Source organism: Lathyrus oleraceus, chromosome 2, assembly GCF_024323335.1.
Source record: "Lathyrus oleraceus cultivar Zhongwan6 chromosome 2, CAAS_Psat_ZW6_1.0, whole genome shotgun sequence".
NCBI classification, from domain to species: Eukaryota; Viridiplantae; Streptophyta; class Magnoliopsida; order Fabales; family Fabaceae; genus Lathyrus; species Lathyrus oleraceus.
The window spans coordinates 345102419-345174507 of record NC_066580.1 but is presented as its reverse complement, the minus strand read 5'-3'; the positions used below and the strand labels follow the sequence as shown (position 1 = coordinate 345174507).

Here is a 72089-nt window from a genome sequence, read left to right as displayed (position 1 = left end):
AGCAAGGGTGGGAAAATTACTTTCAACGCCTCTATAGCCTAGTGTACACGAATCTGGTGAAGGAGTTCTGGCGGTTCGCAGACTCTCATGATCACTACATTGTCTCCTACGTTCTGGGAGTCAAGAGAGTTGTCACAGAAAAATCGATTGCTTCTCTTCTAAACATGGAGAAGACTAGAGGAAGACGCATCTACAACATCACCCCTAGGGCAAAGTATCTGTCCCAGAAGATAAACCCTACCATCTTCCAACAGAATGTTGAAGGCAAGCATTCCAAGAACAAGGAACTGCATTAAAACCTCCGGGTATGGCTGAAGATTATCTTAGGCACCATCCATCACCGTCCGGCTTCAAACTCATATGACTACATCAACACAGACCAAAAGTGCATCCTCTACTGCATTCACAAGGGTCTGAAGCTCTGCCCACCTGCACTCTTATTCAAATATCTCAGAGATTCCGTGAAAGATACCAGAAACAATATGAAGACAAGGAACTACATCCCTCTGGGGGGACTGATCTCTGATGTGCTGATCAAAAATGGCCTCGTGGACCATCTGATTCAGCTCAGACTCATGGAAGACGTAATGATTGACACTGGCAGACCCCTGAATGCTCGTAATCTGAAGAGCATGGGAATCATTGAGCAAGTGAGAGCCAAACCAACACTTGACACCTCCTTGGAAGCACTTAAAGATCAAAGGGAGATTCTAAATGGACTCTACTTTTTCTCCAAGATCGACCCTTCAGAGGTGATTGCTTACTATCTAGAGGATCTGTACAAGCAAAGGGTGGACATCATAGAATTCCAAGTGGACTGGCTGCCTGAGTTTCCACCGGACTTCTAGAAGAGGACACGAGAGCCCTCTGAGAAGACCAAGCAGGCGAAGAAAGCTAAGCTGGGAGAAACATCTAGATCAAGACCCCCAGTGCCTCTGGTTCGCTCTCCAGGTAAGTCTGTATCTCTCCCTCCCTCTGTAAAAATTAAGCCAATTATTTTTTCTCTCCTCAAACAAACCCCATATACACCACTGCAGACACTCCCCCCTCAACCACCAGACCCTCTAACCTACCATCTCAAAAATTCAATCTTGCCACCACAACTCTACCAGTTTCAGAAGCAGAAATGCTAAATGAAACCACTTCATCATCTTCATCACCATCTCCATAATCCCCACCTTACTACGACATTTCATCTAACATTGAACCTTCTGACCCCCACTCCCCCACTCTGGCTCAGCTCCAAGACCGTGCTCTGGCCTCTCAAAAGCCATCACGTTCTACCCCTGAACCTGAAGTCACTTCTCCACCTCCGGAAAATCCAAACACAACCACTTCTGAACCTCCACCATTAGAACCAACTCACCCTGAACCATAACCCTCAGAACCAATCCACTCTAAATCACTACCATCTGAACCACCACACTCTGAAATACCACAACCCATCACTTCCGTTGACCCAATAACTACCACACTTAACCTAAGTGCCCCCACCTCACCCTCCCAAGCCTTTGCCAATGAACCAGAAACCACCCTTCTAACCCTTGAAGAAGCAATTACGGTTTTTGTAGAGTCTTCAGTTGATAAGGTCAAGTCTCTGACCATCAACTCTAGTATTAGTGATGATCCCTCTGCTATAAGGACTCACTGCAATAGAGTGATAAGTTGGATGACCTCTGAAGCCTTCAAGCTGAAAGGCCTGTCTGAGCAAGTCCGCAACGACTTCATCAGAGACATTGAGATCAGACTCCAAGAGCGTCTAGCCAGAGAAGCTAAGGAACGGGCACGACATGAAGCTGAAGAGAAAGTGCGCCAAGAAGAACTTCAGAGGATCAGGGAAGCTGAAGCCAAAGCTCTTGCTGATGCTTCTGCTGCTGAAGCTGAGGAAAAAGCCAAAGCCGACGCTAAAGAAGCAACACACCTTGCTGAAGAGTCTGCTGCCAAAGCCAGAGCTAACCAACTGACTCAGGGGGAGTCCTCCAACGCTGGATTCGTCCCTCTGGTCCTGAAGACTCTCAAAGAGCTGCAGAAAGAACAACAAGTAGTTTGAGCTATACTGGATCAATAGGACTCTGTCAATTTAAACAATGAGAACTTGCTGTCCGAGCTGCTCCAGAGGATGCCTCCACCTCCAAACCCTTAGGCACCTAGGATATTTCTGCTTGTTTCTTTCTATGATTTGCTTGTTGCTTTCCCTGCTTTGCTTGTTGCTTTCCCTGCTTTTCTTGTTGCTTTCTGTGTTTCGATGTCTGTTTCTTTCCCTCTTGCTTTCTGCTTTCTGGCTTATGTAAATGCTTATTTATATCAATATCAACTTTTTGCCATGTCTTTTTGATTCTGTCAAAAAGGGGGAGAACTAAAACAGCTCTGATGAAAAAAATATCTAATTCCTTTCAAGCACTGCAAACAATTTTCTCTAAAATCAATGAATTAAGATATGCAGGAAAGTAGCTAAAAAGCACCAAACCACGGAAGGTCCGGTAAGAACTTATGAACTATCCAACGATCTAACTCAGGGGGAGCCCATTGTAATATTTGATCTAAGAGTTCTTTAAATGTTTCATCTTTAATTTGAACTGTTTTGTCATCATCAAAAAGGGGGAGATTGTAAGAACAAAGTTGGTTCTACAATATATCTCTAAGATTTTGATGATAACAAAGGATGAAACCAAAAATGGCACTCTAACGAGAATTTTTCTTAGTGTGCAGGACTCTAAACATTTACGCAGGATTCTGACCATACATCAGATACAAAATCATATCAGATACAAAGTATTAGATGATCAGATGCCACTCAAAAAGGAATATGTCCAGAAGGTTCTGGTTCTGATCAACGTAGATACCAATGCAATAGTAAGAAGTCAGAATCTCCGACAAAAGACTACTTGATTCAGACTCTGATACTTAAGAAGTCTAGAGCACTGAGAAGCTTTGATAAATTTAGACATAATCATCCTTTGAAGACAAACTCTGGTATATCAAGACTCTGATGCAGACATAACAGTCCAGAAAATGTAACCGAAAAGAAATCTCATTATGGAAAGAGTATTTAAAGAAAGGAATAATGAGGCGGACACAATGGTTTTAGAAAGAAACAATAGAAGTAATAACATTAATTATTCTTCAATGACCAAGATTTTGTCATCACTCCAACGGTCCTTCACCATGAGTATATAAAGGACGAATTACTTCTCTAGAGAGATGCACCTGAGACACATAGAAATATCATTCATTCTCTCTCTTTTTTATGAGCTGCTGCTCTTACGTGAAAAACTCTTGCTCTCATATTTTCTGTAATACTTGCTTGTTGTTAGAAGCACTTTACATTACATTTACTTTTGCTTAAACTATTTCCTCGAGTGACTCTGCGCAGTCTGAATACTTGAGAGGGCTAAGAGATTATTCTCTTAGACGATTGGTTGTGTAATCTTTCAAGATTAGTGGATTAAGTCCTTTTTGAAGGCGAAATCACCTTGGCCGGGTGGATTGGAGTAGCTTTATTTTTCAAGCGAACCAGTATAAAATTCTGTGTGTGTTTTGATTTCTGAAAAAAAAAGTTTTTTATTTCCAAAACAATTCAAACCCTCATTTCTTGTTTTTCTCAACCTTCAGGATATTCTCTCTTCTTTGGTATTCTATCCAGTAACTGATAGATGTAATCCCTATTTTTGCTCCCCTTTTCAGAGTCTATCCTTGATATGTTCACTTTAACCAGTGATGGATATTCTCACTTTTGGTTTTCTACCCAGTAACTGGTAGTTGTAAATCCTACTTTGTCCCCTCGCAGAATTAATCCTTGATATGTTCATCCAAACCGATGACGGATTTTCCCTCCGACGGTTTTCTATCCAGCTTTTGATAAATGTAATTTCTCCCTTTTGTTCAGTTGGTATATCCTTGATATGTTCATCTTAGCCGATGACGGGTATCCTCCTTGACATTTCCCAGGCAAGTCTATCCTTGATATGTTCATCCTAACCAATGACGGATTTTCTTCCCTGTTGAGTTTATCCTTTATATTTTCATCCTAATCGATGGGATACTCTCACCCTTGGTCTTCTGCACTTTGTGATTATATCATACTTGTATTTTATCATTTCACTAACCAAAATACCAAAAATATGTCTTTGTATTGGCCTAACTCTTTTGTAGGTAGGGCATGATCTCATTAATTCATCAAAATCACATCTAGGGTTTTAGACCATCATGAACAAAGAGTACAACCAATAATTGATTCAATAATGGTTAGGAACATCATATATGAGTTCCAATGATCTCTACATGTTATATTGATCAAGTTTTCTTCAAGAGTTTGAGGGTGATTTTCCTTGGAAACCCTAGTTTGACTTGGTATCTTGAGTAACTTCTCCAACAAGCTATCTCACCAATGATCAAATTTATCAAGGTACACTTAAAAATTCATCATCGTATGCATATATGATCTACCATGAGCCAAGAAAGTCAAGATAATTGAAGATTAGCAAGTTGGTTGATGGTGGTTGGCCAGATGAATTCATCTGATCAAAACTGGATCTCCCTAGACCCTATCTCCTACAATTTTCACCATATGAAAATGATTCCAAAATAAAACTTACTCAAAATTACATTCAAAACAACTTTCATGTTTAGACCTAGAGCTAGTTTTGCTTGGAAAATCATTTTCTATGTTGAAACATTATAGGTCATTTTGTCTAAACCCTAATTTGAAAGTCAACTTCCCAAGGCCATAACTTGCTCATTTTTTATGAGATGAAAAATTTCCAAGTTTCACAATCAAATTCAATGTGTCTAATTCAACTTTTATGTTTGGAGTGGGAGCAAATTCAACTTTTTTGAGCATGTGATATGGGGCTACATTATAGGTCACTTTTGACCTATACCATTGATCAAGTGATATTTTCAAACTTCAAAAATGCATAACTCTATCATTTCAAATCCAAATGACATGAAATTGGTTAGCATTTTTAAGTTCTTTGATAGAGCTACAACTTTTATGAAGAAACGTTTCTCATTAGAAGCTCATATAAAAAGTTAAGCAAGGTGGAATATTGAGACATATGGCTTGACACTTAAAAAAATTTATATGTCAAAGTTTTTCAAATTTCCACCTCAAAATTCGCCAAGTTCCAAGTTCCAAATGAAAAAATGTTGAACATCAAAGTTGTTCCTCTTGATCTCACCTTTCCAAAGAGCTAAAATTTATTCATTTTAGATTAGAAATGCATGAGTTGCGCATGGCTTAAACAGGTTGATATCATTTGGCATGGATCAATCTTCAAGCAACAATGTACATGTGCCTTGCAATCCAATCCTACTTCAACACATCTGATCTTCAATTATAGACTTCAAGCCATCATTTCATGGGCCTATGCGCGCCCATGCAGCATTACATCACATTTTCCAAATTTTGAAAGTTAAAGTGAGTGTGTAAATATCACATGATTCAGCTATAAATAGAGCTTCAATTGCTCAGAAATTCAGACACCATTGCGCCAGCTTTGATCCCCTACTTCAAACCCTTCATTCTCATAGGATAAGCCTGATAAATTCATTTGAATTTGAGCTTGAATCTCCACTATTTTGGAATTCAATTCTCCAGGAATCCGTTGCTTCTAAACCACTTAATCCTTCTCCTGCAAGCAAGTTGAGTGAGTCCAAGCACAAGCAAGATCAAGATCTATCAAGTTCAGACCTCCATTGAAGGTAATTTGCAGAAATTTTAAACTCTTCGATTCTCTTAATTTCTAGCTCAATTCCATTGATTCTTTGGTTGTCTGAAGTCCTACCAATGTAGGCAAGAATATTGAGTTGCTTTGAGGCCAAATCGAAGTAACTCAGTTCATGTACCTCAAATTTCAATTCCACATATCTCTCAATATATTTGGAATTGGAGTGAATGGAGGTCAGATTCGAGCTCAGTGCCATTTTTTCTTTAAGATCATATCCTTGTTTCTTTTTTTGGTGATGGTTCATGTTGACCAGTCCGGTGAAGCTCACCGGAGAAGATGACCGGAACTCTAGCTCCGGCGATGAGTTGTCTTGCTTTTGAACCATAGGATTCATCCATCACGTTTTAATCTTGAGCATTTGTTTTAATTACCATTGGTACAATGCAATTTACTAAGGCACATGGGGAGCACGTGTTTTGGATCATCAGATCTGCCACCTCAATTAATGAGGGAGATCTGATGGTCCACGTAATTTAGAATTTCTAAATTTTTGTTTTAATTGCATTTTCTTCAATAATTCATATTAAATTCAATATTGATCAAAAAAATATGGGACTTTCACTAAAAAAATTCAAATATTTTTCTCTTTCATATTCTGAATTAAAATTATTTTTTGGATCATTATTAATATTTTTCAGGAATTAGTTGATTTTGCATTTGTTTTTAATTGTTTAAAAATATTTTTAAGTGTCCAAAAATTATGAAATTTTTTCTCCAAGGTCCTTTGACCTGGTTTGACCTATGATAAATCTCATGGCCATTTCTTTGGTGTTTTGATGAGATTTTAGGAATTGGACAAAACATATTTGAATTTAATGCATTATTTTATTATTCTTAATTGAATAAATGCCAAATAAATTTTGTTGACCATTTGTATTGACTTGATTGAGTTTGCTTATTGTTGTTGGGCCTTAGTCAAGGTTGATTTGACTTTGTCAAGTTAATGTCATTGGATTTAGGGGATTGATGGAATGTACATTCCATCTCCCAAAATGAATGAATGATATTAATTTGGTAAAAGTCCTCCTTTGACCAATTTGTGATCTCATTCATCCCCTTTCCACTTCATCTCATTCCTCTTCTTCATTCATTCATTTCCATTTGGCCTATGACATCTCAAAGTCCTAATGCTAGTTGATTGAAAATTGACATGAGTATGGATGAGATTAGGCCACACCTTTTGTATATTTTTGTGTGTGGTATGTTTCATGAGCATAGTCCATTATACTATGTCTCTAACATGCATTAACACCAAAAGTCTATTGCCCGGCCTCAAATAGTTGTGAGTTCTACATAAGTTCTATTACGATTGCTTAACATAGCGCTAAATTTGTGACATAAAAGGCATAAGCATTCTAGTTAGTGAGATTGTATGTCTCCCCTCTTTCATGGTATTGTGTGGAATCTTGGCCTTCTTTCCTTCCTTTGGAAGATGTTTTGGTTCAAGGATCCATGCTTGTGATAAGTGGGTTGAGTGTTCTCCAAAGAATGTCTTAAATTGAAAAGCAAAACAAAACTAACTACTAAGTTACTAACCATTAACTTTTACCTTCAAGCTTTTACTTTAATGCCATTTATTTTTAGCACTCTATTTCATTTGTCATTGTTCATATCATTCTAATTGTTTATGTTAACGCAATTTTCACTTTGTCCATTTGGACCATATTGTGTGATATATTTTGTTTGTGTATACTTTGTTTGTTTGTGTGGTCTTTGACCATTAATATACATAATAACAACAAAAAACCTAAAAAACTTTTGAGTGGACTGTTGGTTTGATCTTGAGCAAATGGACTTAGAACTTAGGCAACATTCCTATGCTAATGGACTTGGCCAATGCCAACTTGTTGAAGAACCAAGTGCTTGCAATTTGAACTTCATTTGATACATCTTTGAAGATCTCTCTAAGATTCATCTGCAACATGATCATTGTGAAGCTGATATTTTGAACCTGTGACTTGTGGAATTCATCTGTTGCATGGGCTATTTGGAAGAAGATCATGGAATGGATAAGCTTGGATGAGGCCATATTTATATGATACCTTGCTCTTCAAGATAATATAATTTGTGCATTTGTGTGTTGTTTGATTCTAAAAGTCCATGGGAATTCTGGGTTTCTATTGACATACTTGTCTATTGGATTGCTACCCATTTGGTCAGATCTTTTCAACTCTAAACTTTTAATTTTTGTACATAGGGTAGTCTCTTCATCTTCTCCCCATTTCTTTAATTTCAAAATCTCTCCCTCCACTTTTCAAAATCTTCTTTGTGTGAACTACTTTTGTTCTAAACTTTGACCACTTTTGCAAAAAGATAGAAACTTTGGCCTTATGCCATTGCACTTTCAAACTTCTTTTCTTAAATCAAACTTGTAAATAAACATAATTATACTTGACTTAAACTTTCAAAAAGACAAAAAGAAATAACTCATTCAAATTATTTTCAGGCCTTTGTGCCTTTCAAACTTAAATTTTGTTAAAATCAATGCATCCACTTTGAAATTTATAGCACGAACTACGAGGTTTTGATCCCTTAATTTTATGTTGGTGCGTAGGCACAAGACCGAAGGTCTTGTCAAACACAAAAATATTAATGAATTCTTTTCTCATCCCGTCATTCTATTTGTTTGTGAACATCACTTTGTACAAAATACATATGCATACAAAAAGGGCTCCCTAGGAGTACCTAGGAAACTTTGGGTGCTAACACCTTCCCTCTGTGTAACCAACCCCCTTACCTGTGATCTCTGACTTTTATTAGTTTTTATTTGAAAACTTCTTACTTTTTGGATTTTGTTCGTACTTTTTCCCTTTTCCCTTGGAAACAATAAAAGTGCGATGGCGACTCTTGCTATTTGATCTCTAACTTGTGAATAGCTTGATGATCATGAATTTCCCGCTACACAGCTGAAGCAAGGTCTTGGGATTCAGATTATATGGTAGACTAAGGCCAATGTTATAATCAATGGAGAAAATCATACAAAAATATTTCCCATTGCCATTTCAATTATTTTTTCAATTTTTGCAACGTCCTTATTAAGGGTGTCTGCATCCTTGTACTCATCATATGTACAAATTCTATATCAATAAAATTCAGTTTATTCCATCAAACGTGTTTGTTCTATGTTTTGTATGCAAAATAATTGGCTTGTCTTACTTACATAATGCTTTAAAATTCCGGGGAATAATAAAAAGCTACATTGAAGAGAAACACTTTGCATTACCGTTTAAAACCCGATAAACCTGATAGGTGATCAGCGACTCAACGGTGGTGTGACTTGGATACCTGTGACATTCAATCAGCTGGGACACTGTGGGGGATTCCAGCCTTTCAGTATTCCTTAACAGGCATGGGATTCCGTAATGACAGCATTGGCACCTGTTGAAACTTCTCGGCAATCATGTTCTAATTCTCGATGACGAGTCAGAGTTCCCATCATAATAAAGACTCATCCCTACATACGACAAACAAGAAAAAACATGCATCATAAATAATAAGCATACATCATGCACTGCATAAAACATCTTCTCCACACTGGTAATAAAGCCAACCACCTGGTCCGGCAAATTTCAGGCACGTAGGTATTTAATCCCCTTCTACCTTGAATGCCTGAAAAGCTTCCGCAATTCCTGTATTCAGGTCCAAGAAGATTAAATAGGGGCAGCTGTTGTACCCCTAAATTTACCCTCCCCTCTCTCACCTATGCATCCAAATACTTGACCAGGAGATGACTTGCATACATTCATAACCCATCCATATGCATCATTCATCATGGATTCAGAAGAAAGTTGGGCTCATAAAGCTAAGGTTTACATAGATATCAAAGTCCAATGTCATGGTCTAACCACATCATCAGCATAGGGGATGTGAAACCCTAATGAGGGTGGTGAAGGTTTGATTTCAACAAAGGTGTGGCCAGACAGTGTAGGGCCTTCAAAGCCCTAATTCCTCAAGGCATGACTTCATGGAGCTTCGCCAGGCCTTATCTTGGTCTCCAAAACCCTAATCAGAAGGTGGGAATCAGATGAACTTGGTGGCTTCTTTATGCATTCATGATCCTTCAATCTTTACCCTTTGTCAGTTTTGCTTGGCCTAACCCTTCTTGGGGCATTTGTTTTGGTCCCAAGTCCTTGATTCTATCCATATGGTTGTGGATATGCCTTTGGTCCTGACAATATGAATATCCAAATTCCTTGTGTATCAAGCCACTTGTTGGCCATGCCATTGGTACATGGACACTGTGTCAAAACCCTTATCTTATGGTCTCATTTGGTGGCCTTGTTCATGTACATTATTAGTCAAGTTATTTTTCAAAAGTTCAAGTCATAAACCAAACAATTTGGAAACCAACTTCAAACCATTTGTTAATCCACTTCATGCCATTTTTAAACTATTACATGTGATTCTACATGACAAAATACAAAAATTGACATTTTGACCAATTGTTGACTTTGGTCAACAGTTGACTTTTTGGTCAACCAAAGACCCTAATACCGTAAATTTCATCATGATCATCAATACATTGTCCATTTACAAAGAAGATACCAAAAAATGAAGTTTTGACCTATTGTTGACTTTGGTCAACAATTGACTTTTTTTGGTCAACATTGACCAAAATCAACCTTCCCATTTTTTTATCATCTAAAACCTAATCTAAACCACTTTGCCTTGATTCATCATCCAAGAGTCATGTTAGGTGTGTTTGACTTTGTGTCTTTTTTGCCAAGAAACTTCTCATGTTAACCTCATGTGCACCTTCTCTTGACTTGTCCTTTTTGGTGTGGCCAGCCATGGTTCTACGTTGCTTACATGGTCTTGTAGTTACTACAACCAAGTATCACAACCACACTATACATTACACTTGCATTGGCCAAGGACAATTCTTGGGTTTGGTCTTGATCTCACATGAACAACATCCTGTCATTAGAATTAGATTCCTACTGCAGCCATGGTCCTGCCACCAAGCATTAGCAGCCTGCAAAACCAAATAGCACATTTCCATGAACCTACAACAGAAATAGGAAAACGATGCACAATAATCCACAACACGAGCTAATGGCTAAGTTTACCTTAATCATAACCACATGGCATTTAATTTCGACCAATCCAACTGGTATTGAACTTGCAGTCACCAACACCATTCTCCACTGGGAACATATGTTGCTAACTCAAGCCATCTGCCATGTTTGTCTTGCCACCCCATGACTGTGCCAACATGTATCAAGCCATCCTGCATCAAACTCAAGCCACAATTCTCAATAGGGGACAACAAGGTAGTAAACAACAGCATTGAACCATCAAGCTATGCACATGCCAACCTACACCAATAAAACCAGTTCAGACCTCTTACAAAGCATAATAAGCAAACTGAACTTGTGCCAATTATGGCCAAATGACAATACTCAGCAGCATATACTAACCTGTGGGATTACATCAACACCAGTTGCACACCATCAACCCAATGCCAGGCCCTGGAGTGTGTTAGCTTACCAAACCTGAACCATGTTAGCAAAACCACCAGCTGTGACAATAGAAACCAGGTCTGACCTACAAGCCACAAGAAAGATCACAAACACATCAAGTCCAGGCCATCCTATTTCCTTGCAATTCAATAGAGAATAAGACCTAGCAACTTACCACATGTTGGATTGGAATGGCAAAGCCAGTTGTGGAAGCAGTGGTGCATGGTCACAGTGAAATACACACCTCAAAGCCAACTTGTTCCAAGCATGCATCAAGGTGCTTACAATGTCAGTTATAAGCAAACTGAATTTGAACAATGTTGGCCAATTGAGGGTAAAAGCAGACAGGTACCAACATGACCAAGTCAGACATATTGCAAGACCACCACATTCATGTGCTACAATGTGAAAATCATTTACCAAATACAGAGTCACATTAAGGCTAGCCACTGAATGCAAACTCAGTTGTGCAACAAGCAAACCAAGGAATGGGAATGTCTTACCTGCTACAGGCATATTGGCCAGGTTGGAGCTTGGAGCATCATACCACTCTAGAGTCATCATATCATGGCATCCAAGTCATCCTAAGCCAGTTCTTGTTGTTGCACTGCCATAGTAGGTCCATATGCCAAATGAGTTGATTTGCAATCAACATTGCTTTGCTGCAAAAGCACTCAAACAAAGATAGACCAATATCATGCTCAGACTTGCACCAGCATGTTGCAATGATAGTTCTGTACAAACAAACAAGCAAGTCAATGCTAGGCCTAGAGCAACATTAACACTGTAAAAGAATCACTTACCATGCAAGAATTTCAATAAACTTTGGTCCATGACAGGTTATGTATGAATTGCTTGTGACAGCTGAGCAACAAATTCATGAGTCCAAAGCAAAGTCACTTGAAAGCAAAACCAAAGCTTCATACAAAAAAGCCATACTTACCACCTGATGAACTGAACAAAGGGATCCAGCAGGGCATTGCAGAACCAAACCAAAGTCACTTAAGGTCCCAACCTGCAACATGAATAACAGGTCATCACTTAGGCCAATAAACCAAAGCCACTTAAAAGACAACCTGCAATAGCCAGTTTCAAGTTTCAAAGTCATTCACACATTAACCAACTTAACTGACTGAGTCAAGAGGAACTAACTGAGTTTTTCAGTTAACTTAGTGAGTTAAGTCCAACTGACTCCAAGCCTCTCTCTAACAGAACCCTAACCTAATTCCAAGCCTAACCAAATCCCAAACCATATCTCTATTTAAGAAACTCATCATTCACAGTTTGAGAACCCTTGGCATTTTGCGCGAATTCACTCACTCTGCAATCTCTTCCCTCACCCTCACCAAAGCTCCCTCTCTCAAAGGCCATTGAAGCTTCACATTGAAGCTTCAATTTAGCTTGAGCTAAACCACCTCACTCTCACTCGGCATCAATCCAGTCCAGAAGAAGTAGAAAGAGACGAAAGGAAGAAGAAAGAAGAAAGAATTAAGGTCAGAAAGCTTACCGGTAGATTCTCCGATCATCTTCTCTGGTATGTCATTTATCATTCGAAATCATTTTCTTGCTATGAGTTTACCAAGACGTAGCACTTAGGTTAGGGAGGAGAACCCCCATAGTATTAGGGATTGATCTCCGTCGAGCACCATTTAATTTTAGTTTGGGATGATTGGGTTCCTCCATGTTTAGGTTCGATTCCCCCAACTCTGTGTTTGGTTTCCAATTCCTTTTCAATATCCATGTTTAGCACACGATGAGAGCCATGAACGCGCACATGAAGGAGAGTTTGAATTATGTTGACTTGGACAAGTCAACAGAAGAAGGAGTTAAGCTCAATTTTAGATAGGTCCATGCAATTTTCTTACCATACACCACACATTGCCAATACATCCCCCCTGTTAATGAAGGAAATGAAAACTGGGCCTGACCAAGCCCATTTGTATCTTTTACTAATTCCCCACTACGCATTGCCAATACACCCCCTGAAGATGTTTGGTTTGGCGTTGGGCTCAGGTGTAGCCCATGCCTGTTTTTACTTCACGCACCCCCTATTTTTGTAACATTTGCTTCCTATACAAAAAAGACAATAATGGGCTCATCCTGCAGCCCACTAACCAGATTTCAGTTTACACTCCCATTTTCAATTCACACCTCCATTTTAATTGCTTTTTCTTTTATTTTCTTAATTGTTTTTTTTGCAATATAATTAGGATTAATTCATATTTTAGAATTTTAATTAGGATTAATTCACATTTTAGGATTTTTTTTATTAGAATTTAATTAGGACTAAACATAGAATTCTAATCATGATTTTGACCAATTTACACATGCTCCCTTAGGACTTCTAACTTAGAATATTCAATTAACTTCTACTGCATGATCCCTTAGGGTAGTTTCTAACAATTACTAACTTGAATCAGATCCAAACTTAGTTCCCCACAAAAACAAAACAAAACCCATGATTAAATTGATCAAAAGCAATTTTGATTAATTAAATCCTTTGAACTTGTATAATCCCACAGTCTGAATTGAGTGACCAAAAGACCCTTGGTCACTTAATAAGACTTTTCTTCCAAGTTGTGGAGCTCAATGCCTCAAGACAAGATCTTCATTCAAGGCATCCTCAGTCATACATGTCGCAACCTAAACGCGAAACGAAACAACCGGCAAAAAAAGAAAGAAAATGACAGAAGAGTCGCCATCGTGCGTTATTTATCCCAAAGGAGGGAAAGGAAACGCTCGAAGTAAACCTGGAAAAAGGAAAGGAAAAGACAAGGTCTCGCAACCAAATCGTGGGTTCAGGAGTCGATTATGCAAAGGGAAGGTATTAGCACCCCTACGCATCCGTAGTACTCTACGGGATCCACTCTTGTTGTTCTTATCTGAAGTGTGGGTTTATCTAATGTACTATTTACTAAAAGAGGGGTCAAAAGAAAATGACTCGCACAGATGTCGCATCCACTGCATACGTATCTCATCTGAATATGAGAATCAGAGTCTTCGTAGCTCGGCTGACCTATTTGTTTGTTTTGTGTGTTTTTTTAGGTGAACGACGTTACTACGCAATCTACCGGATGCTCGACCTTTGGAGACTTACTCGCCTGTAGTAGAAGGATTTAACGTGTTCTTAGGAGAAGAAAAATCAATGAGTTTGTTTGTGTTTTAGGAATGCTCATGCAAAAAAGGAAGTCCTAGACGAAGGAACCGTGCTACCTTAATTGACATGCAAACGAGAGACTATACGAAGCCTAGCAATCCTATTGGGAAGACGATCACACCATACAAAAAAACATGCATAAAGTAAACACGCCAACAAGGGGGCTAAAACATACATGGGTAGGGCTTTAGTCCAGAGGGGTCCTATCAACCTCAACAAACAAGCCATAGAAGGGTAATCAAATGGGCTCTTAACCACTGGCACTGAACGTCAGGGTGAGCAGATCAAAAGGGTAATGAGGATAAGACCTCATAGCTCTTAACCCTGGATAAGGTGAGCTTATGACAAAAAAGTGGGGATTCAGAAAGGTGGAACCCTCTCCACTGACTAACCGGACAAAAGATCTTGGGCTTTTGTTCTGAAGCATCGACACATAGTGCAAGCATAAAGAACGACATACTGAATAACAGGGGATTGACTACAAATCCCTTTTATCCGTCAATTGCCTCTTCGTGGAGGTCTTTAGCATTGGCGCCTCTTCTCGGAGGTCTTTGGGCACAAAAGTAAACACACAAAAAACATCGCCTTATATCGAGGTCTTCTAGCTAAGAAAGCGGTAAAATGCGGAAAAGATAAAGGGATCAAGAGATCTACCACACGGATAAAAAATCCGAAGTAATAACAACTAAAGAAGCAAGAAACCCGGTGATCTCTCAAGCTAGCACCATCAAAGAAAGCAAGTCAGCAAAGTAATCAAAATAAATCTCCAAATGGTATCCCACAAATAAAGTGGAATACCAAGCAAGCTATCTCTTCAAGAGTCATGTGAACCCTCACAAAAACTCGACAAACAAGTTAGAATAACAAGATGGGGTGCAATCAAGAGTTGCACCAAACAGAAGGACCATAACCACAACAACGTCAGGTAAACAGTGCACGGATGCAATAGAAACAGAAAAACCAACAAACACAAGACGGATTAGAGAGTAAACAGAAAAAACAACTACTGTCACGATCGCTACTACTTCGCCTAGCGAAGGCTTAGCGAAGCTTCGCTGCAGATTCACCTAGCGAATTGCTAGCGAATGCCTACGGATTCTGGGTTCTTCCTTGATAACAATTCGATTTCAGTAACTCCAAACCCCGTGGTACCCATTTCAAAATTAAGTGATCAAACATTCAAGGCATTGTTCTACACATTCATGCATATCTAAACCCACATGTGAAACCTAACGATACCCATTCTTCCAAATTCACCCATGATGCCTCATACATTCAGAAATTTCGAATTGGGAGCATAAAGTAATGGAAATAGGGCAAACCTGATTGGAGAGATCGAATGAAAGTGAATTGCCTAGTTGGGTTTGCAGAGCAATCTTAGGGTTTATATGAGATGGAATTGGTAGAGGTGATCCTGTGCAAAGGAGTTTTTTTTTTCTTCAGTGTCTATGGAGGCTGCTCTGAATTCTGTTAGCTCCTTTAGGGTTTTTCCACTGAATTTTTTGAATTTATAACCTGATTTTTGTGGCTTGGTGGGCTCAAATGAGAGAGGTCCAAGTCCAAGATTTTTCTGTTATATATTTTTTTATTTTTAAAACGCGTGCGCCTCGCCTAGCGAAGAATTTGCTCGCCTAGCGAGCATGACAGTTCAGACTCGCTAGGCGAACCACGCTGCTCGCCTGGCGAGCATGACAGCTTAGGAACAGACTTTTGCTCCTTCAAGATTAGCGTTTTGAATTATGAATAGACCTCATTTGAACATGTTGAAAGTAACTCAAGTCATTCCCTTGTGTTGACTGATCACCCAGATAGAACCCACAAAGTGTCTTGGATGATATTCAAGCTTCTTGGATCTAATTCTGATTGACATAATGAAATGCAATATGAAATGTTAAATGACCTAACAATGAATGCATGAATGAGGGGGGAAAATTTGAGGTGCTACAATACGAAGTAGCGGATTATTCAAGCACATCAAAGGTGGCAGTTTCAATACTTGTTAACTCAAAGTTAGAAGAGTGTGACATGAGCCTTAAGCAATAGAGAAGGAGTGGGACTAGAATATTCCTACCCCTATTCTGAGTATCTTTGGGCATGGGACTTATGACCCAGTGCTCATCGTATTCACCTCTATTCATAGACTTTAGCACAATTCTAACCATAAGATTAACAAGTCTATCTTCACAAAGCAAAAACAAGCAAAAGCAATGACGACGTCAACAATTTATCAATCATGAATCAAGTTATACGATACGAGCCTTAAGAAATGGAGAAGGAGTGGGACTGAAGTATTCCTACCCTTATTTTGAGTATCTTTGGGTATGGGACGTATGACCTAACGCTCATCGTATTCACCTCCGTTCATAGACTTTAGTGCAATTCGAATCTAACGATTGATAAGGTCTTCATCATTGCAAGAAACAACTACAAAGACTCTTCTTCCTCCACTTAAAGTTTAAGACAAGAGTTATATGCCACGAGCCTTAAATGGTAAAGAAGGAATGAGCCTTGAGCCTTCCTACACTCATTCTGGATATCTTTGGGTGTGAGACGTTTGGCTCATTGCTTATTGAAATTCTGGCGTAGTCAGAATTCAGATGTTCTACTCCAAGTCATGACATCTGATCCAATATTGTAACTAACATAGCAAGACAGTTAACACATTAAACCCTGTACTAAATCACGCTTTCACATATGTCACGACATCTCCTTCTATGTCACCCTAGAACGAAGGAACCCCTAGTCCTGTGCATCAGGTATACAACCTCAGTAGAGATCAATCATCGTTCTCACTTCTGTTGTTTTCCTACATAGTTATCTGCATGATGTCTTAACATTGATCATCTGTTACATTATTCCAGTGTGCTTGCCTTTTACTTGTATTTCCTGAAATAAAGGTTGAATACATTAATCTAATTACCACTTATTAGATTGCTAACAAATAGGCTCTTTGTTAGGTTCATTAATTGTAGGGTAGTAGTTGGTTTCCTGGATTTTAGCTCAGCTGTTGGATTCCTAAAGAATAGCCTGAGAAAAATACTGAAACAGAAAAAAACTAATCATCCTACACTTTAGCACATGCTGTCAGGAACGAATGTCACAACATTCAGTTTGACAGTCAGAACATATACATCATGTTGATTCTGTTATGTTCTTGAGAGACAGACTGTGCTAAATTTTTTGTACTGTAAAAGACCAACCAGTCTCTAGTTCAGTATCAGCCTACATGGTCAACTGTCTAGACATCCAGTTTGACAGTTTCACAATGATCCTTTGGCCAGGTCTGTTTTCACTTGAAAACCAGACTTAAATATATACTGAACTGAAGCATAAAAACCAATGTGCCTATTATTCAGTATATGCAGTCAATGATGAATGTCACGACATTCTGATTGACATACAACCAGAAGGCTCTGTATCAGGTCTGTTATTATTTTGGTAGGCAGACTGAAATACAAGCTTAGTTATGGCATACAGGATTATAACATATGCAGAAGGAAAACAAACACAGGAAATTGTTAACCCAGTTCAGTCCAACATGACCTACGTCTGGGGGCTACCAAGCCAGGAAGAAGATCCACTATCAGCAGTATTAATTCAGAGTTAAACTCCCCCATTTACAACTCTTCACTTAATCCCTACCCAATGCAAGCTATACCTAGGAACTCCTATATAGAAACCTCCAGTTTCCATTCCTATCACTACAAATACAATGTAATGTTAAACCAACTTGAACTTGCTTCACAGCTTCATTCAAGAACATAATCACTCTTGCCTACAGGCTTTGAGTTACAAATACTCTCAGCTTTTACCACTGAGAAACACATGGTAACCTTCCCATAGATTGGGAGGTTTACCTCACACACACCCCTAAATTTTCATTCTATGAGGCTTACAAAAACTAGGTTACAATATGCTATTTATAACCTAATCACCCACTTGGATTTGGGCCTTCAGAAATCGCAGCAAACTTGTTCTTTGCTGTTACAAATTCAGCAGAAACTTTCTGCTACAATCAAGGTCTTTAATCCTAAAATCTCTCCATATATATCTCCTTATTTTGAGCCTATATATATTCTGATTGAGTCTTTAAGACCTCCACATGGGAGTTAGGATATTCACCAAATATCCTTACTAATCCCAGAATATATACTGAATTAATTAATTCAGTTTTCTACACATGTACGATGTCACAGGCATGATGTCGTGACATCGTACATGACATGTTGGTCCAGATGTTGAACTTCTTCAACCCAACATATTAAAAAAACAGAGATGATTACATTATTTGTTTTACAAAATTAATGCCAATTCTAAGGTATTAACACTTATCGTATCCACCTTTACCCATAGACTTTAGTCTGATTCTCATCCAGTAACTATCAAGTCTATCCTTTCTTCATTATCTCCATTCTATTCAAATCACTTCAATCTCAATCATCTATTTCTTCTTTTGCCTCATCAATTATCTTGTTTTCAGCTTTAGTGGGATGAACTACGAAAGCTCTGATTTCCTTATTGCACTATAAGGGTACGTAGGCAGGAGAACCAAATTTCTTCGCGAGCTATCTTATTTATTAATCCACCTTCTCTATCCCATGAATCACTCTCCATTCATACAATCAATACCATCCTTTTGAGATCAATCAAACTTCTCCTTGGACTCCTTGTCTATCCTTTTAGGACGATAACGACAGTCCACCTCCTCAATCGAGAGTTGTTTGGCTCTCATCCCAAACATTTAATTCATTCTTTTTCGGATAACACGCCACTTTGCTCTTCGATTAAGAGTCTACCCTTCTCTTGGATCCAAGCTACTATCCTGATTTGATCTCGAGTTGTCGATTCCCCAGCAAGTGACACACAACTCTTTGCACTCTAGTACTACAAATGATAATACGTAGGCACGAGGATGCGAATCTTCGGCGAGCATATTTCTAAATATTCCTCTTTCCCCTTAGGGCATCATTCATATCTTCCACTATCCATTTTCTACCTTCGATCATGAATCGTTCACCTAGTGACATAGTGTCTCTTTGACATCCAAATACACTTTCCTTGGAATTCCATACATACCCTTTTAGGACGCCTAAAAAATAGTTCTCATTTCATACCTAGAGTTGTTTGGATCTCATCCCAAACATTTAATCCCTTATTTTTTAGCCAAAACCCTACAGTGGCGGCCTGCTAGTCCACGTATCGGTTAACGATGTTTCCCTCTATGGTAGAAATCTCACTCCTCTTATGGATTCCAATACACTTTCCTTTCGATTTCAAATAATATTTCTTCTGTCACTTATCATCAGATACCCAATTCTGTGACATCGGTCACTTCATTCCATTCATCTCCATAATACAGTCATAATCTACCTTCCTTCACTCCATGTGATATACCAATTATATTTGAGCCAAATACACTATACCTTTGTGCTCTATCTTGTACCTCCTTGTGAACCAAGAGTTGTTTGGCTCTCATCCCAAACACCTAATTCCTCTCTTTTCAGTTGTACCAGTACAGTGATATAAGTGCTCTACGCCATCACTTGTTGGTTCATACCTGTTTACTCTTGGGTTCACGTCGTCACCCCTTTCTGTAGTTCAAATAGTATTCTTTGGTTGAGACCGTACTTCTATCACACTTTCTTTCCACCTCTTGCCTCTAGTTCCTTGAACTACGAAGCTCTGAATTCCTCATTGCACTATGAGGATACGTAGGCATTAGGACCCTAATCCTCACCGAGTACTCTATCTATTTCCCTTACTTTCCCCCTATTCTTTCGCGAGTAATCTTTAGATAACACCTATTCCAGCGAGAACAATCCAAATGGTTCCCATGGAGTACCATGGATGTTTGGGGTGTTAATACCTCCCTCTTGCATAACCGACTTCCTTACCCAGTATATCTCTTTCCCTCGGGTTTTATCGATGTTTTCCCTTTCCTCTGGGGATAAATAAATTTCGATGGCGATTCTGTTGTATGTTCGAGCGTGCGATACGTTCGGGTATATTTCCGCTAGCTTCAGACAGCCACCGTGATTCCTATGGTGTACTCGGAAAAAACGTAATGCATTTTGTTTTCTCCATCCCTCGCCCTCTCCCGAGACAAGAGGATAGCTTGTAAAGGCCCCCATGTTTAAAAGTATTATGTGAATAAATAAAAAGTACTTTTTTGCATGCAAAAATTTTGTTCCCTTTCTTTCAGTTATTTTCCTTTTTCACTAAAAACAACGAATTGGCAAAAGATTTCTATTCTTTTCTTCTTTTCCCACTTCTTTTTAAAAAAAATCATACTAAAATAAGCTCATCATATGCAGAGCAAATAAAACCATTGATTACGACACGGCTAAAATCAACTATGAATCTGGACTTCCAATCAACCAAGCTGAAGACGACAGTGAGGAAGATTGTGAATTACCGGCTGAACTAGCACGGCTCCTTGAGCACGAAGAGAAAGAGATTCAGCCATACAAAGAACCAGTGGATGTCATTAACTTGGGTTTTCAAATTGACAAAAGAGAAGTAAAAGTTGGGGCATCTCTTGCCGAGCATGTACACTCCGAGTTGGTAGAATTGTTGCGTGAATATGTTGACGTCTTCGCTTGGTCGTATCAAGATATACCAGGGTTAGACACCAACATTGTTGAACACCACTTACCACTCAAGCCTGAATGTCCTCAGGTCAAGCAGAAGCTCAGAAGGCCCATACTCGATATGGCACTCAAGATCAAGGAAGAGGTTAAGAAGCAGCTAGAGGCTTGCTTCTTAGCCATTTCTAAGTACCTGCAGTGGGTTGCTAATATCATTCCAGTTCCGAAGAAGGATGGGAAAGTCAGATTGTGTGTATACTATCGAGACCTCACAAGAGAGAGCCTAAAGGATGACTTCCCTTTGCCTCATATTGATGCTTTGGTCGACAACACAACTTAATTCTCCGTGTTTTCTTTCATGGATGGGTTCTCCGGGTCCAATCAGATAAAGATGTCACCAGACGATATGGAGAAGACAACTTTTATCACACCTTAGGGAACTTACTGCTACAAAGTCATGCCATTCGGCTTGAAGAATGTAGAGGCAACATATCAGTACGCCATGGTAACACTATTTCACGACATGATTCATGAAGAGATTGAGGTTTATGTGGACGACATGATTTCCAAATCCAGAACTGAGGAAGATCATCTGGTAAACCTGAGAAAGTTGTTTGTGAGACTCCGAAAGTTTAAACTGCGTATGATTCCGGCTAAATGTACTTTTGGGTTTCATAGTCAGTCAGAAAGGTATTGAGGTTGATCCCGACAAAGTTCGAGCCATCTAAGACATGCCAGCTCCCCGAACAGAAAAAGAAGTCTGAGGCTTCCTTGGGCGACTTAATTACATCTATAGATTCATATCTCACTTGACGGTTACCTACAAACCCATATTCAAATTTTTGAGAAAGAACCAATCGATTGCATGGAACAACGATTGCCAAGCGGCCTTCGATAAAATAAAAAAGTACTTGCAAGAACCACCAATCTTGGTACCACTGGTTGCTGGTAGGCCACTCATTATGTACCTCACAGTACTTGAGGAATCCATGGGTTGCGTTTTGGGTCAACACGACGATACAGGAAAGAAAGAACATGCTATCTACTATCTCAGCAAGAAATTCACTGAATGTGAGACCCGATACTCACTTTTAGAGAATCCTTATATTGCTTTGACTTGGTCTGCTCAAAGCCTCAGACAATATATGATTTGCCATACTACTTTACTAATATCCAAGATGGATCCGATAAAGTATATATTCGAAAAGCCTGTTGTTACTGGTAGAATCGCCCAATAGCAAATGTTGTTAATCGAGTACAATATACAGTATGTGACCCAGAAAGCAATAAAAGGGAGCATTCTGTCTGACTATCTTGCTCACCTGTCTATCGAAGGGTACCAACCGTTGAGGTTTGACTTTCGAGATGAAGCTATCATGTTTATCAGAGACTTCACTATGCCAGGCTTCAAGGTAATCCCTAAGGAAGGCCCCGAACTAGGATTGCGATGGACACTCGTGTTTGACGGTGCTTCCAATGCTCGAGGTCATGGTATAGGTTTCGTCATCACTTCTCCATCTGGTTTCCACCTTTCCTTTACGGATAGATTGTGTTTTGATTGCACTAACAACATGGCAAAATATGAAGCATGTATCTACGCTTTAGAGGCGGCAATCGACTTGAGAATCAAGATTCTTGAGGTATTCGGTGATTCAACTTTGGTAATTAGTCAGGTGAAAGGCGATTGGGAGACTCGGGATAGCAAGTTGATACCTTATAAAGAGCATATCAGAAAACTGATACACTATTTTGATGAAATCTCCTTTCACCATATTTCTAGGGAAGAAAATCAGTTAGCCTCTGCTCTAGCCACATTGGCATCTATGTTCAAAGTAAAATGGAAGAATGAAGCACCATCCATCCAGATTTACCACTTAGAGGAACCAGCACATTGCCTTGCAATTGAGGCTGATCCTGACGATAAGCCGTGGTTCTACGACATCAAAACATTTCTGGAGAAACAACAATATACCGAGGGTATATCCATTACCGATAAGAAAGCTCTGAGAAGATTCTCTTCCAAGTTCTTCCTAAACGGGGATGTACTATACAAGAGGAATTATGATTCCGTACTGCTCAAATGCGTGGATAGACACGAAGCTAGTACAATCATAAAGTCCATACACGAGGGCTGCGAGGGTGTACATGGGAAGGGTCCTGCTATGGCCAAGAAGATCCTTCGGGCTGGTTATTATTGGACGACGATGGAGGTTGATTGCTACAATTTTGTGAAAAGATGCCATAAGTGCCAGATATATGGTGACAATATCTTAGTGCCACCAACTCCGCTGAATGTTCTAACTTCTTTGTGGCCCTTTTCCTTGTGGGGCATCAATATGATTGGGATGATAGAGCCCAAAGCCTCCAATGGACATCGATTCATCCTAGTCACTATTGATTACTTCACAAAATGAGTCGAAGTTGCTTCGTATACCAACGTCACTCGACAAGTGGTTACCCGGTTTATCAAGAAAGAGATAATCTGCCGCTATGGGATACCTAGCAAGATCATCACTGACAACGCCAGTAACCTCAATAACACTATGATGAGGGAGTTGTGCGAAGAGTTTAAGATTGAGCACCATAACTCTTCACCATGTTGTCCCAAGATGAACAGCAACGTAGAAGCAGCTAACAAAAATATTAAAAGAATCGTCCAGAAGATGGTCAAGACATACAAGGATTGGCATGAGATGTTACCCTTTGCTCTACATGGTTACAAAACCTCAGTCCTCACATCCACTGGGGCAACTCCATACTCTCTGGTTTATGGAATGGAGGTTGTCCTACCGATCAAAGTCGAGATTCCTTCACTTAGGGTCATCATGGAAGCTGATCTTGATGAAGCTAAATGGGTTCAATCCCGATATGATCAGCTGAATCTAATTAAAGAGAAGCGTTTGACGGTCGTCTGTCATGGTCAGTTATACCAAAGATGTCTCAAACAAGCTTTTGACAAGAAGGTTCTTCCTCGTGCGTACCATGTTGGAGACCTCGTGCTTAAGAGGTATTCTTCCATTCACTCAGACCCGCGAGGCAAATGGACTCCCAACTATGAGGGACCTTTCGTTGTCAAAAAGGCCTTCTCATGTGGGTCTCTAATCCTCACAACAATGGATGGGGAAGATTTACCTTCGCCAGTGAATGCAGACATAGTAAAAAAATATTATGCCTAAAAAAATGATGAAAGCCCGCTAGATTAACCTTCGCAAGGTGAATCTAGGAAAAAATGGCTATCCTGATGGACCAAAAAATGATTTGTCCATGCAAAAGTTAGGGAACACATATGAAGCTCGCTAAGCCAAAAACCCAAAAGGGTGGCTTAGGCAAAAAGGAGCATCCTGGTGGACAAAAAGAATTGAAAGATCCAAGAAAAAGTTAGGGATAAAGGCATTGACTATGATCCTTGAGCCCATATGCTACAAGCTAGATATCAAAGCGTCAAGGACCGATTCAATCACCGTCAGCTGAAGCAAGGTCTTGGGATTCAGATTATATGGTAGACTAAGGCCAATGCTGTAATCAATGGAGAAAAATATACAAAAATGTTTCCCATTGCCATTTCAATTTTCGCAACATCCTCATTAAGGGTGTCTGCATCCTTGTACTCACCATATGTACATATTCTATATCAATAAAATTCAGTTATTCCATCAAACATGTTATTTTATGTTTTGTATTCAAAATAATTGGCTTGTCTTACTCACATAATGCTTTAAAATTCCGGGGAATAATAAAAAGCTACACTAAAGAGAAACACTTTACATTACGGTTGAAACCCGATAAACCTGATAGGTGATCAGTGACTCAATAGTGGTGTTACTTGGATACCTATGACGTTCAATTAGCTGGGACACCGTGGGGGTTCCAGCCTTTCAGTGTTCCTTAATAGGCAGGGAATTCCGTAATGGCTATGTACTATTTGGTCACGTATCTTTTAATCTTATCTTTAAATTCAGTTGCTTCTGATGAATAGTTGATGAAGCATGAAAACAAGAAACACAAAGCTAAAACAGTCAGAACCTTGACCACGCCAGTTTCTGGCTTGATATATTCAAAGTCTTCAGCTAAGTACCTAAACTTCAAAATCTTCAGAGTCTTCAGTAAGAACCTCGACCACATCAGTGTCTGGCTTGAGATCTTCATAATCTTCAGTTAAGTAACAAAACTTCAGAATCTTGCCATTCTTCAGAAGCTTGATAACCAGAGTCACATCCAAAAGCAGAAACTGAGAGAACATTGTAGTAACAACATGGCGTCTTTCCAAAACCTCTCAAGAGTGAATTGGTACATAAGAAAAAGAATATTATAGCATTAACATGGCGTCTTTCCTAACTTTTCAGAGTGATACATCGCAGAAGTGAAATTCAGAACAAATGTTTAGAAATTGATGACGTCGCATGTCATGAACTTAGAATCAGAACTGGCTATTAAAGTTACACAATAACAAACCGTTAGAGTACCAAAATTGTTCTCACACAAATACTACATTGTTATCATTAAAAATAAAGATATAGATACAAAACCAAATATTGTTCTAACAGTTCCAAGTTCCTCCCTGAACCTAAGACTCATCATCAGACTGAAGTCCCAGACTCGTCATTGATCCCCTCTCTAAACCAATAATGCATCACTAGATTGAAGTCCATACATCGCCAATAAAAGGCCACAATGAATAGTTCCTCTCTGAACTAATCACCTCGACATAATTCAATATAAGTATTAAACATCACCAATATAAGGCCACAATAGTGATTCCTCTCTAAACCACACATCGCAATATAACTCAACAATTTTCGTCTTCATGAGCCCCTCAACACAAAACTTATCATAATAATACACTTATATAATTACTCAACAATGGTTATCCACAGGGTAAAAACATCATTCCACACAACAATCAATATTTAACAAGTCTACTTAGAACTCCACAAAACTCACAATAACTTTAACACTTTTTATTCAAAATTAAGAGTCATCAGATGTATTCTAACCTTAACTCATAATAACTCTAAACAAAATCAACTCAACTCTAACCAGTCAGATAACATGGAACTTAACTATAAACATATCAAATTTAATTCCAAACAACTAAATAACTCAAATTCAACTCATTTGGTTCTCAAATATAACTTTAATATATCATATAGCTCAGAACTTACCTCTTTTAATTATATATAACTCAAACTCAACTTTAAAATATCAGTTACCTTCAACTCTAACTCTAAGCACGTCAATGGACTCTAAACATATCAATCCAACTCTGAATAGCTCAAACTTAAGTTCTTTATAATTATTTCAATTCGTTAAATTTCTAAAGGGTTTCCCAAAACTCTGGCCTTAACTCTAAAATTGTCTTGCTTCAGAATAACACCAAATATTATAGACTCGTGATTAAATTATGAAACCCTCTAGTTTAAAAATTATTTAAACCCTCTTTCAAACACAATTGATTAAATCTCGACCGTAGTTGCGAAACTCCAGTTCTATTTGTTTTAGTTCAACCATACCATAGTATTTCTTGCATAAAATCTAAAATAGAATATCTAACTTAAAAATAGCACCATAAATTATATATATCAGACAAAATTATGAAACTCTCCAATTTAAAATTTTGTTAAACCTTCTTTCTAACGCAACTGACCGCACCTCAAACAAACTTACGAAACTTAAGTTACGTGTGAAACAAGTTGACCAACGTATGACTGAAATTTGACTATGCCTCAGGTATAAAAATCAGAGAACTGCTACTATTGTATCACTCCTCGACCCAATTTACCCACTTTAATAGAAAGATTATTGCGTTAGTTTTCTAACACAACTAAATTCACCTCAAAAGAACTTATGGAACTCAACTTACGCATGAAACAAGATGATTAATCCCCTTCTATGTCTATATGTGATTTTCTGATAAATTTTCACGAGAATTTCACCCCAAACCCTATTTCTTCAACCTAGACCTAATCCAATTTAGTTTTGAACATGAATGATCATATCTACTCATCTATACACAAGTTACAACTCATAGTACTCAAATCATACAGAATTTAACACATCAAAGCACATAGATTTAACGTTCAAAGCATTGAGTCAAGATCTTATCATCATCACATTTCATCAAACTCATTCAAAATACAAGAACACAATAATTCACGAATTTCATACATAAAATCACATAACTTTTAACAATCCACACACGATATGAAATTGAATCGATCAATAATAACCCAAAGAGTTTTTCAAAAACTCTCTTCAAGGTCCAATTTACACAACAATGAAGGAAAAGGAAGAAGAAAAAAAAAGGTAAGGATCCCTCTCTATCCTATATACTTAAACACCCATAGAAGAACAATTCTCCATACCTCAAACTTGCAGCAAAGGTTGAAACTTTTGACAATGAAAGCTCATTCTCTCCCACCTCTTACTCTACTAGGGATCTCTCTGACTCTAATGCCAACTATTTCTCCCAACAACAATCCTAAATCTAATTTCCCCCGTTATTTAAATAAAACCCTACTAATTTCAATAATTCTCTAACTCCCCTCAATTCTCACCAATTCCACCATTTCCTTGATTTTAATTTAAATTCTAATTTGCTGCCCAAAGCTTAATTCCTTATTATTTTTATTATTTAAATAAATCAAAATCTATTTAAATTCTATTTTAATACTAAACCACAAATTCTCACTTCTATACTAATTCTACCAAAAAATCATCAACTTAAACAATTAAATTAAAAATAATACAAGACTTAAAAATAAAATATCAAAAATCCGGGTGGTACATAATTAATTGGGAAAGACCTAAGAATGCTTCTGAGATCAGAAAATTCTTAGGATTGGAAGGATATTATCGGATATTCATAATTATATTTTCTCAATCAGCTTTACCATTGACCAACCTCACTCGCAAAGAAATTCTAGTTTGTTGGGATTCGGGGTGCTAACAGAGTTTTTGCATGTTGAAGAAGAAACTAATGACCGGTGTGATTTTGGTAATTATAGACCCTTATAAGTATTATTAGGTGTTTTGTGATGCTTTAGGGAATGATTAGGTGGTGTGCTAATGCAACAATAGTAGACACGGACTTAAAACAAGATTTAAAAAGACAACGCCATCCCCATAAAATTAACTCGAGAGCAATGTGAAGGAGAACAGTGATCCAAAACGCAGCGGAATTTAAAAAAATTCTCCTTTAGTGATCCTTACGAATGGGCAAGATCAGTGATAGAATCGTTACCTCTTATGGCGATTGTAACCTTTGATGCAGATCTACGGAGCGATCATGAACATTGAACGATGACAACGCCTCTACTCAGTCCACACAAATGGATTCCTTCAATCTCAGTGCTAGCTGCTACAAATGAAGGCTTTCAGTGTGTGTGTGTGTGTGTGTGTGTGTGTGTGTGTGTGTGTGAGAGAGAGAGAGAGAGAGAGAGAGAGAGAAACGAAATTGGAACTTCACAAATGCTTTTGCATAAGGGTTCTATTTATAGAATCATTATGTGGGCTGCAAGCTAAAAAGCCCACTTAAGTGTATGTGGCACATATCTTATAATATGCCAAAATCACTTAAGCGCATGATACCTTATAATATTTCATATTCTACTTAAGTACACCGGACCTTACGATGTTCTACAATTCACTTAAGTATATTGTACCTTACGGTGTTCCTTAGTTACTCTATCTCTCATCAATCCGTCCTTTTGTGTGTGACCCTGTAGGTTTTCGCGGCATTGACAATTATATTAAATCACGTATTTAACATAATAAACAGTGAGCGGTATCTAGCAACATATCACTGTTACCCAAGACACAAAAATGTCATGTCATTTGACAAATCCTTTTGTGATAATACTTATGTTTACAATTAACCTTTTACCCTTATGTCTATATTGAACACAAGGCATAGACCGTGTCATCCTTGTCTAGTTCAATATTGGGCCCATAGACATTTATCCTGTTACGCAGGATGGGCAAATTCCATCGAGGTCACTCATGTCCCTCAACATGCTTCGTGGAGTACCCATCAACCATCGAGGTCACTCCTTATCCATGATCAATGAGATGTGATCATCAGTCTAGATACATAATAGTCTTAATGCTTTAATGTTATCCCACTTCACAATAAAGCTCAACTATGGATACTTTAAGAATAATGTCCTTATGTTTAATGTGATCTCATGATTAAGTCACACTTGATACATTAAACGGACTAGCTATTCTAGGGACTTTATTAAACAAACATAATAAAGAAAAAGCCTTTTATTATTAATAAATAATTCAATACAAGTACCAAAAGTATTGGCCTCTAGGGCTTACACCAACAATCTCCCACTAGCACTAGAGCCAATTAGGCATACCCCTAATGCCCATATATCTAGTATGGCCATCATGCTTCTGCTGTGCAAGAAGCTTTGTCAGTGGGTCAGCAATATTGTCAAGTGTAAGTACTCTGCATATTTTCACATCGCCTCTATCTATTATCTCTCGAATGAGGTGATAACGCCTAAGTATGTGTTTGGATCGTTGGTGAGATCTAGGCTCCTTAGCTTGTGCGATAACACCATTGTTATCACAATAGAGACCAATGGGATCCACAATGCTAGAAATTATGCTAAGTTCACTACTGAACTTTTTGATCCAAACAGCTTCCTTTGCTGCACTTGAGGTAGCAATATACTCGGCCTCGATTGTAGAGTCAGCAACTGTATCTTGCTTTGAACTTTTCCAGCTCACAGTGCCATCGTTTAAGTAAAACACATAACCATATTGCGATCTAAAGTCATCCTTATCTATCTGGAAGCTAGCATCGGTGTATCCAATTACAGCAAGCTCTTCCTGACCTCCATATATCAAGAATGAGTCCTTAGTCCTTCTCAAATACTTAAGGATATTCTTGACAGCTACCTAGTGAGCATCACCGGAATCAGATTGGTACCTACTCGTTGCACTTAAAGTATACAAGACATCTGGTCGAGTACATAACATGACATACATGATAGATCCTATTGCAGATGCGTATGGAATCTTATTCATGCGATCCCTTTCTTCCTTAGTTGAAGGGGATGGTGTTTTTGATACACACAGGCCATGTTGCATAGGTATGAATCCTTTCATGGAATCATGCATATTAAAGCGTCTCAGCAATTTGTCTATGTATGTACTCTAACTTAGGCCAAGCAATTTTTGTGATCTATCTCTATAGGTCCTGATTCCTAATATATAGGTTGCTTCACCCAAGTCCTTCATAGAAAAGCATTTCCCCAACCAAGACTTTACTTGTTGCAGGGTAGGGACATCGTTTCCAATGAGTAATATGTCATCTACATATATTACCAGGAAAACGATCATGCTCCCACTAACCTTCTTTTGACACAAGGCTCATCTTCGTTCTTGATGAATCCATATTTTTTTACTGTTTCATCAAAACGAAGATTCCAACTTCTGGAAGCTTGCTTCAATCCATAGATTGATCTTTGTAACTTACATATCTTTTGGGATTCTTCTGGTATGTCAAATCCTTCAGGTTGTGTCATGTACAAATCCTCAAGAAGATTCACATTAAGGAAAGCAGTTTTGACATCCATCTGCCATATTTTCTAATCATGATATGCAGCGATAGCAAGTAAAATCTGAATAGATTTAAGCATTGGAACTGGTGAAAAGGTTTCATCATAGTCAACCCCATGAATTTGTTTATATCTTTTTTCAACCAGTCTTGCCTTATAGGTATGTACCTTATCATCCATGTCAGTCTTCTTTTTGAAGACCCACTTGCATCCTATAGGGTTAACTCCTATAGGAGGTTCTACCAAGGTCCAAACTTGGTTTGTGTACATGGAATCCATTTCAGATTTCATGGCTTCTAGCCACTTCTTAGACTCGGGACCAGTTATGGCCTCTTGGTAGGTCACAGGCTCATCTTGATCCATGAGTAATACATCACCTTGATCAGTTATGAGATATCCATATTCTCGTACCCCAATTTTGTCCGGGCTTATTATTTTCTTTTCAAAATTAATTTCAGTTTCATTTTTGCATCATACACATAGCATGACACACATTTGCATCATGAATAAATGCCGGAAATATCAACCAGAGGGAATTTATTTGAGAATAAAAAAATCGGTTGAATTGTCAAGATTTGAAGAAAAGACTGTGACTGATTGAATTTTTCTGAATAATTTGTACTCATTTTTTTAATTGGTAATTTTCTGTTTTAGATATTTAAATTAAAATAATTAGTTAGTGTTTTAAAAAAAATATTAGAATTAGTTAGTTTTTAATATTAATTAGTTTTTTTTTATATTAGTTAGATTTTTTTTAAAAATAATAGTTAATTTTAGTTTAAATATTAATTAGTTTTAAATTTTAGATAGGTAATTAAATATTAGTTGGTTTTCTTTTTTTTATTATTATTTAGTTTAGATTAGATATTAATTAGTTTTTATAATTTGTAACAATAATTGTATATAATATTGCATTGGATTCCATTTGTAAAAAGACAAAAAAAAATTCAGTAACAAATTCAAAACTCCAACGTCTCTATCTGCTCCACTACTCCACTACCATCCCACTACCTGCCTCTCTCCCTCGTACCAACAGAAAAACGACAAAAAAAAGAGAATACAAAACAATCCTCTCACCACTGTTCACTCGGATCCCACACATCCCTCACTCAATCCTTTTCACTCTCTCACAGAAGCTCACACTCCACCCTCTCTCACTACTATTCACGCCAGAAAACCCCAAAACTCCACAAATCGCGCCGCCACCTTCCCTCAAAAAAGACCTCTCTTCCATTTCACGCTAACCTCACTCTCCCTCTCTCACAAAGAAATCTCTTCAACCCTAAAAACCCTTACTTCCGCTCAACCCTCACATAAACCCTCTCCGCCTCTCTCGCCGCAGTGCCTCATCATCTTCATCGCTCCCACCTTCACAAAGAACACCACCCAAAACTCCACCTCCGCTTCAAACCCTAAACGCCGTTAACCCCCTTCACCATCTCACCGCCCGCTTCAAACCCATAACCTCACTCGCCATTCAGCGCCGCCACCACTTTCACCCACGAAACATCACCCTAACCTAAGTCGCTCCACCAACCACACACTTAACCCGCCGTCGATCTACTTCCCAAAAACCAACAACCTCCTTTACAACCCACAAACCACCGCTCCATCTTCACCGTCAACAGTCCGCGATCTTCCGTCCGCTGCGAAACAGGAGGAACCGGTGATAACGTCTCAGGTTGCGATTAAGGATAGTGTGGACGAGATACGGAACGATTATGGCATGAGGAAAGGCGAAAACATGGAGCATTCGTGAAGATACCTCATGTGGGTAACATTCTGATTTCGTTTTTTCTTTCCGCACGAACTCGTGATAATCTTTAGGGTTTCTTCTTGAATTTTCGAGATTGTGATTTGTGATATAAGTTTGTATTCTTTCTATTTTTATCATGACCAAGAAATACATGTTTGTTGTACTGTGAAAAGGGGATAAATATTACAGTTTTACTTAAGGAATCCATAAATATATGTTTGGGTAGCCCATCTAGTTCGATTTTGTTTATTCCAAAAATTCATCAGATAATTATTTGTCTATGAGTAGATTGTTTAAGGAGATGTTCTGGTTTGATTTTGCTGCCAAACTGTTCTGGTTTTGATTTTGCTGTCAAACTGATTATCGTTTTGATTATATTGTCAATTGCTTTTATCCTTGGAAGATTGGGTTTGTTTCTTTCCCTGATATTAGGCGTTTTTCTTCATCGAGCTATCTCCATATGTGTTTGATTCTATTTACTATGTCATCATCGTAATCTTATAAGCAATCTTGTTGGTATTACCATTGATGTCGTTTCAATGAGGTCTCCGTTAGCTATTCTAAATTTTTACAGAAGTTGAAAAAGTCAAAATGCATTTGCTCCTACCTGATTTAATAAGCATTCAATTAATTAATTAGAATACAACCCCATGGTCATCCGCTGTTTTGCACATTAAAATATTTGGTTTACTTTATGGCAACATAAGCACTGAGTTTTGGAATGGTTGTTTCTGTTTCTCAATATGAACATGTGAATATTGTCAAGATGGAAAGAAGATATAATTGTATCCATTACTTTGTTAAATATCCATATTTTTTTTCTCTCTCTTGGTTTAATTAATTAATTAAAATATTTAATTAGTTTAATTTTTATTAATTAATTGTAATTAACTTAATTATTTGATTTAATTAAATAATTTTGATAATTAATTTTAATTAATTTAATTAATCAATTTAAACAAATTTTAATAAATTAATTTTGTTAAAAAGGAATTGTTTAAATATTATTCCAATCACAAACTTCAAATTATTTCAAGCTAAATTACTTCACAAATAATCATTTCATAAACCATTTTCAATTTGACTTCCAATTTCATTTCATCATCCAACACAAGCCAACTTTTTTTTCAAAATAAACACAAATCATTTTCTTCAAATAACTCAATTTCAAAACCATTTTCTATTTTAATGATAAATTTGGGATGAAAAGGAGATACGAGGCGTACGCCTTACTATTTCTCAATTACTCGAATAATTGGCGTACGCCATATTGCGCGAGTTCTTGTCATCCGATTAAACCCTAATAATCATACAATTTCAAATCAAATTTTCAAATCAATATAATTTCTAAATTCAATTTATTTTCAAACCACTTTTCAAACTATTCAATTTCAAAATCATTTTTCTCTTAAACATAAATTTGGGATGAAAAGGAGATAGGAAGCGTACGCTTCACTATTTCTCAAGCACTTGAATAATTGGCGTACGCCATATTGCGCGAGTTCTTGTCACCCAATTAAATCTTAAATCACAATTTCAAATCACTTTTCAAATTCAAATTATTCAAACCATTTTTCCAAATCATTCAACTTCTAATAGTATTTTCTCTTTCGAACATAAAATTTGGGATGAAAAGGAGATAGGAAGCGTACGCTTCATTATTTCTCAAGTACTCGAATAATTGGCGTACGCCGTATTGCGCGAGTTCTTGTCACCCGATTAAACCTTAATCATATACTTCAAACCTCATTTTCTAAATCAATTACAAATTCTACAACCATTTAATTCTAAATTTTAGATGAAAAGAGGATAGGAGGCGTACGCCCCACTATCTTTCGATTATTCGAATAATTGGCGTACGCCACATTGCTCGAATCTTCGTCATCAAAACACAATCGAGTAATCTCAAATCATCTTCAAATCCAAACCTACCAATCCAAAATTCAAACTTTTCTCGCGAATCAAATACTAACATCTAAACATATCTTTTACAATTTAAATATCGGATGATAAAAGAGGGGAGGCGTACGCCTCACCATCTCTCGATTATTTGGATAATTGGCGAACGCCATATTGCACAAATTATCGACTTCCGACTAAAACACGCTAAATAAACTTGGATAAGGGAATAGGTGGCGTACGCCTCATTATTCCTTGAATAAGCAAGTAGGAGGCGTACGCCTCACTACCGTGCGTATTCAACATCCACAAACAAACTTTCGATAAAAATTCGAACGAAAAGGGAATAGAAGGCGTACGCCTTATTATTCCTCGAAAGAATTGGACGATTGGGTGTACACCACATTGCTCAACCTTTCGTCGTTCTCCAAAAAACACCTTAACAAATCAACCTAATTTCTCGCCCCCATGCGATCGAAACCAATCAAACCCAAACACATCAATTCAACTCGTCACCCCCGCGTGACCAAAGCCTTCTCAAAAGAACACTGTCAATCCTTTCTAATGCGCCCAACAAACCAGTGCTAGAGCCTCCCCCGAGAGTAGACAATGCCAGCGTTTAGCCGTTAGAACGCCGACCTACACAGTCATTCATCAAAACAAAACAAACCAATTATTCGTAGTAGCCCGAACTACGATTGCTCTGATTTCCTTATTGCACCATAAGGATACGTAGGCAGGAGATTGCTGTATCTTCGCGAGCACACTAATAAAAAACCTCCCATTTCCCCCTCCTGAGGTCTTCATCCATATCTCTCATCAATTCTAATCACTCGAAGCAATCAAGATAAACAGTCAATTAACAGTCAAATAGCAAAATCAGACTAAGAGGTTCCCGTTGAGTACAACGGACGTAAGGGGTGCTAATACCTTCCCCTTACGTAATCGACTCCCGAACCCGAATATGGTTGCGATGACCATTGTTCTTATTTCCAAAGGTTTTCTCGATATTTTCCTATTCCTTCATTGGAATGAATAAAGTTCGGTGGCGACTCTGTTCGAACAAACATTTTTCCGCGTTCCATCGCGAGGGATCGCATTATCACTCATTTTTTGAGGTGCGACAGACTGGCGACTCTGCTGGGGACCCTGCTCCAAGCAAGAGAGAGTCTAGCCTAACTTAGTCTGATTTTGCTATGACTGTGGGAAGATATTCTATATTTCCATGTTTATCTCTCTGTATTTTATTCTGATTACTTGTGTTGTATTGTATGTCTTGATACTTTGATATGGGACTTTGTATGTTGTGAGATAAGCTCCATACCCGAGCTTCGAGAAAAAACTTAGAACCCGGAGTTGTGTAGTATTGAACCGGGGGGTGTACACCTCATTGGGACAATATGAAGACTCCACCTGGAGTAGATCTGTTTGGAGTTCCCATCACAATATGGCTAGCCCATCATTGCGGTGGAGGTTCTAGACACGATCCGTGACTCTAGGGACCTCGCCTTAAAACCAAGTTTTGTTTTCATAATCGGTGATTATGTAGTATTGAACCGAAGGGTGTACACCCTGTTCGTACAATACGAGAATCCCACTTAGATTAGATCATTTTAGAACTCCCATCACGATGTGGCTAGCCCACCATTGCGAGGAGGTTTTGAACTTGATCCATGAGTCTAAGTTCCTTCCTTGAAAACATAACTTTAGAACCTACCCTTGGGAATTTCTAATCAGAGAAACCTATACTTCTTCCTGTTATCCTGATGTACCCGACGTGTGAATGATCTTCAGTGTTGGTATTCCTTTGCGAAAAATCATGGAAAAAGTTCATGCATCTGCATATCATCTCCCAGAAACAAAATCTCACACCATGTTCTACCCTTTGTCCAGTAAACGCTGACTACTCGACACCGGTACGAGACACGCCGCAATTACGAGATGACGCTTGAACAACTTGAAGCAAACCAGGTTTCGATGAGGACCGACATTGACTCCATGCAGGCAAAGATGGATCGCTTGCTGGAAACCATGTTACTCTTGGCCCAAAAGGAGAAGGATGCTGAGACTAATGCTGAAGCTAGGAAAGTTGCTGCCCAGTTTGGATCGCCATCGCTCAGTATCCCTGGAGTGATTGACCTTGATGGTAACTCTAATCAACCTAGAGAAGGACCGATCCATATTCCTGTTCCCATGGACAACATGAACCCCCATGAGCATTCTGTTACATCTGCTCGCCATGGATCCACGATGGGTGATGAAGATCCGTATGACGCTTTCTTCATGCCACAACCCGCCAAACCTATTGTTGGAGGTCTCCCAGACCCAGCTGTTGAGAGACTCCATGCTCTGGAAGAGAAATTCAAGTCCTTGGAGGTTCATACTACTCTCGGCTTAGACGCCGTTGATATGTGCCTAGTGTCAGGTCTCATGATTCCGCAGAAATTCAAAGTCCCAGACTTTGACAAATACAAAGGGATCAGCTGCCCGAGGACTCACCTCAGAGCCTACTGTCGCAAAATGGCTGCCCACATCGGTAATGATCAACTCCTGATTCATTACTTCCAAGATAGCCTTAGTGGGGCATCTTTGGAGTGGTACATGCAACTGGAGAGAGGACAGGTCCAGTCATGGAGAGACCTTGCTGAAGCATTCCTCAGGCATTATCAGTACAACACTGATTTAGCACCCAACCGCACCCAACTGCAAGACATGACTCAACGCAACAATGAGTCATTCAAGGAATACGCCCAGCGGTGGAGAGAGCTTGCATCTCGTGTCCAAACTCCTCTCCTTGACAAAGAGCTAATTGACATGTTTATGGGAACTCTGCATACCCAATACATGGAGAAAATGGTAGGATCCAGCTTCCAAACTTTTGTTGAGGTTGTCTCTGTAGGAGAACGGATTGAAAGTCAAATTAAGAAAGGAAAGCTACCTTGCGCTGCCAATGCTTCAAGTGGGGTGAAGAAACCTTATCCCAATCTCCCAAAGAAGCCAGAAGGGCAGACCAATGCCATAATGGGAGGAGGAGGATATAGGGCACGCCCATATGCTCCTATGCCTTACGATCAGGTTGCCGCTGTCGTCCCGACACCATATCAACCTCCGTATCAACAACCTTATCAACAGCCGGCTTACCAGCAGCCACATCAAAATCAACAGCAACGTGTTCCACAACCACGTCAACCCAATCAGCAGAGGGTAAGGAGGCCAGAAAGGCATTTCGATCCTTTGCCAGTATCATATAGCAAGATCCTTCCCTACCTGCTAAAGGATGGATTGGTTGTTCTGAAGGAGATAACACCTGCAACTCCACCATATCCTCCAGGCTACGACGCCAATGCTCACTGCGAGTATCACATGGGTGCTCCAGGGCACACAATTGAAAACTGTAAGGCTTTCAAGCACAAGGTCCAGGACTTGGTTGACAGTAAAGCACTTACATTCACACCAGTGAGGCCAAACGTTGCAACAAACCCCATGCCAGCGCATGCAGAGTCGAGTGAAGCTCGAAGATAATGTTCCTCACCAACCTGATCAGAAGAGCAATCAAGATGAAGGCTTGTTCATTTGAATGAAGGCGATCATTATGCCAATTTTACCATTTTGCATTCTTGTAATTTGATCTTGTTTGTCTAAGTACTGTATGCTTTAAACATTGTTATTTGTATTTGGTTTTATTAATGTGATGATTATGCATGCTTTGAATCAATTTTTCATATTCACTCATCTATCACATTTGCACATCACAAACACATACTTTTCCACCTCACTTTCTTCATCACACTATCGTTAGTAAATGTTGGAAGGAGGATGACGAAAACAAAATACTCATAATTGCTGATTGAATGCTTTCGGATAAAATCCTACTGATGATGTACAGGCATTGTTTCAAATCCCCAAACACTGGAGAGATAAGGAGTTAATCCCTAGTCAACCACTTCGAGCCTAGAAGTAGGAGTTTCTTTCAGATCTAAAAAACCCTTACGCTTAACCTGGGGCAGGGTAGTGTTCAGTTGATTTAACTACACATACGAATTACAAAGATGAAACATCCCATACAAGGGTCAACCATATGACATTCTTCGCACACATCCTGAAGTATCGAAGGAAACCATACAAATCCAAAATCTATGACGGTTGTTCTTCAATAACCAATGACGTGGCAGTCACAATTTCAAAAAAAAAATTAAAAAAAGAGCCCGCTAAGTCCAACACCCTAAAAAGTGACTTAGGCAAAAACAGGGGCAGTCCCGATGGATTAAAGCTTCAACAAGCGGTCCATGCAAAAGTTAGGGATCAAAACAAAAATCAAAGGAGGCAGTGAAGATCCTCAACAAAACAAAAACAAGATTCAGTGACCACCATACCAAAATCAAAGGGTCACCGACATCCAAAAAAAAAAAACGAAATAAGGTGGCTGCCATTCCAAGAGACCTTGAATCACCATCTTTACACTCGCAAAAGTAAGTGTGTGCCGGATTAACTGAACGTAGGATTGGAGATCATCATGAAGAAGGGGTGGGTTAAAATAAACTTTGAGCCTTATATCCTTTCGTTTCAATAACCATGAACCCAGCCACGTTACAACCTTCAAAAGACCTAATTGAAGTGGGGTTTATTCTGAAAGCATACTATAGCAAGATTGAGTAAACTGACTCTCAAATATTTGCTAATATTCTCTTCTCACTATATCACTCACACACTAGCTGAATCAGCACCGCGATTGGACTTATGATCCACTCGGCACACACTACCACGACACTCCCAAGTGAATGATTGTTTTTCAAAACTTGCATAATTGTTGCATTAAAATCACCATTTCTTGGATAACAATTCTTAATTGTCAATCAGTACTTGACATCGAGTAAATTCCAACAAGGGGCAATTCAAGGGGCACTTGATCGTTGGTGCTGGCACGAATCAAGGCCATCTCATAAATCATGGGCATGGCATCTTCAGATTATGTTGACTTAAGAAGCAGTCAGTATAAGACAAATCTCCAAGCATTAGTTGATCAGGGAGGAAAAACACTTCAATACTCAATCCGTCTGAAGCAAGTCCCTCAAAGGCTAATCAGGGGCAGACCATTGCAAGATATAGAAACCGGGAAAAACAAACTCAGACCATGTCATGGGATAATCACTCCTAAAGTTCCTTTTCAAGGAGAATTCCTTTGAATACCCTACAGTCTAGGGCAAGACAAGTTGCAAGGGGCAAATTCCCTTCATATCTTCAAGTCAATCAAGCAGATTGCACCAGACATTAGTGACTGCTTAAATTCACCACCAAAATGTCGAAAGTTCATACCAGTACAATGTCACATATTGACGAGAACCCTTGGGGCACATCAAAGGCATAACCAACATGCGTTGATCACGTCGCTATGCTCAGTTACAGGCTGGCCATACATTTCAGAAGAAGAAATCGAGATCTGCTCAAAGACAAATACACAATATATTAGCAAGAGATCAAACTTGGGGCACCAAGAGTATCCGCATCTATTGCGTGTTCATCACATCATCAACTACCGAGTGTCGGGAAGTCAGATCCTTCCACCCACCAACCGATGGTCCATCCACATTGACAATTACCAAAAAAAAAACCAAAGCCCACATTGCTGGCACCCACACAAAAGCAAATACAACCAACACTGGTTTCCACAAAATACATCGCCTTTGAAAAGGAGGCCAACCCTTAACAAGCAAATCATCCTTTGCATTCAAACATGCATCAGATGCATCACCTCATACATAACGCATACATATCATCCATGTACATAACACGAATCAAAATCCAAGGGTTAGTCGTAGGCATCCAGGCCAATCCTCAGTCAAGTCATTGTCACTTCTTTTGAGAGAATTCCTACCCACTATTGGGCATTCCCCATTGAGCTACATCCTTTAACCTTTTGTTGATAAGATGTTATCTTTAGCTAAGTCAAGCAACGTTTCTTTAAACACCTACCTTGTTTCACGTTGAGCGTCCCTCAATGAGTCGTTTCCTACAATCTTTTGTTGACAGAAACTACAGAGAATATTGGCTTTGCAACCTTTTGTTGTCAATACCCCGAGCAAGTCTTACCCAGCAATGTTCCAACATTACCCAACAAATCAGGTTTACTGAACTTTGACAGTAGCCTTATTTTTCCAATATTTTTCTCACTATCATCCTTTTGGTGAAAGTCCATTGAGGAATAATATTAATCATCATCCTGTCTACGATCACCGTTATCCTTTTGGTAATGGTAAATCCTTGACATTTGTGATCTTACTGTCATCCTTTTGGTGTCGAAGATCCTTGAAGTTTTGTTCAATCATCATCCTTTTGGTGATGACGTCCAGTTCAATCCAAAATCATCCTTTTGGTGATAGAGAATATGGAATTCAGTTTAAGCTATCATCCTTTTGGTGATAGTGACATATCGAAAGTCCAACCCCTACTGTCATCCTTTTGGTGTCAGCAATATTTGAAGTTATTATAACTTATTATCATCCTTTTGGTGGTAACAAGTTTTGAAGTGATGATCTCACCTTCATCCTTTTGGTGATGGTGATTGTGTGTGCTTCTTATCATCCTTTTGGTGGTAACAAGTTTTGTCGTTTGACAATACCTTCATCCTTTTGGTGATGGTGATTGTTGACTTATTATCATCCTTTTGGTGATAACAAGTTTGTGTCTTGATCTTACCTTCATCCTTTTGGTGATGGTGATCAATTGCGTGTGTGCTTCTTATCATCCTTTTGGTGGTAACAAGTTGTGCCTTTTAACAATACCTTCATCCTTTTGGTGATGGTGATTGTTGACTTCTTATCATCCTTTTGGTGATAACAAGTTTGTGTCTTGATCTTACCTTCATCTTTTTGGTGATGGCGATCAATTGTGTGTGTGACTTATTATCATCCTTTTGGTGGTAACGAGTTTTGTCGTTTGACAATACCTTCATCCTTTTGGTGATGGTGATTGTTGACTTATTATCGTCCTTTTGGCGATAAAAGTTGTGTCATTTAATTATACCTTCATCCTTTTGGTGATGGTGATTGTTGACTTCTTATCATCCTTTTGGTGATAACAAGTTCGTGTCTTGATCCTACCTTCATCCTTTTGGTGATGGCGATCAATTGTGTGTGTGCTTCTTATCATCCTTTTGGTGGTAACAAGTTGTGTCTTTTAACAATACCTTCATCCTTTTGGTGATGGTGGTTATCATCCTTTTGGTGATAACAAGTTTGTGTCTTGATTCTACCTTCATCCTTTTGGTGATGGTGATCAGTTGCGTGTGTGCTTATTATCATCCTTTTGGTGGTAACTAAGCTTTGTCGTTTGACAATACCTTCATCCTTTTGGTGATGGTGATTGTTGACTTCTTATCATCCTTTTGGTGATAACAAGTTTGTGTTTTGATCTCACCTTCATCCTTTTGGTGATGGTGATCATTTGCGTGTGTGCTTCTTATCATCCTTTTGGTGGTAACAAGTTTTATCTTTTAATTATACCTTCATCCTTTTGGTGATGGTGGTTATCATCCTTTTGGTGATAACAAGTTTGCGTCTTGATTATACCTTCATCCTTTTGGTGATGGTGGTTATCATCCTTTTGGTGATAACAAGTTTGTGTCTTGATTATACCTTCATCCTTTTGGTGATGGTGGTTATCATCCTTTTGGTGATAACCAGTTTGTGTCTTAATTATACCTTCATCCTTTTGGTGATGGTGGTTATCATCCTTTTGGTGATAACCAGTTTGTGTCTTGATTATACCTTCATCCTTTTGGTGATGGTGGTTATCATCCTTTTGGTGATAACAAGTTCGCGTCTTGATTATACCTTCATCCTTTTGGTGATGGTGATCATTGAAGTTATCTGACTTATTATCATCCTTTTGGTGATAACAAGCTTTGTTGTTGGATCTTACCTTCATCCTTTTGGTGACGCACCATCATCCTTTTGGTGATGGGAATCTTTGGATTGTGTCTAGCTTTCATCCTTTTGGTGTTAGCGAGATTTGTCGTTGATCTTACCATCATCCTTTTGGTGATGGCGATCTTTGTTGTACCCACTGTAACAATTATCCTTTTGGTGATGACTACTGTTAAAGCTTGGTTTATCCATCATCCTTTTGGTGATGACAATCCTGACAATCGTGGTGAATTACTATCATCCTTTTGGTGATAGCAGTTAAATCTACTGTCATCCTTTTGGTGTCAGAACACCCGTCCCACATTTGTCTTTACAGCAATAACGACCTGGGCAAGATTTGGATGTTGACTCGAGGGTTGGCATTGACCGAACATCCTACCCATATTACCTTGGCATCCATTGCATCTTCATCTGCATCTCTCCATTGCATTTCAAAGGATAAAATTTGGATCCTTTAGTATTTAATTACCTTCTACCACGAATGTATGATGACCTTTGTCATTCTTACCTTCTAATACAAGATAATTAAATAGGGTCAGCTGTCGTACCCCAATTTTGTCCGGGCTTATTATTTTCTTTTCAAAATTAATTTCAGTTTCATTTTTGCATCATACACATAACATGACACACATTTGCATCATGAATAAATGCCGGAAATATCAACCAGAGGGAATTTATTTGAGAATAAAAAAATCGGTTGAATTGTCAAGATTTGAAGAAAAGACTGTGACTGATTGAATTTTTCTGAATAATTTGTACTCATTTTTTTAATTGGTAATTTTCTGTTTTAGATATTTAAATTAAAATAATTAGTTAGTGTTTTAAAAAAAATATTAGAATTAGTTAGTTTTTAATATTAATTAGTTTTTTTTTATATTAGTTAGATTTTTTTTAAAAATAATAGTTAATTTTAGTTTAAATATTAATTAGTTTTAAATTTTAGATAGGTAATTAAATATTAGTTGGTTTTCTTTTTTTTATTATTATTTAGTTTAGATTAGATATTAATTAGTTTTTATAATTTGTAACAATAATTGTATATAATATTGCATTGGATTCCATTTGTAAAAAGACAAAAAAATTTCAGTAACAAATTCAAAACTCCAACGTCTCTATCTGCTCCACTACTCCACTACCATCCCACTACCTGCCTCTCTCCCTCGTACCAACAGAAAAACGACAAAAAAAAGAGAATACAAAACAATCCTCTCACCACTGTTCACTCGGATCCCACACATCCCTCACTCAATCCTTTTCACTCTCTCACAGAAGCTCACACTCCACCCTCTCTCACTACTATTCACGCCAGAAAACCCCAAAACTCCACAAATCGCGCCGCCACCTTCCCTCAAAAAAGACCTCTCTTCCATTTCACGCTAACCTCACTCTCCCTCTCTCACAAAGAAATCTCTTCAACCCTAAAAACCCTTACTTCCGCTCAACCCTCACACAAACCCTCTCCGCCTCTCTCGCCGCAGTGCCTCATCATCTTCATCGCTCCCACCTTCACAAAGAACACCACCCAAAACTCCACCTCCGCTTCAAACCCTAAACGCCGTTAACCCCCTTCACCATCTCACCGCCCGCTTCAAACCCATAACCTCACTCGCCATTCAGCGCCGCCACCACTTTCACCCACGAAACATCACCCTAACCTAAGTCGCTCCACCAACCACACACTTAACCTGCCGTCGATCTACTTCCCAAAAACCAACAACCTCCTTTACAACCCACAAACCACCGCTCCATCTTCACCGTCAACAGTCCGCGATCTTCCGTCCGCTGCGAAACAGGAGGAACCGGTGATAACGTCTCAGGTTGCGATTAAGGATAGTGTGGACGAGATACGGAACGATTATGGCATGAGGAAAGGCGAAAACATGGAGCATTCGTGAAGATACCTCATGTGGGTAACATTCTGATTTCGTTTTTTCTTTCCGCACGAACTCGTGATAATCTTTAGGGTTTCTTCTTGAATTTTCGAGATTGTGATTTGTGATATAAGTTTGTATTCTTTCTATTTTTATCATGACCAAGAAATACATGTTTGCTGTACTGTGAAAAGGGGATAAATATTACAGTTTTACTTAAGGAATCCATAAATATATGTTTGGGTAGCCCATCTAGTTCGATTTTGTTTATTCCAAAAATTCATCAGATAATTATTTGTCTATGAGTAGATTGTTTAAGGAGATGTTCTGGTTTGATTTTGCTGCCAAACTGTTCTGGTTTTGATTTTGCTGTCAAACTGATTATCGTTTTGATTATATTGTCAATTGCTTTTATCCTTGGAAGATTGGGTTTGTTTCTTTCCCTGATATTGGGCGTTTTTCTTCATCGAGCTATCTCCATATGTGTTTGATTCTATTTACTATGTCATCATCGTAATCTTATAAGCAATCTTGTTGGTATTACCATTGATGTCGTTTCAATGAGGTCTCCGTTAGCTATTCTAAATTTTTACAGAAGTTGAAAAAGTCAAAATGCATTTGCTCCTACCTGATTTAATAAGCATTCAATTAATTAATTAGAATACAACCCCATGGTCATCCGCTGTTTTGCACATTAAAATATTTGGTTTACTTTATGGCAACATAAGCACTGAGTTTTGGAATGGTTGTTTCTGTTTCTCAATATGAACATGTGAATATTGTCAAGATGGAAAGAAGATATAATTGTATCCATTACTTTGTTAAATATCCATATTTTTTTTCTCTCTCTTGGTTTAATTAATTAATTAAAATATTTAATTAGTTTAATTTTTATTAATTAATTGTAATTAACTTAATTATTTGATTTAATTAAATAATTTTGATAATTAATTTTAATTAATTTAATTAATCAATTTAAACAAATTTTAATAAATTAATTTTGTTAAAAAGGAATTGTTTAAATATTATTCCAATCACAAACTTCAAATTATTTCAAGCTAAATTACTTCACAAATAATCATTTCATAAACCATTTTCAATTTGACTTCCAATTTCATTTCATCATCCAACACAAGCCAACTTTTTTTTCAAAATAAACACAAATCATTTTCTTCAAATAACTCAATTTCAAAACCATTTTCTATTTTAATGATAAATTTGGGATGAAAAGGAGATACGAGGCGTACGCCTTACTATTTCTCAATTACTCGAATAATTGGCGTACGCCATATTGCGCGAGTTCTTGTCATCCGATTAAACCCTAATAATCATACAATTTCAAATCAAATTTTCAAATCAATATAATTTCTAAATTCAATTTATTTTCAAACCACTTTTCAAACTATTCAATTTCAAAATCATTTTTCTCTTAAACATAAATTTGGGATGAAAAGGAGATAGGAAGCGTACGCTTCACTATTTCTCAAGCACTTGAATAATTGGCGTACGCCATATTGCGCGAGTTCTTGTCACCCAATTAAATCTTAAATCACAATTTCAAATCACTTTTCAAATTCAAATTATTCAAACCATTTTTCCAAATCATTCAACTTCTAATAGAATTTTCTCTTTCGAACATAAAATTTGGGATGAAAAGGAGATAGGAAGCGTACGCTTCATTATTTCTCAAGTACTCGAATAATTGGCGTACGCCGTATTGCGCGAGTTCTTGTCACCCGATTAAACCTTAATCATATACTTCAAACCTCATTTTCTAAATCAATTACAAATTCTACAACCATTTAATTCTAAATTTTAGATGAAAAGAGGATAGGAGGCGTACGCCCCACTATCTTTCGATTATTCGAATAATTGGCGTACGCCACATTGCTCGAATCTTCGTCATCAAAACACAATCGAGTAATCTCAAATCATCTTCAAATCCAAACCTACCAATCCAAAATTCAAACTTTTCTCGCGAATCAAATACTAACATCTAAACATATCTTTTACAATTTAAATATCGGATGATAAAAGAGGGGAGGCGTACGCCTCACCATCTCTCGATTATTTGGATAATTGGCGAACGCCATATTGCACAAATTATCGACTTCCGACTAAAACACGCTAAATAAACTTGGATAAGGGAATAGGTGGCGTACGCCTCATTATTCCTTGAATAAGCAAGTAGGAGGCGTACGCCTCACTACCGTGCGTATTCAACATCCACAAACAAACTTTCGATAAAAATTCGAACGAAAAGGGAATAGAAGGCGTACGCCTTATTATTCCTCGAAAGAATTGGACGATTGGTGTACACCACATTGCTCAACCTTTCGTCGTTCTCCAAAAACACCTTAACAAATCAACCTAATTTCTCGCCCCCATGCGATCGAAACCAATCAAACCCAAACACATCAATTCAACTCGTCACCCCCGCGTGACCAAAGCCTTCTCAAAAGAACACTGTCAATCCTTTCTAATGCGCCCAACAAACCAGTGCTAGAGCCTCCCCCGAGAGTAGACAATGCCAGCGTTTAGCCGTTAGAACGCCGACCTACACAGTCATTCATCAAAACAAAACAAACCAATTATTCGTAGTAGCCCGAACTACGATTGCTCTGATTTCCTTATTGCACCATAAGGATACGTAGGCAGGAGATTGCTGTATCTTCGCGAGCACACTAATAAAAAACCTCCCATTTCCCCCTCCTGAGGTCTTCATCCATATCTCTCATCAATTCTAATCACTCGAAGCAATCAAGATAAACAGTCAATTAACAGTCAAATAGCAAAATCAGACTAAGAGGTTCCCGTTGAGTACAACGGACGTAAGGGGTGCTAATACCTTCCCCTTACGTAATCGACTCCCGAACCCGAATATGGTTGCGATGACCATTGTTCTTATTTCCAAAGGTTTTCTCGATATTTTCCTATTCCTTCATTGGAATGAATAAAGTTCGGTGGCGACTCTGTTCGAACAAACATTTTTCCGCGTTCCATCGCGAGGGATCGCATTATCACTCATTTTTTGAGGTGCGACACATATCTCTCAGGTAGGTGATGTATCCTGCTTGACCTACGATGGTCTTGTTCTACTTGAGCAGGTTGCTCTTCCACAACTACTTGTGTTTCATGCTCTAATTCCTCCATATGTGTATCAATGCTTTGTGATTCTTGAATTTCTTCAAGCTCTACTTTCCTCCTACTCATTCCTTTGGAAATAAAATCCTTTTCTAGGAAAACTCCAGTTCGAGCGACAAACACTTTGCCCTCAGAAGGATTGTAGAAGTGATACCCTCTTGTTTCTTTAGGATACCCCACAAATAAGCATTTGTCGGATTTGGGCTCAAGCTTAGTTGAAATTTGTCGTTTCACATAAACTTCGCAACCCCAATTCTTCATGTAAGATATATGTGGTTTCTTACCATTCCATATCTCATATGGTGTCTTCTCAGCCTTTTTGGATGAAACACGGTTAAGTGTGTAAGCTGTTGTCAATAGTGCATGTCCCCAAAAGGAGTTTGGAAGATCGGCATGACTCATCATGGATCGGACCATGTCTAACAGAGTTCGATTTCTTCTCTCAGATACACCGTTCCATTGGGGTGTTCCAGGAGGATTAAGTTGGGATAGGATCCCACACTCTTTCAGATGGTCATCAAACTCTAGGCTTAAATACTCACCACCTCGATCTGATTGAAGAGTTTTAATATTCTTACCTAGTTGGTTTTGTACTTCATTCATGAATTCCTTGAACTTTTCAAAGGACTCTGATTTGTGTTTCATTAAATACTCATAACCATATCTACTGAAATCATTAGTAAATGTGATGAAGTACATAAAGCCTCCTCTGGCTGGTATGTTCAGTGGTCCATATACATCAGTATGTATGAGGGCCAAAAGATTATTAGCTCTTTCACCTTTTCCTGTGAATGGAGACTTTGTCATCTTTCCAACTAAACAAGATTTACATGTCTGATATGATTCATAATCAAAAGAGTCCAAGAGTCCATCTTTATGGAGTTTGGAAATGCGTTTCTCATTTATGTGGCCTAATCGACAATGCCAAAGGTAGGTTGTATTTAACTCATTAGGGTTCATTCTTTTAGTATTAATGTTATAAATAGGCATTTCAAGATCAAGGACATATAGTCCATTGTTCATTTGTGCAGTAGCATAGAATATATCATTCAAATAAATTGAGCAATAATTGTTCTTTATTATAAACGAAAAACCAAACTTGTCCAAACAAGAAATGGAAATAATATTCCTGCTAATTGCAGGTACATAATAACAGTTCTCTAACTGAATTATTAAACCACTAGGTAAAGTCAATACATAAGTTCCTACGGCTAAAGCAACAACCTTTGCTCCATCGCCAACTTGTAGGTCACCTTCACCTTTTGCCAAATCTCTACTCCTTTTTAGCCCCTGCACATTGGTACAAATGTGAGAACCGCATCCAGTATCTAATACCCATGATGCAAAAGTAGATAAACTAATTTCAATAACAAAAATACCTGAAGTTGAAGTATCTACTCCATTCTTCTTATCTTCCAGGTACTTTGGACAGTTTCTCTTCCAGTGTCCGGTCTTACCGCAACGGAAGTAGGTGCCTTCCTTTGCTATGCCTCCACTAGGCTTCAAAGCAGCAATAGTGGGTTTGGGTTTGGGTTTGGCAACTTCCTTGCCTTTCCCTTTATCACCCTGCTTGGTGGGCCTTTTGTTTTGTCTCTTTCCATTTCCGATCATCAGAATGGACTCCCCTTTTGACTTCAGATTCTGCTTAGCAGTTCTTAACATGGCTAGCAATTCAGGAAGAGATTTGTCCATATGATTCATATTGAAATTAAGGACAAATTGACTGAACCTATCTGGCAACGATTACAAGATCAAATCAGTCGCAAGTTCCTTTCCGAGGGGAAAACCCAATCTCTCAAGGTTCTCCACATACCCAATCATCTTTAGGACATGGGGACCTACAAGGGCTCCCTCAGCTAACTTGCCTTGAAAAAGGGCTTTTGAAACTTCAAACCTTTCATGCCTTTCTTTCTCTTGATAGAGCATCTTCAGGTGTTCGATCATATCGAACGCTGCCATATTCTCATGTTGCTTTTGCAACTCTGAGTTCATGGTAGCTAGCATGAGGCAAGAAGTTTCATTGACATCATCGACATGCTTCTTATAAGCATCTCTTTCTACCTTAGGTGCAGAGCTAGGAGGTTCCTCTTCAGGAACAGGTTTCTCCAAGACATACAACTTTCTATCATGTTTGAGGATAATCCTCAGATTTCGGTGCCAATCCAGAAAATTTGTCCCAAACAATTTTTCCTTGTCAAGGATTGATCGCAAAATGTTGTTAGAGGTGTTTGTTGTCATGGTAATCTACATGAAAATAATGAAAATATAAGTATCAATAACATATTTAATTAGGCCTTTAATTAAATATGCTCCCACTATTTTACTCAAAATAAATGACACTCACCATTTGATTCGGAAAATCCCGTTGGAAGATTTTCTAGTGGGTCGACATCCACATTTCACTTTGTTTTAAGTCCGCGTAGACGGATTACACAAAACTAGGTTATTTAGGTAGGAACTTCTTCCAATTGTATCTAATACAACTCTCGAATATTTTAGTTGGGTGAATAACTCCTTATTCCAATCCATCACATGGATCATTTCCAACTCTTGTTTCTAAACATATATAATCTTATTATAATTTGTTTAGTTAAGTTTGACCCATTATTATAGCAATTGGATATTACAATTATCCTATCGCACCTTACTAATATAGAACATGCACCTCGCGTAGGCGAAACCTACATTATCCGATACTAGTCTTGATGAGTGCTAAAACTTGGAAAGCATAAACTTAATATTTAATTTGAGGGAATTTGCAATTATTCTGATCTCACTGGCTTTTTTATCATATAAATCGTCTCTCACATGCATCAACATACATTCACATGCGTCAACATACATAATGAAACAGTTATGGCCCCTAGCACAATTGTTCTCCCAAGCCAATGAGAGAGCCTAAGCTAACCTAATAAGGATTTAAGCTTCTCCAAGCAAGATCTTTGAGGTTGTCCTCCTTTGATATTGTATGCTTCTCTTTCTTCATAACATTACATTACATAAAATAAACTCGTTTTACATACGAGGGAGTGAGATGAGAAAAGAAGTTACATTAAGAGATTAAAAGAGAGGCACGACACGCAGGTCGTATTTTAAAGTCCCAAAACAAAATAAAGGAAAACTAAGGCCATAACCGATCACCACAAGACAATAATGATAAACACATTATTATTTTTAATTTAAATTCTGTTATTTGATTAAAACCAGATTAAATTTCGGCGACCGATCACACTAGCGGGGTTGCAGGGGCAATGGCCCGACTCAAAATTTTAATGAACAATTCATTTGAAATTGACGTCGTTTTTTGTATCAACACTTGACACTTTAAAGCACAACTCTTGTGCAGTCACAACCCTAATCGCATAAGTCTTTGACAACACAAAAATGTCATGTGATCTGACAAATCCTTTTGTGATAATAAATATGTGTACAATTACCCTTTTGCCCTTATGTCTATATTGAATACAAGGCATATACTGTGTCATCCTTGTCCAGTTCAATATTGGGCCTATAGACATTTATCCTGTTACGCAGGATGGGAAAATTCCATCTAGGTCACTCATGTCCATCAACATGCTTCGTGGAGTACCCATCAACCATCTTTATGGTCATCCAGTTACGGACAATGTTTGATCAGCAATAAGGCATTCGACTCTACATCTAGGATCCATAGTGGTTTCAGGTCGAAGGGTCGTATACACCATTATCACCATGAGAATAACTTATGACACTTTGCATAACATTCTATATATTATTCTCATAGCGGGTCAATCCAGTATAAATATCACTCTTAATATTCTTACCTATGTTTAAGACTTGATAACTCCTTATCCATGATCCATAAGATGTGATCATCAGTCTATATACATAATAGTCTTGATGCTTTAATATTATCCCACTTCACAATAAAACTCGACTATGGATACTTTAAGAATAGTATCCTTATGTTTAATGTGATCTCATGATTAAGTCACACTTGATACATTAAATGGACTAGCTATTCTAGGGACTTTATTAAATAAACATTGTAGCACCTCAAATTTGCACCTATCATTATGCATACATTTTCATATTGGGTCATAGCGTATCATGATCCATTGCATAGCATTTGCATTGTCCCTCAGTTGCCTCAAGAGCAAGCAATCAAGAATTAGGTCAAACTAATCTCCTGGTCAGTCAACCAATCAAGCAAAGGTATTTCTCATTGAACCAAGACCTTGGGGTTTGTCCAACAAGTTCACATGGCTTGGAGGTCTATTTGAAGTATTTTGGTCAAGGGTTGAGGGCTCAGAGGTCAGCAGTTCATACACAGACAGTCAAAAGTCAAAAAGTCAACTGTTGGTCAACTGTCCATTTAATCAGGGATTTGGTGATTGGAATTGGTTTGTGAGAGTTCATTCATGTCCGAATAGTCATCAAATATCATGCCAAACACCATCATGGAAGAATTTGAAGCCAGATCAAAAATTTCCCAAAATGGAAACTGGGCCTGTAACTGAAACCTGCCATAAATGGAAAGTCTTGATCCTCAAACTTACATTTTGATACAAGCCTCAAATGAATTTTTGCCCAACATGAAAGTTGAAGATCTTGTTCTCCCATTTCCAAAAAGTCCTAGAACTCTCAATTCCCATGTGTGGTTGGCAAGTTATGATCGAATCGATTTCAGAAAATCTTGAACTTCAAAGGGCCATATCTCTCAAACCGTTTGGCCAATTTTGGTGGGGTTTTTTCCTACAAGTCACATTTGATCCCCTCTTTCCAAAAATATAAATTTCATGAGCCAAAACTTCACCAATCAAAATGGCATATTTTGACATTTCTCATTTAAATGCAAGTTTGACCAAGAGTTGACTTTTTGATATAAACACTTTTTTAACATTTGGCCAATTGGGAAAGCTCAGAAATGTCATTTAGAATGTGTTTGCAAAGTCAAAATATGCAGTACATAAGGCCATTGCTTGGTTGCTTGAATTGTAAGAAAGGTACAATTTCACCATACTTGTCTATGCTTCCACCATGCCTTGCCTTGTACCTTAAAAGAACAGCAATTATGCAGCATTTTTTCTGTCATTAGAGCCTCATCTTGCAGCCTAAACCCAACAACAATAGAAGGCCATGCTTAGTTGCTAAAAATTGGGCAAAAGTACATGTGTTCACCATACTTCCAACAATAATTTGTACTGTCCATAGCAGATTTTTCATCCACCTTTCTGCTGTCAAGGACAAGAGCATTAGCAGCAGCATGGCATACAACTCACTCATGTTGAATCTCTCCTACTGGCGTTCCTAATTTTCTGCCAAGAACAACCATACCTCTTGCAACCTTGCCTTGTACCACTCTCACATAGCAGAATTTTTGGCCATCATTTTCTGTTTGGACACACACATAGCAGCAGACCACTGACTCTCTCAAAACCTCACCCTGCTGTGCATTTCAAGGGGATTGTCAAGAAAACTTCCCAAAAGGAGAGGACCTGGCCATGCCCTGTACCACAGCATAGCAGTTTATGCTTCACATTGCCTGTCATAACAAAACAAAACAAAACAAGAGAACCAAGAGATCCATTTTTTTTTCATCAAAAGGAAACACATTTTGCAGCAAAAGAAGGACTCCTCCTAACTGCATTCATTTTGCCTTGCTTGGGCCTATCAAAAACCTGTCTGCAGCAAGAACAACCCTTGGCAATTGCTCAAACCATACCCTCCAACATTTTCTGTCATGGCAGCTACAAACCAACATGGCATGACCTAACCTCATTCATTCAAGCTCCTCCCACTTGCATTTACCAAAACCAAGACCAACTTCATACACTCTCTAAAAAACTGGACCTAGCTATTTGGCCTCGGATGATCAAAAAATCCTGGGACAACATTACAACACCGAGAGAAAATCAGGAACTTCACTCATCAAAAATCCACTCACCTTGCTTGTGCATTTCCTGTCCAAACCTTGCCACAAGCCAGTCCAACCCTACACTGCACCTTCAAAACCTTACAAACACAACAAACTAACCTTGCCATGAAAAACCAGCCACACCCTCCCAAATCACACCTTGCTACTTGCATTTGAACTTCACTTGGCCATTCCTCTAAAAAACCTGTCACAACAACCTAGCAGCAGGCAAAGGACCTCATTTTCCTGTCATCAAAACAGCAGAACAAGCATCCATCCTGCCTTGCAACAGAAACCAACAACTAACCTCATTTATTCCAACCACCTCACTTGCATTTTGCCAAGAAAAATCCTGTCAAACACCACAGAAAGAGTATGCCTTTCCCTCATTTTTCTTGCCATGGCCAAGCATCACTAGACAACACCAACATGACATAGCAGGCCAACAGACCTCATTCATTCAAACAAAAACCTCACTTGCATTTTCTGTCCACAAGCTATCCAAACACGCAATGAACCTGACCTGGCCTGGCTTGAGATAGTCATCAAACACCATCAAACACATTGGCATGGAAAAAATTCACTCATGCTGAAAACTATCTTGGTGCATTTTCTAAAAACCAGTAAAAGAACTTCCAAAGAGCTAACCTTTGCATTGATGCTTCGACATCCCTCCATCATTTCTTGTCAGCAATGAAACCAGAAGCAGCCTCATAACACAGACACAAGCCAACTTCATCTCATTCTCTAAAAATCCATTTTTGCATTTTTCAACTTTCTGTCAGAAACTCTCAAGGGACAAAACCTTGCCTTGCCTAGACATCATTCCAAACTACATTGTAAACCTATTCTCACCACCATTCTCCAACTGTACAACCTTTTCCATGGCTGTTCTTCCTCACATCTCATCCATGGCAGAGTTTCTTTTAAAGCTATTGCAGGCCATTTCAAGTCAAACAACTTTCATCATTCATCATCTAGGACCCTAAGGAGCAACTGTTGCACTTCAATAATATCAAACAACATCAAGAACACAAACTGCCCTTCAAAAAAGGTATGGATTCGACCCTCCCATTTTCTCAAATTGACATATACTTTGGAAAGGTCTTTCAATGCTGAGTGTCATGATGCTTTCCTTTTTGAAAATAGTTGTGTATTCATGAAGATATGATGAGATGAAGTTTGGTGCTTGAAAATGTTTCCATCGATTTCTTGTTGTGTAGTTCAAATTAATGAAAACCAATGTTAGGATGTTGTTGTGTGTTGTTTAATGTTTACAATGGTGTAATCAATTGACATTTTTGGGAGAAATTGGGAAATTCGATTTTGGGAGGGATGAAGCACTGTTCACAAACCCTAGAAGCCCAGATTTTCTGCATTTGAACGTGTTTTGTATGCTGTTACTGTACCATCCCCCCACGAGCCAATGAAAATATTTCATTTTCTGGACCAAAACACGGTCGTTTTGATAAGTGACAGGGTTATTTACAGAAATGCCATTCTTTCAATTTTATTCCAATTTATTTCTTCAATTATTTCATCAATCTTCCAAAATTCATAACTTGCTCATTTTTGATCCAAATTGAATGGGATTTTTTGTGTTGTGTTCATCATGATCTCTACTTTTTTATCATTATTTTTCCAGAATTTTTGGATGAATGGTTTTTAAATGGCCTTAGGGTTTGTGACATGTGACCAAATTTTGTACACATTGCCAAATCAATTGTGAAATGATGAGAATGTATCCAATGGCTCCCAAATATTTTGTGCTCAAACTAGACACACTCATGGTGATTTTGGTATAGAGTTTGTGAATTTATCATTTGTGGTTTTTGAGTTATGATTTTTTGAATTGAGGTGTGACAATTTGTATCACACCATTGATGTCCAACTTCATGATTTTCATTGCCATGCTTCTTGACCTCCAAATGACTTGATTTTTTGCATGAGCTTACTCTTGTATGTCTAGTTGACTTGTGAATTTTCTTGGATTTAATTGAACTATTTTCCATTTGTTTGAGATTTTTCTTCCCTGCCTAGACAAATGTTGACTTTGTGTGACACATGTTCCCATTTCATTTGTGAAATTCTCATACTCTATTGGATGGACATGAAATTTTGCATGAGATAACTAGACATCCTCATCTTTGCCATGGTTTTGATCCCACTCATTTATCATACACCATTCTTGACTTATGATTTTTCTAAGTTGATGCATGTTTGGTTGACTTCCTTAAGCATGTTCAAAATTGCCTTGACTTTCTGATTTTCATTGACTGCCTTCCACTTGTCCAAATGAGATGAAATTTGACATGTATACCATGCTATGTGTTAGGTTTGATCATGATTTATTTGGTGATTTTTGGAAATGTCTAAGATTGCTTTTGATTCAAGTCTTGCTGTTGACTTCTATGAGCTTCTGTTTGCCATGTTTTGACCTGAATGGTTCATGAAATGATGATGATGATTGATATGAGTGTGAATCCAATTGGTTGTGTTTCCTAATTGTTTGAACATGATTTGGGATGCTTGCCCCTTGCTGTTTGGACTTTCTTATTCACTTTTGACCCTAGGCTTGCCCTAGTGGTCCTGTTACTCACCTTTGAGTTTGTGTTTTCAGGTTGACCATCAAATGGCCATTGAGACCGATTCTTTTGACTGAGCTTGTTTGAATATTGTTGTCTAACCTCCTTGTTTTGTAGGTGGCTTGGCCCACAGGCCCTAAGCCTTGTGCCTTGCACATCCATGTGCCTCTAATGGACTGTTGTTGTCTGTTTCTGTTTGTTTTGTTTGAAGTTGCATACTAACATCTGCTTGACTGTTTCAGGTACTTTAGTTGCTTAGTTCCTTGTGAACTTTTTGCTTTGCTTTGCTTGTATAAGCAATTTGCATTGAGGTATGTCTCTTTTACTTCATGTAGTCTGGAAGACCTGGCCTGTTACTTGGCCAGGCAACTGTCTGAAGTCCTCCTTAAGAGGCAATGTTTGTGGATGTTTAACTTTGTCCTTGCATAGAGTCAAAGCCCTCCTAAGTGAAGAGGCAATTGGTGGAAGGTAGGGATATGCAATCTATCCCCCACTATTCAGTGTGTCATCTGCTTTGCTCACACCACTGTGTTGATGCATTGCAGATACAAACCCAAGATCTTGTGCAATTGCACAGTTGAGTCAGTTTTAAATGTGTAGAAGGGTTCCCACTTTCTGAACCCACACATTCTTGTCTTGAGCTCTCCCAGGCCAGGGATAAGAGCTGTGAGGTCTCATCCTCACTTCATCCTTTCATCTGTGCTTGTAGGATTGTTTGACTTGCTTCCTTAGCCCCTCAATGGCAAGGTTAAGAGCACATTCACCCCATTCCAGAGGTTTGTTTGTTGAGGTTGATATGACCCCTTGACTAAAACCTAACCCTTGTTTGAGCCACTTGTTTGTGTATAGCGTGTGCTATCTGTGCTTGTAGGATTGTTTGACTTGCTTCCTGTGCAAGTTAGGATTAGTTTAGACTTGCTTCCTGTGCAAGTTAGGTTTTGCTTGGCTTGCTTCCTGTGCAAGTTAAGTGTGTGTGGCTTGCTCCCTGTGTGAGCCATACTTAGGATAGGATGGCCCTTGTGCCATTTAGCTAAAAACCTTAATTTAGGGTTGATTTTGCATGACAACATCTAGGCTCGAGTCGTAGTCTCCCTAGTTGTGTCTCCCTCTGTTATCTGGTTAGGCTAGGTCCTTTATCCCTGCGTAGGGGAACTACATCGCCCTGATCTTCATACCAGATGAAGTATGTAGGCAGGAGATTGAGCTGATCTCTCCGGGCGCCCCCTTTTTTTTTTCTTTTGTGTGTGTTGTTTGACAGTTGCTAGGCTCGAGTGCCTGACTCCTTAGCAATTTGTTGTCTGTTTGTTTGAGTGCGTGCTTGACAGTTATAGGCTCGAGTCCCCGACTCCCTATTAACTTGTTGTGTTGTTGTGTGCTTGGAAGCTGATGTAAGTCCATCGAGTGGCATTTGGGTTCCAGTGTGCGTGTGTTTGGTTCGGATGCTGATATAAGCCCAGTGATTGGCATTCAGGCTCCATGTTTGCCTTCTTGTGTGTGTTTTGGTTCGGATGCTGACATAAGTCCAGTGATTGGCAGTCGGGCTCCACGTTTGCCTTTGTCTGTTTGTGTGCGTGTCAGCCGAGCTACGAATGCTCTGATTCTTCTCTCGTCCGAGAAGATACGTATGCATAGGATGCGACATCCTAGCGAGCATGTGTCGTTTCCCCAGTCCGAACTACTTCGACTCTGATGTCTATGCCTGATAGACTAAGTAGGCCCAGGATGCGGTATCCTGCCGAGTCAGTTTCAGTCAGTTTCTTGTGTCTCTTTCAGCCAGTGTGTGTGAGTTTGAGCAGTGTTTAGCAACCATTTTCCTTCCTTTTGTGCGTGGATCTCGTAGAGTACTACGGATGCGTAGGGGTGCTAATACCTTCCCTTCGCATAACCGACTCCCGAACCCATTCTCTTTGGTCGCGAGACCATGTTCTTTCCCAGGTTTACTCTGAGCGTTTCCTTTCCCTCTTTTGGGATAAATAACGCACGGTGGCGGCTCTGTTGTTCTTCTTTTCCCGCCGGTTTTTCGCGTGATGCGACAAACATAATAAAGAAAATCGTTTTATTATTAATAAGTAATTCGAGACAAGTACCAAAAGTATTGGCCTCTAGGGCTTACACCAACACAATTTCCCTCTTGTTAAGGATGCAGCTCATTGCGGCGAGACAGAACACGACAGAAGCTAAAACCAAAAAATTGAAATTAATCATGATATGGCTGGTTGGTTAAGTGAGAAATACATGTCAGGCTACAAGCCTATTGGTTTTCCTCGTTCCATAATTTTGGACTTTTTTATTTTCTTCCATACTTTCTTTACTTCCTTCATCAAACTTTCTTCACCCTTAGGAGGCATGACAATGGTCGCCTCTTGGACAACAACACCCATTGATTTCAACTTATTTTTCTTTAGTTTTGGGGAGGAGATGTAGACCTTCTCATTCTATTTCTTCGAAACCTGCTATTCTGAAATCTTTAGAAGTTGCAAAAATGGAATATTTTGTGTAGGTGGCATGACAAACAACTTTTGACTTGTCTCTAGATATGCTTACTCTAAATGTAAGAGCAAATGATTCATTTGGTGAACTGGAGGTTTCTTACTATATGGTACATGTTATTTTTTCATATCGAAGGTCATCTCCGGCATTTCATACTTTTTTCACCAAATTGCATCAGGTGTCTTTGGTGGAGGCCTTCTTATGACACCTTCCTCATCAAGTTCTTCATCCTTCGTGAACATGAATTTCATAAATAACCGATGTTCAAAGTAAAATTAAATGAGTAATATGAAAGATAAATGATTGGTAATTTAGGGATTTTGATCAATGGAACAATGAGAAGAGAGTGGTAACTTGTTTTCTCAAGGATTTAACTCGTAGCTACCTTTCTAGTTGAAGCTTCGAAGGTCAACAATGGCAGAAATAAGGAGCACGGTGTAAAAGGTTTCAAGGCAAAATGATGATGAAGTTAGATTCAGATGATACTGATGAAGCTTTCTGGGCAAAGATTTAAAGTTGAAAGAGCCTGATTGAAAAAACCACAAACTGGTTTTAGGGCGATATCAGGTTCAGTGAGGCAGGGTTTTTCTAGCTGTTTCAGGATGAAAATGAAGGAAAAATGATCCTCTATTTATAGGAAATGAAATGGGAATCTCACACATGCCAAACATATCTCAAATAGTGTGATCTAGGGTTGAAATTTTATGAAATGGTGCTCGTGTCAAAACAGGTGAGGAAAGCATGAGTTGATGATGAAACCTGGTCATTTTTCAGCTTGTTTGCACGCGTTTTGGTGTCACGAGTGAGTTGCACATGTGCAAGTGGTTCCAAAATGCAAAATGACCTGTAATTGAAAAATCAAGGCATCATGCAAAATAGAGTTCATAGCACTAAATTTGAAGTTAGGCCAAATGGAATTCACTCGTGCGTTTTGTGATTTTCTTTGTGCCTTTTTTTCATCTCATTGCAATAAAATGTATGCAAAAAGAATCACATCAAGAGGAGGCTTGAGATGAAAAAGGAAAGTGTTGAAAATTGAGGTCATGACATGATTTCTAGGTCAAGCATTTGGTTAAACAATATTGGTCTGTTTTGGGCATCTTGAGACTTTAAGTTAATGACACCATAAATTTTAATTCGCTCGTGCATTTTGAGCCAAAGTTGGGACAAATGAACTTTGTTATGAGCTTAACAAAAATTCAAAAGGAATGAGACCAAAAGGGTGTTTGAGCTAGAAATGGCATGTCTTCCAAGTGGGGGTCATTGTAAGACCCCAATTTTGACCCTAAGATCCCTTATGTTATCTCATCAGTTACATTTGGCTTTGGGAACACACCTGGGCATATTCCTTACCCCCTCATTCATTGGGTTTTAATTGGGAGATATCACCAAGCACATTTGATTGTATCATATTTTTTTCATCATTCACTAACCAAAATGCCAAAAATATGTATATGTATAACTTTGTTTCTTTTGTAGGTACTGTGTGCATTCACCAATACCTCATCAAGCTCACAATTAGGGTTTGAGACCCTCAGTAGAAGAAGATCAACCAAGATATGGTTCACATTGGTTCTATACTTCATATATGGATAACTATGATATTCACTTATCATTTTGATCAAGAAATCATCAAGAGGTTGAAGCTTGTTTGCCTTGGAAGCCCTAATTCATTTAGATATCTTGTGGGACTTCCTCATAAGTTTCTTCAACATTTGATAAAATGTTTCAAGGTATAATTAATATCACATCATCTTATACATATATCTTCCTCCATGAGTCCCGAAGATCAAGAGAACTTCAATTTTGCAAGTTGGTTCAAGGTGGTTGACTAGAGAAAGTCAACTAGTCAAAACTGGGGTTTCCTAGACCCTATCTCCTACAATTTTTGTCATATGAAAATAGTTCCAAGAGTAAAGTTACTATTTATGACATTCCAAACAACTTTCATGTTGGCATCAAGATCTAGTTTTTCTTAGAAAGGCGGTTTTTATGGTAAAAGATTATCGGTCATTTTGTTTGTGCCCTAGTTAGGAGGTCAACTTCCAAGGACCATAACATGCTCAATATTTATGATATGAAAGCCATAAAAGTTACATGATAAATTTCAATATGTCTTCTCCGACTTTTATTCTTTGAGAAACTTCAAATTTGACTTGCAAGGGCATGTGCCAAGAGGACATATTATAGGTCATTTTGGGCCATCACCATTCAACAAACAATTTTCCTCAACTTCTAAAATGCATAACTCCTTCATGAAAAATCTAAATGAGGTCAAATTTGTGACAAAATTTAAGAGAATTTAAATATCTACACTTTTATGAAGGAGAGTTTTCCATTTGAAGCTCATAGCAAAAGTTATTCAAGGTGGAAGAAGTGGATATTTGACTTGGTACTTAGAAAAATTTCAATTATGTTTGATTTCTAAAACTTCCACCTAATAATTTATCATAATCCAAGCTTCAAATGAAAAAGTGATAAACATAAAAGTTGTTCCCCTTGATGTCACCTTTCTAAAAAGTCCAAGATAACCTTATTTGGACAAGATTTGATTGGCTTGCGCATGGTTACTCTTCATGGTTCCATTTGGATGAGTCACATGATCATTTCTCAATTACAAATGCATGGCCTCATGTTAGACTTTCAATCTCACTCATGATCATTTTTGGACCTGATTACATCATCTCATAGGCATATCACACGCCCATGCAAGCATGCATTTCACATTTCTATTTTTGGCCAAAGTTTGGAAGTGTGTGAAAAGCAATGAACATGGCTATAAATACATGCCCTTGGTGATCAGAATTTGGATTCTCTTGCCCAAGCTTTGATCCCCTTCTTCCCCAAACCTCATTGAAAGGATAATCTTGAAGATTTCTTGAGAAATCGAGTTTCAATTCTCATTCTATTTTGGAATTTAAACTCCAAGAGTCCAAGCTTTTTAATCATCAATATCATATCCTACAAGCTTCTAGAGTCAAGCCAAGCCAAATTGGAAGCAAGATCAAGCTGTTTTGAAGCTCCCCGAAGGTGAGATTTCAGAAACTTTTCTTCTTCGATTCTCCCTCATTTCTCATCCATTTTGATTGATTGTTGGTTTGCTGAAGTCCTACCAATGTAGGCAATAATATTGAGTTAATTTGAGGTCAAATCAAAGCAACTCAGATCATGATCCTCAAAATTCAAATTATTGTATCTTTCAATATACTTGGAATTGGATAAAATTGAGGCCAGAGTCGAGCTCCTGACCATTTTTACTTTAAAACCATGTCCATACTTTTTATTTTGGTGAAGATTTATGACGGACCAGTCCGGTGAGGTCCACTAGAGAAGAAGACCGAAGCTAGGGCTTCGGTGGTGCGTTGGCACACTCTCAACCTTTTGATCCATTTGAAATGTTCTAATCCTGGCCCTTGCTTTTGATTACCATGTGTGTGACGCAGTTGACTGAGGTGTTTGTGGAACGCACGCTTGGCCATCAGACCCGCCACCTCAATTAATGAGGGAGATCTGATGGCCCTTGATTTTTCATATTTTCTGATTTTTTTATTTAATTGCTTTATTTTGTTTAATTCATAATCAATCCATTTTTAATCCAAAAAATATGGGACTTTCACCAAAAAATTTCAAATATTTTTACCTTCCATATTCTGAATTAAAATTGTTTTTTGGATTCATTTTGGTATTTTTCATGAATTAAGTGTTTTTATGTATATTTTTAGTTGCTTAAAAATACTTCTGACTTTTTAAAAATCATGAAATTTTTTGTCCAAGGTCCTTTGACCTTGTTTGACCTAGGATAAATCCCTTGGCCATTTATTTGGTGTTTTGAAGGGATTTTAGGTTTTGACCAAATTAAAATGTATTTTAATTAATTTTTTAAATTGATTTTTAATTGATTAAATATTTAAAAATAGTGTTGAGTCATTTTTATGGTCTTGTGAGGTTTGACTTTCTGTTTGGGCCTTGGTCATGGTTGATTTGACTTTTGTTGGATCAAAACTATTGGATTTAGGGGATTGATGAAATGTACATTTCATCTCCCAAAATGAATGGGTGGTTTTGATTTGATGAAATTCCTCACATGATCAATTTGTGTTTCTGTCTTACTCTCCCTCTTCATCTTCATCCATATTCTTTCCCATTCCCTCATTTGACCAATGAAATTTCTAATATTTAAAGGCTAATTGGTTCATCAATGACTTTGTGTCAGATGAATCAATACAAGTATGATTGAGATAGGTCCTTCCCATTTTTCTTAGTGTGTGGTAGGTTTTAGGAGTTTGGTTCCTTGTACCAAAGTTCTAACATGCATTAACACCTATATTTTATTATCCGACCTCAGATAGTTGTGACTTCTACATAAGTCCAATTATGATTGTTTAACATAGAGCTAAATTTGACCCTCAAGGCATAACATTCTAGTAAGTGAGATTGTAAGTCTTTCATTCTTCATGGCATTGTGTGGAGACTTAACCTTTTTTCCTTTCATGGGAGCTAGTGGCATATGTGTTGAATTATCCAAGATGGGGCCCTTCTCATGCAAGATGTCTTGGTTTAAGGATCCATACTTGTGAATGAATGATTGAGTATTCTCCAAAGAATGACGTAATCAATTAAAACTCAATACTAACATTTGACTAACATTTGACTAACTCTTGTTAATGTTGCTTTACTTTCAAGTCATTTACCTTTATGTAACTTAAATTTCAATCATTTACCATCCATTGCCATTTACATTCCATATAACTTGTTTATGTTTCAAGTCCTTTTTACTTTGCTCATTGGAGCCATATCTTGTAATTGTATATATTGTTTACTTGATTTTGGTTTTGTTTATGGTCTTAGGACCTTAAAACATTTAATAACAAGAAAAACCCTAAAAAACATTTGGTGGATTGTTGAACTTGATATGAACTTCTAGACTTAGAATTAGGCAACATTCCCTGTGCTAAAAGGATTTGGCCAATGCCAACATTTGAGACTGAGTTATCTTGAATTATGCCTTCATCTGATACAAGACTTGATAATTTCTTAGATTCATCTGCTACTTTGTCTATGTGCTTAACTTTTATTTTGTTACTACCTATGTCTGATGTTTTGTTCTGAGTTGCTCAAGGAATATTTCGTCTGATACATTGGAAGACAATGATGACTGCTAGCTATTGGAGTGCTTGCTTGGATATGACCATCTTTATTTGATGCTTTGATCTTCATGATGTTTGGATATTGCTCATTGCTTATTGATTATTTCTTGATTAAATTCCAAGGGAAAATGGGATTATATATGACATTCTTCTCTATTGGATTGCATCTCATTGGTCAAATCTTTTCAACTCTTAACTTTTAATTTATGCTTAAGATAGCCTCTTCATCTCCTCCCACATCTTAAATTTCAAAATCTCTCCCTCTTTTCAAAAACCTTTCTTTTCTTGTGATTTCAAACTTATACATTGTTTAATGATTAGAAACCTTGGCCTTATGCCGTTAAACTTTCAAACTTTTTCTTAAATCAAACTTGTAGATAAACTTAACCATATTGACTTAAATTTCAAAAGACAAAAAGAACTAACAACTCCATTCAAAATTTTGGCCCTTTTTTGCCTTTTCTTGTTAAACTTTTGTTAAAAGCAATTCACCAACTCATTTGAAATTTTTACCACGAACTACGGGGTTTTATCCCTCATTTTTATGTTAGTACGTAGGCATAAGACCAAAGGTCTTGTCAAACACAAAAAAAATAATCACTGAATTCTTTTCTCATCTCCATCCACTATTTTATCAAACATCTTTTATACCAAAAACACATGCACACATAAAAAAAGGGCTCCCTAGGAGTACCTAGGACACTTTGAGTGCTAACATATTCCCTCTGTGTAACCAACCCCTTACCTATAATCTCTAGCATTTTATTAGTTTTGATTTGAAAACTTCTTATCTTTGGGTTTTGTTCGTAATTTTCCCTTTTTCCTTTGGAAATAATAAAGTCGCGGCGGCGACTCTGGTTTTATTGACGTCAAGTTTATCCATACCTTGATGGTCATGAATTTACCGCTACAGTCATGACAAGGTTTTGGCTCATTTTGGTAACTTAGCCCTTTCCAAAATTGAGGTCCTTAAGGGTGGAATTGATGCTTGAGCCTTGAAGCAAAGTCGTAGAGGAACTCATTAGGCACATTTAGCTCAAATAAGCTTTCCAATTGATTGAAAGTTGAAGAAGTTATGGGGCTTGGACCAAAAGTAAGCCATACTTGCAAATTATGTCAACCAAACTTGTGCCATCTTATGAAAACTTGAAATTCTCTTGCATCCCAAGCTAAAATGATGATGGAATGAGAATCCTTTAAAGAAAACTTGATTAAAGCTTGAATTATCTTGAGGATGACTTGAAGATTAGATGAAATGGCATGGAAATAAAGACATGAACCACCCTCGAATCAATGAATCACACTTGCATCCAAAATGACCATTTGTTTTATCTTGAATTGAGGCATGATCACGTACATAAACAAGGGAACAAATAAGTACCAACTCTCATTGATGCTTTGGTTAGTTGATAAGTGAATCAAAGTGAAAAACCCTAATGTTAAGATTAAACAAAGAATGTGGTCATGCTTGTGAGTCAATGGCATAATGCAAAGGCCATGCTAAAGTTATGATGATGCATGCTATGATTCCATGTATGTAAATGAAACCAAGCAAAAGGTAGGAAAATGGAGGGTAAATTTTAGGGTATGATAGATGCCCCTATTTAATCATATTAAAGCTGAAAGTGCGAATTGCGTTAGCTTTTCAGGTCTTCAAGGTAGAAAAGGATTAAGTAGAGAAATATTTGAAAATTTTGTTGTTGAAAAGGAGTTGTGTTGTAAAGAGTAACAGGTAAACTTGCTGATTTGATCTACTAGGGATTGACTAAAATATTCCACTGGGGAGATAGATCAGGTGCAAAAAGAAATGTTTGATATGCATGGTGTATTGAAAGTATTATTGTTTGTTCACGTTGCATATGCAATGCGAATTATTGGGTAGCAACATGAGGTTTTTCTGGTGAAAGGTAGACTTTAACTCATTGGTAACCACACCAGAGAATCGGTAATAAATGGCTCCTTATTGCTATTGTTTTTGGGAAATTCCAATTGGCTAGGGACTTCCATCTGACTCTGCTTGGAGAAAAAAGATGTCTGGTCTAACTAAGCAGTTATGTTCATGCGGCAAGTGCTTATTGTACCCTACCGATCGTCCACTAGGGAATTTTCAATAATCAAAGCAATGCATAGAGTGTTTCTCTTGATTTAGCTTTTATTATTCTCAAAGTTTTATAGTGTTATATAATCAAGATTGGCAACTATTTTGCAAACAAAATGCGGAAAAATAAAAGAAGTAGCTGAATAAGACTGAATTTCATTGATTGTGAAAATTTTGTACATATGAGGTGTGTACAAGGATGCAAAAATCCTTAAATAGGAGTTTGCAAAAATTGAGAAAAAAATGGCAATGGGAAATATGTTTGATCTTCTATTGATTACAACATTGGTTGTTATTCACGGTAGCATTGGGATCCAACATTTTGCTTCGGTTAACGATGATTGGATTTATCTGATATTGTCTGAGGTTAAGTTGATGGTAAGATAGGGCTCAAGAGATACACTCAAATGCCTTTATCCCTAACTCTTTCATGGAATTTCTATTTTTTTATCCACCGGAATACCCATTTTCCTAAGTCGCCCTTTCGAGTTTTCAACTTAGCGGGCTTGCATATATTTTTGTTATATCCCTATCTTTTGCATGGACATTTAATTTTTTTTGGGTCCAACGGGATAGCCATTTTTTCCTATATTGGTTTCTGCACATGCCAATCTAGAGAGCTTTGTATTCATCTTTTTTTCTGGGCATAATATTTTTTGACTGTATCTGAATTCACCGGTAAGTCATCCCTATCCATTATGGTGAGAATTAGAGCCCCTCATGAGATGGCCTTTTTGACAAAAAAGGGTCCTTCATAGTTGGGAGACCACTTGCCTCGAGAGTCCGAGTGAGTAGGAGAGTATCTCTTGAGCATGAGTTCACCTGCTTGGTACACGCGAGGGTAAACCTTCTTATCAAAAGCTCTTTTGAGGCGTCTTTGGTACATCTAACCATGGAAAACGGCCGTCAAAGATTTATCTTCAATGAGATTCAGCTGATCATATATGGACTGCACCCATTCAACTTTATCGAGATATGCATCCATGATAGCTCTTAGAGAGGGAAATCTCAACCTCAATATGAAAAACAAAAGGAAGCATCGCATGCCAATCCTTATATGTCTTGACCATCTTATGGAAAATTCTCTTGATGTTCTTGTTAGCTGCTTCTACGGTGTCATTCATCTTGGCCCGGTATGGTGAAAAGTTATGATCCTCTATCTTGAATTCTTGGCACAACTCACTCATCATTTTGTTGTTGAGGTTACTGGAATTGTGAGTAACAATATTTCTAGGAACACTGTAGCGACACATTATTTCTTTCTTTATGAATCATGTAACCACTTGTCTTCTATCATTAGCATATTAAGGAACTTTAACCCATTTTGTGAAGTAGTCAATGGCAACCAGAATGAAACAATGGCCGTTAGAATCATTTGATCCGATCATACCAATCATGTCAATACCCCACATGGAGAAGGGTCAAGAAGAAGTCAAAACATTCAAAGAAGTCATAGGAATATGGGTCTTGTCATGAAATATCTGACATTTGTGACATCTCTTTACAAAGTTGTAACAATCAACCTCTATGGTTATCCAATAATAACCAAATCGAAGGATCTTTTTGGCCATGGGGGGGCATTAACATGTATACCTTCACAACCCTCATGGATGGACCTTATGATCGTGCTTGCTTCGTGTCTATCCACGCATCTTAGAAACACAGAATCATAATTCCTCTTGTACAATATATCTCTATTAAGAAAGAACTTAGCATAAAATCTTCTCAAAGCCTTCTTATTAATGATGCATTCTTTCACGGGATACTCTTGTTTTTCCAAATATATCTTGATTTCATAGAACCAAGGCTTATCGTCAGATTCAGCTTCCATTTCTAGACATTGCATTGGTTTATCCAAGTGGTCAATGAGGTTGGCATGTGCTTCATTCTTCAACTTGACTTTAAATATGGATGCTAGAGTAGTTAGAGCATCGGCTAACTAATTCTCTTCCCTTGGGATATAATCAAATGTGATTTCATCAAAATAAGAAATCAGCTTCACCACGTGTTCTTCCTATGGAATCAACTTCTTATCCCGAGTTTTATAGTCTCCTCTAACTTGACTGATCACTAAGGCAGAGTCCCCATACACCTCAAGAATATTGATTCTTAAGTCAATAGTTGCTTCAATACCATAAATACATTCCTTATATTCTACCATATTGTTGGTGCAGTCAAAGCATAATCTAACGGTAAATGGGATATGAAAACCAGTTAGAGAGATGATAATTTCCTCCATCTCATGACCTTTTGGATTATAGGCACCGTCGAACACGAGCGTCCACCGCGATCCTGGTTCGATTGCTTCATCAAGGCCTGAGATATTGCAGTCTCGAATAAACACGATGTCCTCATAAGGAAAGTCAAATTTCATCGGTTGATAACTCTCGACGGGTTGATGGGCAAGGTATTCAGACAAGATGCTCCCCTTGATAGGTTTTTGGTATACATATTGGATGCCGTACTCGATTAACAATATTTTCCACCTAGAAATCCTTCCTATGACAACGGGATTTTCAAAAATGTACTTTAATGGATCCATTTTGGATATCAACAAAGTTATATCGCAAATCATATATTGCCTTAGGCGTCGAGCTTCCCAAGCTAAAGCACAATAAGTTTTCTCCCATAGTGAGTATCTGGTCTCACATTCGGTGAACTTCTTGCTCAAGTAATAGGTTGCATGCTCTTTTCGGCCCATGTTATCATGTTGACCTAATACACATCCCATTGATTCATTTAACACTGTGAGATACGTGATTAGTGGCCTATCAGGAACAGGTGGTTTCAAGATAGGTGGTTCTTATAAGTACTATTTTATTTTTTCAAATTCCTCTTGACAATCATTATTCCACAGGATCACTTGATTATTTCTTAGTAGTTTGAAAATCGGTTCACAAGTAGCCATCAAATGAGAGGTGAACCTTGAAATGTAGTTAAGCCGCCCAAGGAAACCTCAAACTTCTTTTTCTGTTTTGGGAGCGGGCATATCTTTAATTTCTCTGACTTTATCAGGATCAACCTCAATACCCTTATGACTCACAATGAACCCCACAAGCTTGTTGGATCGGACCCCAAAGGTGCAATTTGCAGGATTTAATCTTAGTTTCAACTTCCGGAGCCTGGAAAATAGCTTTTTCAATGGTCCAAGTGGTCATCTTCAATCTTAGATTTGGAAATCATATTGTATTAAATCTCTTTGTGAATCATATAATGAACGAGAGTCATCATAACATGTTGATATGTTGCCCCCGCATTCTTCAAACCAAATGGCATGACTTTGTAGTAGGAGGTTCCCTAAGGTGTAATGAAATTTGTCTTCTCCATACCATCTGGATGTACCTTTATTTGATTGTGCCCTAAAAACCTATCCATGAAGGAAAAGACTGAGTGTTGAGCAGTTTTGTCTACCAGAACATCAATATGAGGGAAAGGAAAGTCATCATTCGGACTCACTTTGTTAAGATATCGGTAATCCACACATATTCTAACCTTCCTATCTTTCTTCGGAACTGGGACGATGTTAGCAACCCACTTAGGATATTCAACAATGGCTAAGAAACCAACATCAAACTACTTTTTAACCTCTTCTCTAATCTTCAATTCCATGTCGGGTCTAGTTCTACGAAGCTTCTGTTTAACTGGAGGACATTCAGGATTGAGCGGCAAGCAATGTTCAACAATATTGGTATCCAATCCTGGCATATCTTGATAAAACCAGAAGAAGACATCAACATATTCACAAAGTAGCTTGACAAACTCATTATGTACATGCTCAGTAAGGGACGCCCCTATCTTGACTTCTCTTCTGACTTCATCGGAACCCAGATTGATCACTTCTATCGGCTCTTTGTGTGGCTGAATCTCTTTCTCTTCATGCTCAAAAAGCCTAGCAATTTCAACTGGTACTTTACTATCTTCCTCATTCTCGTCTTTGACTTGGTTGATCGGAAACCCATATCTACAACGAACTTCAGCCAAGTTATTTTCAGTGGAATTATTTGCTATGCATGTGTATGATCTTTTTTTAGAATGAGTTTTTTTTTTAAGTGTAATAGAAAAAGAAACTTTTTTCATTTTATTTTAGTGAAAAATTAAAAATAACATAAATAAAAGAGATCTTGATTTTGAATGTAAAACAAATTGTCTTTCATTAATTTCATAATGTGTTTAAAAACAATGGAAACATTTACAAGCTATCCATATGCCTCTGGCAAGGGCAACGGATGAGAAAAACAAAATGCATTACATCTTTTCTAAAAAGACCATAGGGACTACAATAGTTGTCCATTTGTCTAGCTTGAATCCAGAAGGACACTTACGGACAAAACTGGAGACTTCTGGCTTTCTAGAGCTTGCACCATCCACCATTGCTATGGAAAGATCATATTGTTAGCTTGTGTTACCGAACCGAATTAGATTGAACTTCCTGCACCCCCTTGCACCTAGATGACGAGAAGTAGTGTGGTAACTGTAACACCCTCCTAAAATACCCCAAAATATTTAATTAAAACAATAAATATGTATATATATATATATATATATATATATATATATATATATATATATATATATATATATATATATATATATATATATATATATATATATATATATATATATATCAGAGTAATTATGCACTTAAGGGTGCCACACAATCATCTCACCCCATTTTGCAAAATATCCTGTCATGCTCATTTATTTAATCAAAATAAAACATTTGCATAATACGCAGCGGATACAAACTAACAACATTCAAACCATGTAATACATTATATGTAAAGTTGTTCAACAACCAAAAGAAAACATAGTAAAACATCCCATCCCGATGTTACATCTACCAGAGCATGACCCACTAAGGAGCTACACTAGACTCCAAGGACTAGCTTCTACTCAATCACTGCTCGTTACCTGAAAAATAGTTGTAAGGGTGAGTTCCTCAATCGATATAATAAGCATTATAAAACATTATGTCATGTTAAGTAATTTAACACATTAATCACCCTAATCACCTCACACCTTCGGTAACGGCACATCAAATCAAATATCATACTCAATACAAATACAACTCATGCTCATACTCAATATCAACACGAACACACGTATAATATTGGAATACATCCATTCATATTATACACCATACACATATTATGCAATGAGACTCCATGCATGCGGTACCGACTATTTGTGAACATATAGTTCAACCTCACCGACCAAATCCAGGTACGGCTACCAAGCTCACTAGTCCCACTCATTTGAGACCTAGTGACTCACTCACTAATTCCTCACCATGGGAATTAGCTACCACCCCTCAAGGGCTATGCTATGCACGCTAATTCACCTAGCATGCAAACATCAACAACAGTCCAAAATGACCAACTCACTAATTCCTCACCATGGGAATTAGCTACCACCATAAAGGCCACAATATGCATGCTAATCACCTAGCAATGCTACATCATCAACAACAATTCAAGGATAGACATATGCTCACACTCTAAGCCATAAAACAGTCTATTCACAAATGCACACATAACTGATACTTCACAGCATCATGCATACCATCACACATCATCAGTATTTTATCACATAAGCATATCGTATCATGCCAAATAACAACCACAGTATTAGCACACTCTACTAATACCTATACTACTCAAAACAACGGGAAATGATCCCTAATATATCGTACATCAGCTAAATCACATTACTCAGCTGAATAACCAAAACTGCACAACAACAGCACAGAAAAATCACAATCCTGCCCATACGCGTATTGCCTAGCCCCATACGCGTATGGCCCATCTCCTGACCAAATCCCATACGCGTAACACCATCTCATACGCGTATGCTACGCGTACCACATCCCCATACGCGTACCAACAGAGACCAAAACACGTTCAAAACAACATCTTCCTCATCCATACGCGTATTGCCTAGTGCCATACGCGTACCAGACCATCTCATACGCGTATTGTCTAGTGCCATACGCGTATGACCAGAAACCAGATTTCCAAATCTGCTATGGTTTTCTCTGCTACGAGATCTCCCAATTCCAACCTCCTACAATCCAATTTTTCACATTAATCGTTCATAACATCTAACACGAATCGTACCTTATTCGATTTCACAATTGCTAACATTATTACATCTAATTCCTACGAATTTCCTTCAATTGTGATCCAATTTTCGTTCATCCAATATTTCACAATTTTCAGCATACATCATTCCAATTAGAGTCAAATCAATGGTTTATCACTACCCATTACATGTTATCCCATAATACCCGTTAATCGACGATAAACCCCCCTTACCTGAGTTAATCCGGCAAATCTCTGAGCTTCAAGCTTTTCCTTCCTTCAACCCTTGTTCTCTGGCTTTCCTTGCCCTTTTTCCACTTTTCTGTCTCTTTTTCCTTTCCACGTGAAAATAACTCTTTTTACCAAATGGAACCTTTTTACTGATTTCTACTTTTATTCCAATAATAATAATCCCAATAATATTCCAATAATATTCCAATTATTTAATTAAATTAATAAATATTATATTAATTTTAAATTAAATAATTATCCTTATTTCATCGGGGTGTTACAACTCTCCCCCACTAAAAGAGTTTTCTTCCTCGAAAACATACCTCAAGCGAACAACTCAGGATAAGACTCCTTCATCTGACTCTCAAGTTCCCAAGTCACATTGCCACCTGCTGGTCCTCCCCAAGCTACCTTCACCAAAGCAATCTCTTTACCCGCAACTGCTTCAACTCTCGATCCTCGA

The 72089-nt window shown here is 38.0% G+C and overlaps 1 protein-coding gene across 1 annotated transcript; it reads left to right on the top strand.

The window, feature by feature from the left end:
* The first annotated feature begins 22176 nt into the window (after positions 1-22176).
* On the top strand, positions 22177-25299 carry LOC127123199 (uncharacterized). The gene is made up of 2 exons (XM_051053444.1): positions 22177-23004; positions 25279-25299. The coding sequence occupies exons 1-2, from the start codon at positions 22177-22179 to the stop codon at positions 25297-25299; spliced, it is 849 nt and encodes a 282-aa protein (XP_050909401.1).
* The last annotated feature ends 46790 nt before the right edge of the window (positions 25300-72089 follow it).

Excerpts from the sequence above, each read along its gene's own strand:
- LOC127123199 (XM_051053444.1), top strand. The coding sequence starts at position 22,177 with ATGTTGTTAATCGAGTACAATATACAGTATGTGACCCAGAAAGCAATA. Across the intron at positions 23,005-25,278 it reads ACAAGAGGAATTATGATTCC|AGTGATACATCGCAGAAGTG; the intron begins GTACTGCTCAAA and ends CTAACTTTTCAG.